This window comes from Pyxicephalus adspersus, chromosome 11, assembly GCF_032062135.1.
Source record: "Pyxicephalus adspersus chromosome 11, UCB_Pads_2.0, whole genome shotgun sequence".
NCBI lineage: Eukaryota > Metazoa > Chordata > Amphibia > Anura > Pyxicephalidae > Pyxicephalus > Pyxicephalus adspersus.
In genome coordinates this window covers 7,265,118-7,337,206 of record NC_092868.1, presented here as the reverse complement: position 1 = coordinate 7,337,206, position 72,089 = coordinate 7,265,118, and the positions used below count along the sequence as shown (strand labels likewise).

The window sequence follows — 72,089 nt, the reverse complement described above, 5'->3', positions numbered from 1 at the left end:
ATCTATCTATCTATCTATCTATCTATCTATCCATCCATCCATCCATCCATCTATCTGTGCTTATGGTCTCCAATAGAGGATGGAGATGAAATAGTGTCCTGTAATTGAAAACAGTTTGGCTAACCTTTTGAACTTTGGTTTTGGATGTCATCTATGGGACTATTAGAATTATCTTTGGTGAGGATCAATGCTACTAAAAACTCTTTAAGTCCCTAAAACCTCAAACATTAGATAATTTCAATGCACCCATCTGGACAAACTAAGGGCTAGTGGGGCTGTGAACACAACTCGAACTTCTGCTGCCCTGTCATTATTGGAAACTCCATAACCCTAATACATAATAAATCAATAAAAGCTCCCTGGACTTCCTCTTCATCTGGGAATTTCATTACTCCTTTCTAGTCTCTATTCTTCCTTGGGGAAACCTTATGGCAAAACGTTTCGGCAGTAAAACAACTGCACTTCTTTAATTGTCTTTTTGTAATGTTCATATCTCATAATTTGTCATGTTTTAAATCCGGTTGAGCTGTTAGGAGATAATTATCTGGCCAGTAATCTTTTATTGGTGGACAACGCAGGACAGCGCGCCCTGTTTATTCTCTTCATCGGCATCGCTTGCAGCAGCAGGGAAGATCAGGCAATTAGCTCTGAGTCCTCTGCTCCGCAGCCTGTGCATCCCCGGTTTTCCTTTGGATGTGAATGGTCCCTCTGCATCCCTTGCCCTGGAACTGTGCAGCTGAAGGGGATTGTGCTGAAACTAATGGGCAGAGTAGTTTTTGTTTTGGTCCTGCACTGCCATTGGCTGCTGGGGCTTTATAGCCTCTCTGCTCTATGCCTGTTGTAAAGTTAGCTGGGCTAATCTGTGCTGGAGAGTTTTTTGTGTTTCAAGTTTCTGAAATTGCCTGTTCTCTGACATTTTGTTGAACGCACCCTGGACAACCTCTGCCTGTGCCTAGTTCATTGCACCTTGCTTGATGGACTGATTAAAACGGTTTGACCTTGGCTTGTTTTTTGGATAACCTGGTATCCTTGTGCTGTTTATCTGTAGACTCATGGTTTGCTGCCATTCCATCCCTAGACACCATCCCTTGTGCACTAAGTCCTGGGGGCAACCGAGTGCTGGGAGACAAAACCTGAGGCTGAGCAGGGGCTTACTAGAGGGGAATACTGCGGTGTTAGATTGGGTGACTTGGTCTAGTGAGGATTGGTATTGACCAGGACCTAGCATGAGCTTTGTCTAAAATTATTCTTCAACTAATATGATTTGTAGTAAAATATTTTGATATTTGCCATAAAGCCCTCTCTTTCTAGCTGTTCTAATTTTGCATATCACTTAATATAGGGCTTGGCAAACTGGTATATTGGATGAAGAATCTTGAGTTAATTCTCTAGTATTGATGCCTAGTAAACTAACAATACAGTGTGGGGGAAGTGACTTTAACTATCTTGTCAGTAATAGATCTGCCAACTCCATAATAAGTCAAAATTAAGAAATAACGGGAAAAGACTTGGGTTTACTTGGCATAACGATATTTAAACATATTCATTTATATAACATCCAAAGTGCAAATTTCAATAGGGATCAATTACAAAAACAAAAGGAAGTGATATAAAAGACATTCAATCTAAAATATCCCTGAACCGCTATAGGTAGGGAAATGCCTGAAGAAGCCTTCTGGCAAAACATGTTGGGTAGAGAAAACTGAGCCTCCTTTCTACACTTGTCGCACCTCCTCCAGTCAGACAACTGATTGTCTAGTAAGCAAGGCATTATATAAATGAATATATTTGAATATCGCTTTTTGCCAAGTAAACCCCAGTTTTTTCTCGTTCATTTCTTCATGCTCTTCATTTTTACCTAGTAAATTATAAATAACAATTATTAATTTAATAATAATTTAATAATTAATAATTTTCAAAAACAGGAATCCTATGTCTTTCAAGACCACTCATTTTTTTAGTTTTGAACAAAATTGTGGTGTTAGAACTGTCATTCTCAACTAGGGTTCTGTAAAACCTGGGGGGAGGGGTCCTCCAGAGGTATCTAATATTTTGTTTAACAATAGCTAATTGACCTATTTGATGATCCTTGCATACATATGGGGCCAAAACCACTTGGTATAACCAGCTGCATGATGTTTTAAGGTGTCTCTAATTGTATTCTTCCCGCCATGGGATGGACATTATTTTTACTGGCCACCAATATAAAAGGTTTTTCTTTCACACTGACACCCCTAAAATTGGTTTTAATAGAGGTTCCCTGACACCTGAAAATTATGTCATTGAGAGAATCCTCTCTCAACCTTTTTAAACCTAGGAAACTCCTGAAATAAGGTTTAGAAACTATCTTAGTTTTCTATTGCTATATATCTCCTGGTTAAGGAAAATAGCTTTGTATATGTTTGTTGTCAGTGTATGTTAGTGAAAAGTGATGGAAAATTCAAAATATTTTCATCAGGACAGTAATGGAGGTAGAAATCTTTAATGTGGATGTTCCAGTGACCAAAATCAAAGAGGATATTTCAACTTTCTGATATATATCAGCTCAGGAAGTATAATCTTCCCAATGGAACAGAGATTGCAAATACAGGTAGTTCCCAGGTTAAGGATATTCGACATACAGACGCCTCCCAGATACGAACGGGGCTTCCCTGCTCGCTCCTCTGCAGGACGGAGGCTTGGAGGGGGGCAGTTTGCATGACTTGCAGAATAAATCTTTTGCCAAACACAGCTGAGGTTGTGGGTAATTTCTTTTTTTTGGGGGGGAGCTCTTTCTGTAACCTCTTGTAACTCATTAATGACCAAGACAAGCTCTGCATTTGTTTCTTTTTGCATATTAAAGCACAGCTTGCTCCAGAACTTAATGAATGTCTAAGCATTTGTTTCTTTGTTTGTGATTAGCTCACAGTGAGGATTTTATACAGTAACTGACACCATGCTGCCTAATAATATGTTGACACAAACATCTGTCCTAATTGCATTTATTAAAATATTGTTCAGGTTCCAACTTACATACAAAATTAACTTAAGAACATACCTACAGTTCCTAACTCATATGTAACCCGGGGACTACCTGTAAAACCAACTGACCATTCCCTATTCTGTGCACAGTTTGGACTTAAAATATACTTTAAACCTTCTTTACTAAAGACTACTAAACAAGCACTTTTATATTATGATTTATATTATTAATATTTTACCGGGTAAAGATATGTAAACTTACTTTTAAAGTTTAGATTTTCATTACTGTAGTTTCCACTTCCACATTCAGTGCTAACACGGGTTTGGAAGTTGCAGGCCGTTGTTATAGAGAGGCAAGCACCACATAGTTGCTCGATTCCACATGTTTTTTTCACTGTATTTAAACGTAGATCACCTATAAAAAATCACATAGCAGGTAAGGGCAAAACTGTTTTACAGCAGAACACCCATTCAAAACATTTTTGCAGTGCTTTTAGGACGATCTCTTTTAACTCAGTGTTTCCTTTTCTTATTATTATGCTGGTGTGAGTGCTAGATCAGTCTCTAGAATTCAGTTGTAAATTAGGTTGGATACATCTGAGAATCTGAATTAGGGGTTTACATAAGGGTTAGGGTTGAGGTCAGGGTTTGGGGGCTAAAAGATAGGTCAGTATCCGGGGGCAGGTAAAGGTTGTCTTATTTCTGCCTCAGAATTCACACTTGCAGAATTCCTCCTCTTGTGGAACTGGTTTCTCAAGGCTTCTTCCATATGGCACTCTGTGCTGCAATAACAGGCCCTAATGGCATCCCCTCCAAGGCACGACCAACACCCCTATGTTTCAATGGTGTGGGTTCACTCACAATTTGGAAACATAGAAGAAAATAGGAGCACCCCGGCTGCTAGATAAGCAAGGTAAATAAACAGGTTTTGTACTGTTCTCCTAGGCAAAAGAATATTTACCCTTAGGCTTTGTACACACTTAAGACTTTTGTCGTTGGATAGGATCATTCACAATCATTTCCAGCTACAAAAGACTTAAAGATGCATGAATGAATGCTATACATACAGTACGAAGGGGGAGAATGAGTGAGAGGCACCCTGCAGTCCTCTATCCCCTTCACTTGCATTATGGTTATTCATCGTTTGTTGTTCATGGATCCGCCATGACAGATCCATGAAGGTCATTGGGCACTCACAGTACACATGTCAGATTCTCACCGAATACCAGCCCCGAAACGATAAACGAAAGAGAATCATTTGATGTGTGTATGTAGCCTTTCAGCGCAGGTTTTTTTTAATTTACCGGAGTTTTGTTTCTCTAACTTTTTAAATTTGCATTTCATACACTCTTCCTTCTAAACACTGAGAATCACAATGATGGAGGCCGTGCTATTGACCTACAAAACAAGGTTAGGGTGAATATGGGCTCATAGACATGCTTTGAGATTGTATACTAGCAGAGACAATTTTAATAGAGATGTCCCCTAAAATTTTTTTTCATTAGACTTGCAACTCTAAGCAGTGCAGGTTTGTTGATGCATCAATTAAGATCATCATAGGTTTTTTTAAAACTGGACCTCCGGCAAAAATCCTATTTTTGTTACAGGAAAAATGTTTGTAAAGTATAACTTTTTCACTGTAATATTACATTGAAGACATTGCGAGTTAATTGCAGAGCCCTTGAATACTTTATTGTCACCATAATTGGGGGAAGGCTTTAAGGGACCTATGGAAAATGCCCCAAGTGGACATTTGGAAAATCAATTAGCTTCTTAAAAAGTTAAAGTTAGGGGAAAATACATTTTTAAACCTATCAGAGGTTACATATTTATTTTTTTACTTGGAACTTGTTCCATTATATTCGTCTGACACCCGACCCCCTGCAGTAATTTTTGTAACAATACTATGTTTAACAGGGGCTTTAAAGGGGGTATAAAATTGTGCTTTCTCAAATAAATATTAACATTTATTTACAGAAAAACTGCATACATTTTTTGGGAAAATTCACTTAGGTGTGTTACCCTCAGTCCAAGGTCCCGTGCAACAGTTTTGGTGTTATTACCATGTTTGGGGTATTTTACAAAACTTTCTCAGTTTTACCTGTTACTATGCACCATTATTATAAATTGCAGAAGGTTGACAGTGACAGCATCAGCATATATTAGAGGGACATGATAGGGAGTGAAAACAAATTGTTGCTTCATCAATAGGTACATGGAATGTGTTACAGATATAAAGTTTAGTAAGTTAGTAAAAGAAGTAACACAAGAGCACAAGGCTCACTTACCAACACTGCAATATTCTGACATTGTCATGCACTTGGATCCTTCGCAGGTAATCTCATCTTTTGTGCAGCATTTAGTAGAGCCAATAGACCAACATGTGTCACATTGGGTCGTGTATCCTAAAATACAAAAAGGCAACTTGAAGAAAAAAAATCTCGATGCCGATCAATGTGTTCTCCTAAACACTAACATCCCCAGTGTCAAATACTAGCTTTCAAATATTGGCTTTCTAGCTCAGGATCATCTTAAATAAAAATAGAGCAACAAGTACACGTGCACCCTTTCCTATCCATAAAAATTCCACTGGAATTTAGGGGAAAACATGTGTAGCCCCTTCCGTTTGGCAAAAACTGTAAGATTGTGAAGGAGAGACCCTGTCATTAGGTCATTCATCCAACCATCTTCCAATTTTTTAACCATCTTCCCATAAGAATAGAGTAGTTGTGCATTTAACATAACTTATTCATATTATTTATCTGTAAAAAAACTCCCTTGGGTAGACATCCAAATGCCCTGAAACTGGGCGACACCACCTTGGGTGGAATGTTAGCAGCCCCAGACATTTTTAAGCTGTCACTATCTAATATTCTCATTTGTTTGTTTCCCCATTAGCTATCTGAAACATGATGTGAAGGGGAAGACATACAAGTTGTTGCAGTAATTGCTCCAGCAAGAAGAGAGCACTATGAAAAAGTGAACAGTGCCAGACAAAAAAATAAAAAGAATCTAAAATCTAGTAAGTCCGGTAAGTTTGAAAGCAGCATAGGTAAATAAAAAATAAGTTCATGTCATGGTGTTTTAAATTAGCCACTACTACCCTCTGCTTTTGAATTTTTTTAGGGCAAATGTTAACCCTAAGGCCTAATTAAAAACAAATATATCATATCATCTCAAAATACATGTTACAGTTTATAAAAACATATCTACCCCTTCCTTTCTTTGTACATTTGTACACTTTTGTATTACTGTTTATATTTTGTATTATTATGTGTTTATATAGTACCAACATATTACTCGGAGAAGCTTTCAATCTAATGGCTCTGCCATTAAAATGCTAAATTAAGGGGGAGCTAATTAACCTACTGTTATGTTTTAGGATGTGCAAACTGCAGGGGGAGAAGATACAAACCCCTTGCCAGAATCTGAATCTGGGTCAATAGTGGTGCAAGACTGGTAAATATTCTTTTTTTGGAAAAAAGTTCACATACACAAACTCAATGCACGTTCTATAGAGTTTTTGAATTCCTTCCAGCATGTGAACTTTTTCCATTCAACAAACCTAAGATATAGTGCAGTTTATCAGTTTATGTTTCTTTTTTCCCTTTGTTTTTTACATGGTGATATTATCATTGTCCTAGACGGACAACACTTAACTTACCGTATTGTAGCTATGAAAAAGCGGTGTTACCCTGAGATGGTTGCCCTTTTTAGGATAGAACACCTCCCTCTTTCCTAATTTCAACAACATTAAGGCATGGTTTATTGTAGTCCATGTTGAGGACTTAGATTATAAGCTTTATATAAGGACAAGCAGCAATGCAAGTGCATGATTATTCTATTTTAAGCTCATCTTTGTACATTTGTGCAAAATAAGTTATAAAATACAATTATGTTTCATAAATATTTCTTACCTGTAGTAACCAAAACGCTCAAGATCATAAAGGCAAAGATTTTACCCATGGTTACGGAAGCCTCAGTTCAGGTTTGAAGGCTGGAAGTTGAATTCTTAGAAGTCTTGTCAGCTGTTTAACACTGGCTTGGAATGAAGAGTTATGATAAAAGCATAGATATATATACTTTATTAAGTGTCATGTTGCAAGGAAGTACCAAGGTGTAAATACTTCCTCTTTGGCGCATGTCATATTCTATGACCTACATTTCAGGATAATGTTTACTTAGATAACAATCTCAAGTGTCGGGATACACATGCATTTAGTATTTTTTTTAAATGATAGTTATCAAAAATTTTTGACCTGGAAAAGGCAGGCAGCACCATCCTTACCAATGAAGCTTTAAGTTTAAAGTGAGAAATATATAAGGATTATGTAACCAGGACTGACGATAAAACTATGTATTTGTATTAGTCTACCTCTATTTCCGTGATTACAGGTATGCCAGTCCTTATTGTAATGTAACATGGACTATATATGTTTTACTTTATTGGTTTGATCTATTAAAATCGATGCTCTTACCTCCCCTGAAGAAGCCATTTTTCTGGTGAAAAGTGTCGTGGCAAACAGGAAATCCTTTCAACCCATGATGTCCAATATTTTCTAACTAAAACCATAAAGTAAGACTGTCCTCAAATCTAAATTCCTATTATGGTGGATCTTCGCTAGAATAGCAGTTTTGTAAACTGCATACATTTTCCTGAACATATAATTTGTCACAAAGCCCTAACCATTTTCTTTCTTACTTTTTATTTCTGTTCCTATATGTTTTTAAATTTTGCCTACCCATGTTTTCACCCATAAAGTATGGTTTGGTGACAATACTATGTTCAGAGGCATTTAAGTCAAAAAGTCAAAGTCAAAGTTGCCTTTAATAATCTTCCAAGGACCCCTCCCCCAACTCCTATACTGTAAAAATACTATGCTTTTTGGAAAAGCAACAAGATTTTAGTTTATTGGAGTGAGCACCACACAGAAAAAAATAATAGCACCACTCAGAAATAGTTGTTGATTCAGAGCTTAGAGCATAGGGTGTACACCTGTCACCATTATGAATGAGGGGCTACCATGGGTTTGACCCCAGTCATGTGGGTTTAAGATTTAGGGGTCCCACCAAATTTACAATAAAATCTTGGGGGAGTGAATTTTACAGGACCCATAGTACACTTTTCTTTAAGGTTAACAGGGTTACAATTATTCAATTTAAGTAATACACTCCATGCCCCTCGCTATAAAAGGGGGTAAAGAAGAGTCATGTTGTCGGTGAATTAAACGATGGAAATTATAGGTAAGGGGAGAAGTACGGATTAGTTGGTAATTTAAGCTTACATTTTAACTGTTAGCTCTTTAGACAATCTTCCCTTTTGCTTCCTTTTCTTTTATTGGGTTTTTATTTTATTCCTCCTAATATGTTTCAGCAAACATGACTAAAGTTTTAACAAAAACCCTTGTCGATTGGGTTCAATTACTACCAGACATCCTAGTTATAGGAATCTGATTATAGAGCAGTGAATCATAAACTCAGTGAAATATTTTCTGGTGAAGAAGCAATTACTACCTCTTTTCATTTCAGTGAATGTTAAATCACTGCTTTATAAATAGATCCTATAGAGGTTATTCACTGAAAGAATACAGATTGTTCACATTCCATAGTGATTTTTTTTTTTTTTAAAGATTTTTTATTTTATTCAGCTTGGTAAATCAATTTCGAATTTCTGACTTTTGACTGATCTGATCATGTGCAAGTAAAAATCCATATTTTAAATGCATGTAATTGGGTACTCAATGCTGAGAGAACTATTACCATATCCACTGAGCTCAAATGATATCTTCCTTGCAAAGGAATTATTCACTTTTTTTAAACAGCTCAAATTGCTTTAGTAAATTTCCCCTTAGAAATGGATTTACTAAAACAAAAAGGCAGCCTGCTTATGTACCAAGGTGAATTATCACCCTGCAAGCAATAATTCACCTAGCTTAGTGAATGTGGTCTAAAATTCACATTGCAATGGTTACGCAATCATGTGCAAGGTAATAAAAAAAAAAGAGGAGCGAGGAATGGGGTAAAGAATACTTGGAGGTATTAAATCTACCATTACCTCAAATAACTTGTACTTAATGCTCCATTTATCTCAGCATTATCCTGGCAGACACCTTCATTCATCCATCTTGTTCCTGCCTATTGTTTCCATAGATAAACAGTAACCTGCCAGACTGTTGGCATCTGTGCAGAAACTTTTACATGTGCAGGTAGTTTTGCATCATACCAATACCCTTTGCTTCCTTTAGCTGCTAATATTTCCTTATTATGAAATGTTGACTGATGATTCTAAAATGTTCTCAATTTTTGCCCAGGGCTTTTGAATCGTTCACATAGTCAGTATTCAGTTTTATTGCTTTATCAATCTATATATCTGGCTAATTACATAAAATATAAATTCACCTGAAAACCCCACCCTAGTATCTAAATCCCACCAGCCCTCTCCAAATTGTCTAGGCTTGGAGAGGGGGAAATAATTATTAGGAAAATGATTAAGTCCTTTATTTCTGCCATGTTCAGCCAGGAATATCTGTCTTTTTGCTATCAGGAGAACAATGAGACAGAACAAGCAATAGAGACAGGATTTGAACCAAAGAACGCAGTGTGAGATAGTTGAAGACCTGCATGACGGGGGGGCAGCAGTCAGTAAAATGTTGTTTGGATAGGGAGGGGTTAGGCAGAGGTAGTAATGGGGGAAGGATTAAGGTGATGTAAGGAACAGAAGGGGTTAACGGTATATAAAGAAAGTGAACAATAGGGGGTGGTCTATCATTTTGTGGGAAAGTTTACATTGGAGAGGTAGTTTGAGATGGCGGTGAGGTCCTTGAGGGAAGGTAGTGGTATCCGTGGGTGGGATGACCCATCATTGGTATGGATGCAGTAGTGAAAAAGTCATGGTTTGAATGTTTTAGAGTGGGGCAGTGAGTAATTGTGATATTGTTCCAGAGCTGGGGTAAGAATGCAGCTGGGAACAAATATATATCTCATGGTGGGGCAGATCCTTATAGGAGAGTGGGAGGGCCTTGAAGAACTGCAACCAAGAAATTAAAAGTTCAGGGTATGGTTAGGAAATGTTACGTTAGTGTTGTGTTATATTACTGTTTAATTTATGTTTTGGTTGGTATTATAGTTAGTATTTGTTATTGTTATTTAAAGAGGTTATTTAAATTTGTAATAAAAAGCTAACAAGCAATTAACCACTATGGGTGGTGTGGGATAATTGTGTGGGGTTAAAAAAATGGGGTTGGATGGATTACTGGATGCGGTTTCTCTGCCTTGCCACAGTCATGGTGTTGAAAGAATAGTACTGCAGTACAGCAAAGTAGGTCAATCACATTGCCGCATACTGGATTGTCTGAGTTTTTATTTGTCAGCTCATATTGATTATAGTTCTTGTATGTATATATACTTTCATGTTTCTGCCTGCCACCTAGGTTTTCTGATAGTGTTCTTCACTTCGTTAAATTTTGCAAATACTTGATTGCCTAATTCATTGCTTTTGTGGCTTCTTCTCTTCACTACGTCCTCCTCCATTCCCTCCTTTTGCTATTTGATCATTGAATGATTAGAGGCTTTGGGGAGCTGAATTTTTAAACTTAAAGTTCTTTTCCTCCAGACGTAAAGAGTGCCCTCTTGTTCTTTGAAATGATCTCAAAGTGAATATTGGGGAAGAGAGTTCTCTATATGGACCAATTATATATTTATACAGGGTGATCATATCCCCCCTTATATGGGAGAATAGATTCAGTTCAGCTAATCTCTCCTCATGGCTGAGCTCCTCCATTCCTTTTATTAGTTAAGTTTACCTTCTCTGCACTCTCTCCAATTCCACAATGTCCTTTATGTAAACTGGTGACCAAAACTGGACTGCATATTCCAGATGTGGCCTGACCAATGCTTTGTACAGGGCAGGATTATGTCTCCATCTCTGCAGTCCATTCCTCTTTTAATACAAGAAAGTACTTTACTAGCTTTAGATATTGCAGCTTGGCATTGCATGCTGTTAATAGGTCTATGATCTACCAGAACCCCTGGATCCTTTTCCATTTCTGACTCCCCCAAATGTATTCCCCCTAGACAGTATGAAGCATGTAAGTTGTTAGCTCCCAAGTCCATAAATTTTCATTTATCTTTATTAATTGTCATTTGCCACTTGGCTGCCCAATCAAACAGTACATCCAGGTCTGCTTGAAGATTATAGACATCCTGTATGGACTTAATTCCATTACATAGTTTGGTGTCATCTGCATACACAGAAATGGTACTTTTAATCCCAAACTGTATATCATTTATGAAGATGTTAAACAATAAAGGTCCCAACACTGAACCCTGGGGTACACCACCAATAACCTTAGACCATTCAGAGTATGAATCATTAGTTAGAATTCTCTGGATGCGATCTTTAAGCCAGTTCTCTTATCCATTTACAGATTGACTTTTCTAAACATATCGACCCTAACTTGCATAATAACTGTCTGGTGGGTACAGTGTAAAATGCTTTAGCTAAGTCCAAGTACACTATATCAACTGCTATTCCACTGTCTACCTGTTTACTTACTTCTTTATAAAAAGAGAATAAATTTGTTTGCCAACGTCTGTCTTTCTTGAAGCCATACTGACTATCACTTATAATATTATTTTCTATCAGAAAATCCTCTATGTGGCTCTTTATCAAACTAAGACCTTTCCAACTATGGGCATTAAACTAACAGGTCTGTAGTTACCTGGTAATGACTTTGCTCCTTTTTTGAAGATAGGAACCACATTGGCCTTACGCCAATCCATCGGTACCTTGCCAGTGACTAAAGAGTCTATAAAAATTAGAAATAATTGAGCTCAGCTCTTTGAGGACAAGTGGATGTAATCCATCAGTTCCTGGTGCTTTGTCAGCCTTTATTTTTCCCAGCTGTTTCTCAATAATATCAATTTTGAGCCATTGTGACTCATTTAGGGCAGTGACTTTGCTATTATGAATTTGGACTTGCGCTCTGCCATTTTCCTTTGTGTACACAGAGCTAAAAAAAGTGTTTAGTAAATCTGCATTTTCTTTATCCCCATTTACCAACCTAGCGACATTCTTTAAGGGGCCTACATGCTTAGATCTGAACATTTCTCTTCTAAATTTATTTTAAAAATTTTGGGAGTTTGCCTTACTTTCCTTTGCAATCAGTCTTTCATTTTGAAGTTTTGCACATTTTATCTCCTTTTTACATCTTTTGGTATATTCTTTATAGGTTTCAAATGATGAAGGTGATCCTTCATTTTTATATTTTTGAAATGCCCTTTTCTTGTTCCTTATGGCTTTTTTAACATCCGCTGTAAGCCACATAGGTTTTAATTTTAGCCTCTTAAACATATTACCCATTGGGATATATTTTTCAGTTTGCTTTTGTAGAACAGACTTGAAACATTCCCATTTCTGTTCTGTGTTCTTTGAGGACAATATTGTCTCCCAGTCCATGTCACAGAGAGCCGCCCTTAATAATGGAAAATGTGCTCTCTTAAAATTAAATGTTTTTATCTTTCCTGTTTTTGCTTCCTGTTTACACCTTACATTAAATGAAATCATTTTATGGTCACTGCTACCCAGATTCTCTTTTATTTGCACATTTGTTATAAGCTCTGCATTGTTAGAATGAACTAGGTCCAGCAGAGTATCATTTCTAGTTGGGACTTCTATAAACTGTACCATAAAATTATCTTGTATTAAATTCATAAATTTCCTCTCTTTTGCTGTTCCTGTAGTGCCATTACACCAATCAATGTCAGGGTAGTTATAATCTCCCATGATTAAACCACTTCCACCTTTTGCTGCTTTTTCTATCTGTGCTAGTAGTTGATTCTCTATTTCTTCCTTAGCACTGGGGGGCCTATAGCAGTCTCCAATAATTAATTGTGTGTTATTTAACCCCACATTCAACTCCACCCATAATGCCTCAACCTCATCGCTTGTTCCATCCACAATTTCTTCTTTCACATTCACTTTCAGATCACTTTTCACATACAGACAGACACCACCACCCTTTCGTTTGACTCTGTCTTTATGAAAGAGAGTATACCCAGGAATATTGACAGGCCAATCATGCGAAGAACAAAGCCAGGATGCAGCAATACCAACTAAGTCATTATTCTCTTCACTCATTAAGGCTTCCAACTCCCCTATTTTGTTTGCTAGACTTCTAGCATTGGTGAACAGGCTCTTTAAACCATTGCTGCATTTACCATCATTGTTTGCCAAATCATTTTGTTTTTCAGTACAACTAGTACTGCACAATCCAATGTTTGTTTGTAACATGGGAAGCTCCTTACAATTATCCATAATCCTCCCCCCAACTATCCCCAATCCACCCTCCACTAGTGTCTGACCCCTGACTAACCTATCTGCCACCTTATTTGACTGTCCCACCCCCTCTGTCCTAGTTTAAATATCCCTCCACCATTCCCCTAAATCTTTCCCCTAGCACAGCAGACCCCCTTTCATTTAGGTGCAAACCATCTCTGGCATACAGGTTGTACCCCAATGAAAAGTCAGCCCAGTGCTCCATGAACCCAAACCCTTCCATTCTACACCAGGACTTAAGCCATGCGTTTAGCTGCCTAAGCTCTTTCTGCCTTTCCTGTGTTGCGCATGGCACAGGCAATATTCCAGAAAATATAGCCTTGGAGGTCCTTTTCTTCAACTTGAAACCTAGTTCCCTAAACTGATTTTTAAGGATCCTCCATCTTCCATTTATATTGCCATTGGTTCCAACATGGACCAAGACAACCGGGTCCTGGATAGCCCCTCCCTGTATATTGTCCACTCGGTCCACCACATGCCGAACCCTGGCACCAGGGAGACAGCAAACCATTCGGTTGAAGGGATATGGGTGACAAACTATTCAGTCCTCCTGATGATAGATTCCCCTATGACAACCATTTGTCTTTTCCTTACTGCGTTTCCCTCCCCACCACTACTAGATGTGCTGCTCTCCTGGCTGTTAGGGGTAGCAGTAACATCTAGAGTTTTGCCACCACTGGGTCTGCCACCTGCACATCTTCACATAACTTTGCAAACATGTTGGGGTGCTCAAACCCAGGGCTGGCCTTCCTTTTCTGAGTGCTCCCTCTAGTTCCATTAACCCAACTCCCTACATGCTCATCCTGACTAACCTCTCCACCCTTCACATCTAAGCCAATAACTCAGTGAGCAGGAGACCCCTCTCAAGGTGATCCAGTGATTTTAGTGTTGCAATGCGCTTCTCCAGATCTCCAATGCGAGATACCGGAAAGGCGACTTGCACACATCTGTCACAGCTGTATTCACCTTGGAGCTGTTGCTCCATTTGTGCATACATATGGCAGACTGTGCACTGAACCAAACATTCCACCTTGCTACCACTCATCTTCCCCGTAACAATGTTTGTTTGTTTACAAGGAATTATAAACTTTACTTACAGTTTGTGCCTACTTTAAGGATTTAACTCCTTATGTTTTCAAAATCCTGTTTTTTCTATCTCCACTTGGTTAAAAGTCAACTTGTTTCACAAGCCAAACAGTGAGCCAATCAAGATTGCTATATCCCCAGTTCCTAAGCTAAATGACTATTAAAAAAGCTAAACAAGTATAAAGAATTCATTTTAGGGCTTAGTCTACATGGACTATTTCTCCAGCACTGAACCTCAAGATTTAAAAGCCTATGTTTGAAATTCCTATGCATTGCACTGGGCAAGTCTACACAAGGGCATTTGTAAGAGGTATAATTTTGCGTGTTTAAGAGAGTGCTCCTTCTGCAATTTAAAATTTTTAGGAAGTAATATGGGCTTTTCTATTTTTTAGGCTTGCTTTAAAACACTTTCTTTCATAAATACATTGAAAAGTGGTATGGGAGTTTATAAGAGTTTAAAAAAACTTTTACATGTTTAAAAAGACAGCCTAAAACTGTTGAAATGCTTTATTTTATGACACTCCCATGCATTGCAATGAATCTTTAGGGCAATAACTATTGGATAAACCCTGGTTGAAATACACTGGTCTATAGTTTTATGCACTATCCCCAAGGCACCACCATTATTTAGTGAATTGATCATAATACGTACAAAATAGGTAGGTGATGCTGAAAAATGAAAAATGTCCTAAACAATAAAACAATAACATGAGATACATGAAGTCCTAGAGATTTTATTAGCATTTATTTAGCAAATCTACTATTTGATACACTGAATACATGTTTTAGCTTTCAGCATTTCCAAAGCAAAGCTTATGACATTGTATACGTGCGTCAATGTTTTAACACAGACACAGGCTTGGCTTGCAGTTTTGCAGTTGCGTTGACTAAGCATTAATCTTTATTCGTTTGAAACTGGGATTGCAGGGGTACACGTCATCTCAACCTTCCTTAGTTCCTTTGTTCCAGGTATAGCTGCAAATCCTAGTTTACAACCACCTTCTGTTATGCAGCCTTTCATTGAGAATGATAGGTTGCTAGTATCTGCAAATCAAAGAATGTCTTTAACAAAACAATACTCCCTAGATTGAGAGTAAACAAGTAGAAGTAAATTATTTATTTAGTTATTAAGTTAATTATTGCCAGTAAACGTTGCTAGTTCAGAATTTTACTTTTCTCTAAAAAAACTCCAAAATATAACAGGGAATTCAAATCTAAAGAAAATAACAATCTTGGCAATGTTGACTTAACATACACAATGTTGTTATTCAATATATATACAATTGTGTATGCAAACCCCAACAATGATTTTTTTATATGCCATTTAAAATATATTACAGCATTTTATATAACTACTTAAAAAAATAGCATGGAAAAAATACTTCCTGATCCAACCAAAATCCAGTAAGCTCCTGACTTGTAAGTGAGCTGACAATGTTGCAATGAAATTGCTTTCAACCTTGTTTACCTTCTCTCTCTCGGCAGAACACTCTCTCACCTCCCTCTCCCTCGTGTTATTGAGAAGAAATTAGTGCAGGCACAGTGAGCCTGATTTATCAAAGCTATCCAAAACTGGAAAAGATAGACTATCATGGGTGAAAAGAAAGGAGGGATAGCTGCTGAGCCCCTCAAGGGACTTTGGTTTGGAGTCAGTCCTTTGGTTGTGTAACTGGGGGTGTTGTTAGGATTATAAAAACATAAAGTATATAATTCCACAAACCAAGTAGTGCTTGTTTATTTGTTATCTATGCCAGGCCCCAGCAAGCAACGATTGCTATAGAATGATCAAGAAGAAAAAAAGGTCTTTTAGGATTTTATAGGATATCAGGCATTCAATTCATCCTTCTCATCTAACTAACATTGGCACGCACATAGGCTTGCATATTTAGCCTATTTGTTTAAACAGTGATGTTTATAAAGCTTTACCACCTATGGTGTCATCCCTTAGTATACATGCCTATACTTATTTTTTCCATCTCCTATTACTTTGGTGCTCCTAAATCTCCTGCAGAAAAAAAGCATTTTATTATACCAAAAAAATGAGTCATGTTCATATTGGTACCTCCAAGAACATTTTGCTGTGCATTCCTTTAGTTGTTTAACCCCAAGAATGATGACATCAGTATAAAGGTTGCATTGGAAGCACACAATGTTTTCCATATAACAACTCTGGACCTTTGGGTTTTGCTGATGCTGCATGTACATAGCATTTTTTTTTGTTTTATTTTACTAAATAGGATTGAATGTTTTAGATTTTCTTTGGATTTAAATAGGCCCATGAACCTAAATAGGGAGATATCGAGCGTTACTCATTAGTTGGCAACTATCCATCGATTTAACCTACTTGCAGGTCTGCATGAACTCGTTGCACATGGGGAACAAACATGTAGCATACCACAAATTCAAGCATCAGATCATCCAAGCCTAAGTGTGGTTGCTCCCAGTATACTTATCCCAATTCTATTATTACCAATGGCCGGTACTCCGAGTATGCACTGCTCAGTCTCAGTGCTCCCAGTATACACTGCTCATTCCCAATGCATTTAGTATACAATGACTAATGACAGAGAGTCATCTTAGGATGACCATACACAAACCAGAAGAACAACAATGTATGACAAAAGTCACTGCTCACCCATACTTTCAACCTGGAAGTCTGCCCTTTGGAATCTTTAAGCTCTGTCTCCCTTTTGCCATTCTACTCCATCCTCTTTGCTCCCCTCTCTTCTTTTCATGCAGAGTATTGGGCTAAGACACATTTGCTGATGCACCCAATTACCCATGCCATAGTCTAACTCAAGGGAACATGGCCTACAACAGGGGCTAAAGGTGCCAAAGGCCAACACTAATATATTACAATAGTCATTATGCTTAGAAGTTAAGTGCTTAGAAGTTATAAATTATGCTTATGAATATGCTTATAAGTTATAAATAAAAATAGATACATACCGGCCAGTGTCACATCTCCCCTGTATACCACACACTCTTTTTCATTCCCGCCGCACTTCACCATTTTACCTTCATTATCACAGCCATCTGTAGTTCCATTCACATAGCAGGTTGGGCACATAAAGTCGTTTGGTGGCAATGGATCAGGACAGGTTTCTAAAAAAAAAAAAGATGGAAAAATAATCTATCTATCTATTTATCTTTTTTCTTTATCTATTTGTCTTTGCTCCTGTACACAGTGGATTAAGATGGATAGGGTCCCGTACAGTAAATCATCTTGACTGGCTTTTGAGCAATTGACTTGCATCAGTTTGCTGATCAGTTTGCTTTGTAAGTTTGCCTTGCTTGCTTAGAATCCTTGCTACTGAAAAAACTTTATTTTACAGCCAGCATGAAGTGGAAGCATTGCTGCATGATTTTTTTGGATGTTCATGCCCAGCAATATCTAAAGACCTAAACTGGAACTACTTGCAAATGCTTAAAAATTCTTTTGCAGATGGGGGTCTGGTTTTGCCAAAGGGAATGAAGCTACAGAGTTTTTTTCCTTATATGATAAACTTTATTCTATGAAATGGAAAGAAGGGTACAGATGCTTACTTCTGCCATTTCTTACCCACGCAGGAGGCAAACCTATGATAAGGTCTTGTTTTATACTTAGCGGCGATCCCAGGCTAATAAATTATTTTATTTTGTTTTAACAGCTTCAAAAAGCTTTCAATGGCCTGAAAATGCTTACAAATTCCACTACAGGCATTTCAACTTTAAATACAAATGCCAGTTTGCTTTAGTAGTTTTCTAGGTCACCAAATTCAAACTACTGACATGCCAAATTCATTATTATTAATATTTTCAAAGACAAAGACATGTACACTTACTGCTAAAGTCTAGATCAGAATTACTGAAGTCTCCTTCTGCACAAACTGCACTAACTCTGAGAAAGAAACCGTTGTCCGTTGACGCAGAGAAGCAATTATCACATATTTCGGGAGCTGCACATGTTTTTTTCACTGTGTAATAAGTCTTCTTATCTGGAATCAAATACAAATTGTTAAAACATTTTACAAATATGCCTTAAAGAAAATCACAAATTTAGGACATTTATATGTAGAATGTTTGCTAAGATCGTTACTTATCACCCTAAGGACTAGACACCAATGTGCTGCAGTAACAATGCTGACAGCCACACCTCCAGCAACATTTTTTCATCCCACTGTAGTGCAGGTAGGCATAGCCTGCAAGAGAGTGGCAATGCTGTTCTGAATTCAGGAGCGGTGCAGAATCATTGCCACACCATTAGAGGAAGCTGTACAGGCAAGTAAATTACAGAATCTAGAAAGAACATTATTAAAAGAATGTGGGTGTAAGTCAAATACTGTATCATATATTTTTAGCAAAAGGCCATTGTTCTATTTTCAAGTCCTAGGTTCAGCAAGGAGATTTGAGTTTGTTGTACACATAGGTGTGCCAAAAGTAAGTGCTAATGTAGCCTAAAGTATAATGCCCTTTTTTTTACTATTTTGGATAGAGTAGGGTTTGGGTAAAACCAATAAACTTTCTAGTTGTTGTGGTCAAACAATTATGGGATAGTAAAATTCCCCAAACTGATCCTCAAAAACCTAGATGCTCTATCCAAAACTGCAATAAAATGGAAAATTGGCTTTAGATGTGCTCTTTAGCACCTATTGGCTTTAGATGTGACTTGAGATAGATGCAGCTTATCCCCTTCCCAGTAAGAGATAGATATAAAGTAGGGTAGATTGGTAGTGGATAGAGTACAAGAACACAAAGCTGACTTACTGACGCTGCAGTATTCTGATACTGTCATACACTGAGATTCTTTACAATAAATCGGACTTGTTTTACAGCATTTCGTTGTGCCAAGGCTCCAACAACTTTCGCATGTAGTGGCGAGCCCTGAAACCCAAAAAATAAACCGTAAAGTTATTGATGTGAAATCACAGTACTTTTTTTCATCCAGGGCAAAGCAACATGTCCCTCTAACTGCTTCTCTCTAGTTTTATGTACTCACCCCTTCTGATCCCCATCGCCACTGCTTTACTTTGGTATTTGTTGATGAGTTGTGCATAAAAAGCAAATCATTTTTGTTACACATTATTAAAAATGTTTTTGTCTTCTTCTCCTTTAGTACAATAAATTTCCATATACCACACACTTTTGTAATACAATCTTGCCTGCTATAGAACTTACACGGTAGGTGAGGCTTTGAAGGGGTTTGCATTCTACCTAAAACAGGTTGTGTGTAGAGTTTGGGCGTTTTTTCAATACTTACATACCTCAAAATATGGAACAATAAAAAGAATGTGGTATATTTTATCCTTAAATGTGTTGGCTAATTAATGGGCCTGATTTATTAAAGCTCTCTCAGGCCAAAGAAGATACACTTTCATCATGTGTCACATTGGGTTGTGTATCCTAAAATACAAAAAGGCAACTTAAAAAAGGAAACCCAATGTTGTACAATGGGTTCCCCTAAATACTAACATCCCCAGTGTCAAATACTACCTTTCATTTGTGTGGTTGTGCAAAAATTGTGCCATCTACGCAGTTTAAAATTGGTAAATTACCCTCTTTGGTAATGCTCAGTTCCCCATGCCCTTTTTGATAATAGCGGGGCTGATTTATTAAAGCTGGGAGATACAACAAACCTGCAATGGATCTGGTCCAGGATTCAAAATATTTGCTAGCAAATAGAAAATGACTTTTAAGTATTCCATTCCATCACCCAACTTCACTGATAGAAGTGTATCCTCTCCAGCCTTGGAAAGCTTTAATAAATCAGGCCCAATGATCCTGCTAGTAACACACTTATAACAGGTTGACATTACCTACTCATTGTTCATAAAACACAGCCCTGTCGCCCTGGGATGCTCACTTTTTATTTGGAGTACAATTGCAACTAAGGCATTTATCAAAAGATGTTCCAAACTGTCCTAAAATATCATACTGCTAGTTAGTTGAGGTCTTAAATTGTAAGCTTTGGTGCCAAATTGCAGTCAATAAGTAATAAAATACTATTATGCATCATAAGTATGTCTTACCTGCAGTTACCAAACCACTCAAGATCAAAAAGACAAAGATTTTCATGGTTACAGAAGGTACAGCTCAGGTTTAAAGGCCTGGAAAGGTCCTGTCACTTGTCTGAGATGAGCTTTGAATGATGAATGATGTTGGAAGAGAAGATATTTATACAGTTTTGAGAACTATGTTGTGCCAAGATACAAACAGTTCCTCTTTGACAAACTTATTTCAAAGAACTGCATTTTATTGCCTTGTTTGCTCAATAATCTGAAATGTTTGGGCACCTGTGCAAAGATTTGGCTGCTCAATAATACTTAGTTTTCATAGAATAAATTTAAAGGTAAATTAGAGTGACTATGGGTAGTCAAAATCGTTGTTTTCTTTTTTTTCTTTTTTATGGTAAAACCTTTTAAAGTGGCCAACCTGTTAAGTTCCTTGCAAAGGCCCTGATTGAGATATTATGGCTAAAATGATCTCCGTTGCAACATCAGTGACTCATTTCATTACTTTTATGTTTTATAGGTCTTTATTATTACACAGAATTACACAGTAATTTTGTGAAGTAATACTATGCTATGTACCCTTGAACTCATTATCCAAAACAAAAAAGGGGTTGAAATGGGGTCCCTCTTTTTAAAGGGGTTTCCAGAATCTAAATAAGCCCTCTCAAAGTATTTGAATCTATCTGAAGGGGGCATTTTCCAACAAGATTTGGACCCCCCCGTTGTTGGGAAAAGGCAGGGGCCTGGTATGGCCAGCAGGGTGAGCTACAAGTTTACTACCCTCTCCTTTTCTAGCCTGCCAGGTATAATGTCTGTACTTGAACATTAGAGATTTATAGAAAATTATACGATTTTTGAGGGGATGTCCTCACAAGTAGATTTCTGTAGTCAAATCTGACATGATCAATTCTTAACCCTCATCTTTAAAGTTAACCTGATTATCAGCAACCCTTGAAAGGTATTATAGGTGCCTTAGAAAACACTCAGAGGCTCTGGTTTGATAGTAGAATCTCTAGCTGCAGAATTCCCATGCTCATAAATAAAAAAAATATATATATTGTAGTCCGGTGGTCCACAAGCAAATGTTGATGGTCCGCGACTCGACCCCGCTGATCATATCCCCCTATCACAAGCTCAAACCTGCTTGCTAAACATCCTGGGGGCACAGTATCACTTTTGTTGCGTCCACAGCCCTGCGCTACTGTCCCCCCAGGATGTTTAGCAAGCAGGTCTGAGCCTGTGATGGGAGAGTGGGTTCTGGCACCATGATGTCACTCTAGGGGAAGTTTCTTCCCGTTTGAGTGACACAGAGCTCCCCGCACATGCGCGGTCTGGATTCTGTGGATGAAGGTTGGCAACCAGTGGACTAGGTTGGTGACCACTGGGGTTTTCACCCAAGATTTCCCCAACTGTTATCCAATATGTACAAGTGACAACTTGTATTATCATCTTTGTATTATCATCTTCAGACACCATCTTTTGCACAATTAGCCCTAGGGGTAATTAAGTTTTGGGACGGTGCCACTAGATTCTCCAAACGGAGTGTGAGGTGAAGCGTGCAACAGAGATTGAGAGCTGAGGTCTGACCTGTACTGACACGAGATGGGGGTGTAAAATGTCCTACTTCCAGCCCTGATTAAAGTGAGAAGAAACCTCCCGGATAGGGATACTGTCACTAGTGAAATCCCATTCCTGGTATATTCAAAATAAATAGAATATTTATATTTGTTGAAGGAGCTATAATTGTATAGTAATGGAGTCACTAGGAAATTGGTAATATATGATATTTACTCTTATCGGGTGTTGCCATACCCGAACAGTAACATAAACAAAGGGGGCTGTTTACTCTACTTCGTTTATTTAAATTTGCTGTTAGATTTTAAAGGACTGCCATCTAAAAAAATAAAATCTGATAAAATAATGATACTTCACATAGCACACTTCAATGAATATGCTGAATTTACTAGAACATGACAAGAGTTAGTAAATGACTTATTGGTGTTTGTGTGCCACTACTGGCCACCATGCAGCCCAAGTCACAGCCACATCAAGTCAGCTCCACATAATTACACCATCATTCATAGTATATTAGTTTACCTTGTAGGGGTTTCCCCTAAAGACCTAACAAGTCCATCAATCAGAGGTTACTGAGTTATATAGCACTTTAGTGACCAGAGGAATCATATTATGCTGCTGGCTTTAAAAGTAACGACTTTGTTTTTTGTTTTCATATTCTTTTATATTCCATTCTCCTTATTCTCTAGTTATTTGTCTGAACCATGACAAGGCCGTTTTATTATGTAACTTTACTGGTACATAACGATGCAGGCCTCCTGCAAACTTGTACCCAGACAGATTTCTGAAGTCACAATGTTCTTTTGGCTCACTTGTCCTTAATGCACCCAGTTCAAGCAATTATCTTTATTATTCAGGCAGAAGTCTTACTCCATGATGCCAGTTACAGGTAACTGTTTACAAAGGTAAACAGTGGCTTCCCAGGCTTCCTCATCTGTGCAGAATCTGCAAAGAATGCATTAACCTTTGCATCACACATATGAATTCCCTTTGTAGCATACAGCTACTGTTTTTTCCTTTCTAGATTATATTGATGGGCTCAGATTTAGTCCAGGACTTCTAAACAGTTTAAATGTTCAATAGATGAGCACCACACTGTTAACTTGTCAGTCCATAGCACTTCTTCTGCTCTATTTAAGGGGGACAAACCAATATGCATGGAAGGAAAAGTTCAATCTCCTATGTTTGCAACAATAATTAGGAATGCAGCAAACCTGGGCAAGTTTGCCCTTTACTTTTCATATTTGATAAGTGAGGCCATTCATTACATAGCTTCCCTTTTAGGAATTGGGGCAAATAATTGCTAATGAGTGTTGAATAACGTTTCCCTGATAATGGTATTCTGTTATTGATAGTCAATTACCATGTAGAAATAAACACTGTTTCCTATTTGTATTACCACGTTTATTAACTACACTACAAATAAAATTTAAACATTTCTTTGGGCTAGAAAAAGATATCATCCATGTACTTCATATGATATGAGTAGGTTGTCAGATACTGGAGGTGAAAAGCCAAGGTTTGTTATTGAGTAAGTGGCACTCCTGGATGACAATATATAATGGAAACTAATTATTTTGGTTCCGTGTATGGTCCTTGACTAGGGTAGCTCAGACCTCACAGCCCTTCATACCCCTGCACACATTACCAAATAGCCACCTCCCCACTCCCCCAACCTGCTTACCAACCATTCCCATCCAAAAACACACCGACTCCAATCTGCGTTTAAATTGGCTGGCAAGGAGCCATTTATTTAACAAATGAATAAATAAATAACCATAAATAACCATAGAATAAAATATAAATAACCATAAATAACCAACAATTATACATAAAAAAGATAACAATTTAAATTATATAAACAAACATATAAGTAATCTTTCTTCAAAATGAAAAATTAAAAATTACCCCCCCAAAATGAACACCATATTTTAACTTAACATTGCAACCTTAAAGAATTAAACATTAACAACCAGGTTGCAGGTGTCAGAAGGCATAATCTGTACACCACCATAATTCCAAACAAACCACACCACTTTGGCCCCTAGCCGACCAGCACGCCTCAGGAGCCATAATCAACATACCACTTAAAGAGGGACCCTACCACAGAGAATACCTCTTACCACCAAGTACGTCTTCCATGTCCAGGATTCCTGCCTTCTAAAATCCTGACCGCCACAGCGATCAGAAGTGACACCTCACACCTGAGCACCCCTCCAAACTCTCAGGGCTCGTTGCACACCATCTTGAAGTCCAAGGCTCCATAGGTCTGTGCCAATTGCATTCAAATGCACCCCGTCCTGCCTCAGGTACCAGCACGTCTCCCTCTCCAGGTCCTTATGCCGTATCACTATACCTCCATTTCTAGCAATAAATCTGCCAACCTCTCTGTTAATCTTTATTCTAGCCTTGCTAACCTTCTCTATCGACTGGGCTCCCCTCCAAGAAGCCCTGGCTATGACTTCAGACCAAACCACCACTAGGCCCAGGAACTCAATCCGCAACCTCAAGAAATCCAACTGAATTTCCCTAATGAGCTCCTTCATGAAGTGCTTCCCGAGATCATTGCCCCCAGCATGTACAACCACTACCCCAGGAGGCCTATCTAAAACCGCATACTTTCCAATATTGGCTACCACCCTACTCCAAAAGAAACCAGGCACCCCGATCCAGTGCAAAATTGCTTTCTCACGGGATATCCCAAGCTGCCCTCCGCCAGGCCGATCCAGACACAGCAGGCTGATACTCCTAAAAAAAAGACACACCAAGTACTAAACACACACCACAACCCCCCCCCCCCACAATTTGCAAATCTAGCCCTATAATAGATGAGGCTGCACATACACAATAAACTTCCTCGACTCCCAGCGCCCAATGCGCTTTTTAACCTCCTCCCCCAGGCCCCACCTAGCCGTCTCTGTTGCGGCCCCAATATGAAAAGAGTGCAAGGAATAACAGCCACAAATTGAAATTTCATGAATTAGCAAAGCCCCCTCCATTTTCGGCTGCACCCCACATAAATGACTCACGACCCTTACTGAGCACACCTCAGACTCTTCCAACAAGAAAAGGACCACCCTAAAACCTCTACCCCTTTGATCTGTCCTAGATCGCCAAATAAGAAACACTCAGAGTCTCTGGTTTGTTAGTAGAATCTCTAGCTGCAGAATTCCCAAGCTCATAAACAAAAAAAATATATATATTGTATCGCCAAATAAGAAAACGTACCTGATCTGGCTACAAGACCACATGCTGCAACAAAATGCCACCCCACCGATTCTGAGCCAGACTCACCATCTCACTGATCCCTAAAGCACCAAAGAACGCCATTACAAATGCTGACTTGAACAAGACCGTCTCATATTCGCTTGCACAAACCTCATTCAACACCACCAATCTCTGCAACAATGAAAAGGACACTGTTTTCTATACCCCTTGACAGCCTGTCTAATCCTAAAATCTTTAGTCACATACCGGAATCTAACTTGAACCAAAAAGCCATTCCCCGCTAACTTCTGCCCAACTGAAGCCCCAGACAACCCAGCAACAAAATCTTCCCAAGCACCTGTCCCACTGGAAACGGGATAACGTATCAGCCAAAAGATTGGTAACTCCAGGAATGTGTTGTACAAAAACATAAATATTGTGCTGTAGACATCGCAACACCAAATGCCTCATTAACCGCACTGCTGGACCTGAACTCACCAAAAAGCGATTAATGGCCTGAACTACCCCCAAATTATCACAATGGAACTGCACTTTTTTATTTGACAACTCTTGGCCCCATAGTTCCACTGCCACCACGAAGGGAAACAGCTCCAAAACCACCAAATCACGCACAATCCCCAGCTGCACTCGTTAGGCCACGCCCCTGCACACCACTTACCCCCAAAGTAAGCCCCAAAACCACACAGCCCAGTCGCATCCGTATACAACTCCATGTCCATCGCACAGGCCCATCCAATCACAAGGCCCTCGGAATAAACGATTCCAAAAACAACTGCCACGCCTCTAAATCAGCCTGCATTTCTCTGGAAATCCTAATAAAGGGGGACGGCATCACCACCCCTGTCGCGGCAGCCAACCTTCTGCAAAAAATACGCCCCATTTTCATAACCCTATAAGCAAAATTCTACTTACCCCACAACTATTGCATTTCTTGTAAATGCAACTTCCTCCGCCCGCACGCCAACCAAACCTCCTTCTTTAATGCCAGCAACTTGGCAGTCTACTCTCCATGGCCACCGAATCCAACTCTATCCCCAATAACACTAATGACGTGGAAGGCCCTTCTGTCTTTTCTGCCGCCAAAGGGATTCCAAGTCGTTCTGTGATGTTGCAGTGGGGCCAACGAAACCCTACAAACCAAACTATTTGGCAGCCCTAAAAACAAGAAATCCTCCAAATAATGCATGACTGAATCAACCTCAGAGACCGTCCGAACCACCCACTTCACAAAGGTGCTGAACTTCTCAAACAGAGCGCAAGAAATAGAGCACCCCATGGGCAAGCAATGGTCAACAAAAAATGCAACCTCCCAAACTATTCCCAACAACCTAAAACTATCCGGATGTACCGGAAGCACCTGAAAGGCAGCTTCAATATTTGCTTTTGTCAGCAGTGCTCCTGGCCCATACCATCTAACCCAATAAATCACATCGTCAAAGGATGTGTAGGCCACTGCACAAATGCCATACCATCATTCATCGATCCCCCTGGGGGAAATGACAAATGATATATTAAAAAGGGGCACATTCTTCCTACCATCACTGGCGTCGTCCCTTTTTCCACCGGCATCAACCTCCTTGCTCCCACTGTGTTTAAAGCAATGCAGGAGTACGCGCCACCGCACCCAGAACACTCATGTTCAAATCTGCATCCGGCCACAAACTTGCAACCCCCCTGGTTGAAGAGCCAACAGACTCTTTTCTTTTTAGTGGTCGACAATCTTCTGACCTGCTGACTGCCAACCCCCCACTGAAAAAACTGCCCACCCCCTTGCCTACCAGACACCATCAACCTCACCCACAAACTAATGTCTTTATGATCCCACCTTAAGGAAGGCTGAACCACCTTTCGCTGCCTGAACTGCTCATCGTAGCTCAGCCAAGCCATTCCCCCATACATCTGATACACCTCCTGAATAGTGTCTAGATTGGAAAACAACGCCAAACACTGGTCCCGCTGCCATTCCCCAATAACACTCATCATAATCCCAAAAGCTTGCAACCAATTAAAGAACGTGCGAGGAATCAAGCGATGGCACCTTTGTTAACTCTCTTAACCCCGCCCTCCACTCCCCCCATTGGTTTATCCAGATTAAACCTTTCCAATGGCAATAGGGAGAATAAGTCCACAAATTCCCTTTCCCAAATTTTTTCCTGAAAGCTCTCTCTCAGGTGAGTACACAAAGGCCCCCCAAAACAAACATATACCTCCCCCCTCGCTGAATCACTATGAGACACCCCATCTGCTGATGACATCTTTTCCACCAGACCCTCTTTATTCCCTAGCGCTTGCACCACAACACTGCTAGCATCACCTCCTTGGTTCTCCACCTCCCTGCCCCCCTCTCCTTCCAGTCTGTGCATCACCTTTTTAAGCCCTTCCAATACAGCTGCAACCCCACCCCCGACCCCTCTGATAGCCCCTCATGCTGCACATCCTGCTTCCTCATGTACACTACCTGACCTGACTGCCCCCCCCCCCCCCACACACACACTTGAAGCCTCTCCACCCTCAAACCCCTGTGCTCATCAAAAACACCCTGCAACTTCTTACTAAAATTACAATCCACAAACCCACCCACCCCCTTCAGAACCCCCACTGCACCTACCTGGCAACCTGTGTCTTTTTGGGCCTGCCAGCTCATCCCTTGGGCCCCACACCTCATCCAGTGCCTGGCCCTGCTCTCCTTCCCCTTCTGAGGATGATATTTCCCTCTCCGATGGGGTGACTCCCTTGACCCAGGAGCCGGCTGCATCACTTCCTGGAAGCCTCTGTGACTCGACTCGGCTTCACTGAATGTCATTTCTGGTCTTCCGATCATCACTTCCAATCCGGCCTCCCGATGCTCTTCCTGCTGTGGGCTCCTCCCACTGCTTCTCCAACTGAAGGGAGCACCTTCTAGCCCCTGACCCCCCCCCCCCCTGAGGGGCAGAAGACATTACCACCCCTGAGGAATGATAAGAGCCAGAAGCCTCCTCAGCCGCGCCCATAGACAGGACGGCCGACAGGCTTCCATGCCGGGCACCCGCACTAGAAGAGTCCCCAGCTTTAGGTAAGGCCTGCCCGCACAGGGCCTCATGTGTAGAAGCCACAGGGTTGCACCCCTTGGCAGCCGCAACCCCCCCGAATTGGAACCCTTACTATGGGGCCTCACAGGATGTGAGGTCCCTGCTGAAAGAGAGGCATCAGGCCTCTCTAATAGGGGAATGCGGACTGCGCTCCATGACAGCCGGAGCTCTTTCCTCAGAGCTCCGCCAATGGCGGGGATTCCTCCCTAGTCTTGCACCAGCTTGGGCCCTACGCACCCCAACAGGCTGACTAGGGTCCCTTAAGGGGCTCCCATGGCTGATCTGAGCTCTCTGAAAGGGGTCAGGACTAAGGCGCACCGGAGGTCTATGCCTCTGAGGCAGTAACCCCGGCAACCTAGCTACAGGGGGGCCCCCCCAGCACTTCTGCTACCCTATCTTGCAGCCAGGCTTCACCTCTAGAAGCTGCTGCTACCCTAAGCTGGGCCATGAGACCCACAACTGACTCCATGCTTCCTACCTTACATTTCCGAATGCTGTATCCCTGCACGCTGTCTATCCTAAAACAGGGCCTCACACTTCCTGCTTCCCCCTTTTAAGCCACCCTTCTCCTAAACCCTCCCTCTCAATCCTCGTGCTGACAGGACCCCTACCTACATCCCCTGGACCAATTAACTCTTTTCTTACCCTCTTGCTGTGGCCTTGCACCACTGTCATGCAGGCCCTACATCTATTAAAGATGAGCGAGATTTGTAAGTTCGATCTCGCAGCGAATCGGGCCTTTCTCGCTTACCGAACATTTAGGTGAACACGGCCTTGCATTTTGCCATGAGGTCGTGTTCCCGACAAACAAGCGAGGGGAAATGTAGGGGGCGGGAAAGGTGACTATTTCCGGTGGGAAAGGCGTGGCTGGGAGCAAATCATTTGCTCCTGGGATGCACAGCAAGGCCCAGCAGCCCAATCAGCATACATATCAGAACAGGCATATATACAGGGAAGGAGTGAGGGGTTAGTCACTCCATCTTACATTCTGTGTGAGGGAACGAAGCAGGGAGAGACGTGAATTATGACAAGTTAGGAGCCTTCTATATATCTTGAAATATACAGATTGTGCAGTTTTTCTTGCTACCTCTTGATAGTTATCAGAAAAGGCAGAAACATTTATGTCCTTTCAGTGTGATACCTCTTGCAATCTATCAAAATAGCCATAAAAATGTCTGTTTTTCTTTGAAAAATATAGAGATATTAAATTCTGGTCCCACTTGCTATCTATGAAGAAAGCCAGAAGATTTCCTGTATTTCTCTGAAAAATATACAGATATTTTATTCTGATAGCACTTGCTATCTATCAGAAAGGCCAGAAACATTTTTGTATTTCTCTCAAAAAAATAGAGATATTTTATTCTGGTCCCAATTGCTATCTATCAAAAAAACAAGAAAAAAAATCTGTATTTCTCTCAACAAAATCCAGATATTTTATTCTAATAGCACTTGCTATCTATCAAAAAATAAGTCTGTATTTCTCAAAAAAATACAGATATTTTATTCTGATCCCACTTGCTAGCTATCAAAAAAGCCAGAAAAATGTATGTATTTCTCTAAAAAAAATACAGATATTTTATTCTGATAGCACTTGCTATCAAATAGGCTAGAACATTTCTATATTTCTCTCAAAAAAATAAATATTTTATTCTCATGCCACTTCCTATCTATCACAAAAGCCAGAAAAATTACCTTATTCCTCTTCAAAAAGTACAGATATTTTATTCCGATCCCACTTGCTATCATCAAAAAAGCCAAAAAAAGTTGTATTTCTCTCAAAAAAAAGATATTTTATTCTGTTTCCACTTGCTATCTATCAAAAAAGTTAGAAAAATGTCTGTATTTCTCTAAAGAAAAAAAAGAGATATTTTATTCTGATCCCGCTTGCTATCTATTAAAATAGCCAGAAAAATTTCTGTAATAATTAATTTTGATACCTCTTGTTATTTACCAAGGAAACTGTTTGGTACAGGTGCATTTTTTCCCGAATAAGTAAAACATGAGCGGTAGGAGCAGGGGTATACATGGCGTTAGGCGACCTGCCGCATCTGGCATTGCTACTATGTCCCAGGAGGTTGGTGACACCCAAACTTCAAACTGCGAAGAAGAATCAGCTTTTACCGCATTGTGGCCTTGGAATATTCCAAGCAGGCATTACTTCTCCCGCGCAGCTGTTCCCAGTTTACATGCACATCTAATGGGTAACCTCTCCCGGCCATTGACATTCTCGGTCAAATCCACGTCACCATGGACAGCTGGACAACCAGGCACAGAGAGATGTCAGTTACCAATGCGCTCCACGATCTGTCTTAGGGCCCACACCCTCCTCCTCATGCTGTTGCTGCTGCCGCCTGTCAGTACTCCATTCACTATAATTGTATTACACACTTCTGGGTGTCATTGAGGATGCACTAAACCCAACTGTAGATGTCAGTTACCAATGGGCTCCACGCTCTGTCTCAGGGCCCAACCCCTCCTCATGATGTTGTTGCTGTTGCTGCCCGCCAGTACTTCAATCACTATAATTGTATTACACACTTCTGGGTGTTATTGACCATGCACCACACCCATCTCTAGATGCCAGTTACAAATGTGGTCCATGCTCCGTCTCAGGGCCCACCTCCTCCTCCTGATACTGTTGCTGCTGCCACCTGTCAGTACTCCATTAACTATAATTGTTTTACTAACTTCTAGGTGTCATTGATGATACATTACACCCAGCTCTAGATATCAGTTACCAATGTGCTCCACGCTCTGTGTCAGGGCCCACCACCTCCTCCTGATGCTGTTGCTGCTGCCGGCTGTCAGTAATTTATTCACTATATTTGTATTACACACTTCTGGGTGTTATTGATGATGCACTACACCCAGCTCTAAATGCCAGGTACCAATGCGGTCCACGCTCCGTCTCAGAACCCGCTGCCTACTCCTGCTGCTGCTTCCGCTTGTCAGTACTCCATTCACAAAAAATTATTACTCAACAAGATTTATTTAGTGTTAAGATAATATGCAGCTATGTTTATGCAATAGGGGTGCATACATTAAATAGCAACGTATTTTCCTGCTTTTTTGACAGCAGAGACTGTTGTTAGTGGGTTAAGTTCACCCTTTCTTATTGTCCTAGTGTTTGTTCTGCATTCTGGATGTTATTCATCACCCAAAAATCCTATTTGCCTGCTGTCTCTTTGCCTGCCATTTTCAGGAAAAGGTCTTTTTTAAGACTTACATTGCAAACTTGGTGGTTCTAACACGTATAGGGACTTTGCTCTAAAAAATACAGTAGAGGTTGCTGATTAGTGCAGGAAATCAATGCCATATTTCTTGGCTCCTTCTTCCTCACTTGTTGATTCAAAAGATACTATTGGGGCTCTTAATATGTACCAGTGTAGTATTATTTGCAAGTAGGAAAGAAGAGCGAGGAAAGGCTTTCTTAAACTTACTGAAATAAACCAGAAAATAGAAATTGATGACAGACGGAATATCTCTTATATTTACACTCGTAGGACTCATATTTATATAGACTGGGCACACCAAATTATTATAATTCTTTTTAAAGGAAACACACAAAAGCGCACAAAAAATGAGAAAGATGGTCTTCCATTCCTAGTGGCGTTACAACAGTACATTCACACTCTGTCCCCGAAAAACATTCACATAAGGGTGACTTCTGGAGGGATCTATGGGTCTATGCAAGGCCGTTTAGCCACCCTAAAGAAAAATAAACAAGGGAGAACAACATTGCAGGAACTGTAGTGTGCTGCTTTATATCCCAGGTTACATTGAGACTGCAATAACAGGTATTCTTGTATCAGCGATGTTAATACATTCCTTATATTATTTATGTGCTTATTTTCCTCTTGGCTGTTCATACCAGGTGTCACCTACATGCTTAAAAATAAAGGTATTTAAAAAGTATAATAGTATATATATATATATATATATATATGTATGTATGATGTATATATATATATATATATATATATATATATTTATTAGTGTTTTTCCCTTTAAAAAAAATATCAAATAATTTATAAAAAACAATCAAAATTAATAAACCAAAATGAATGTGGATATTACCCAAAATAAACACACCTACAGTCACCCCATCCACTGCCATCTATGTGACCCTCGTATCCAATATACCCATCTAGTTACCCCATCCACTGCCAAGTATTCGCCTCTCTGTATCCAACATACACACCTATGATCACCCCATCCACTGACATCTATGTGCTCCCCTGTATCCAATATATCTCCCTACAGTCACATCACTCAATGCCATCAATTTGTTCCTTTGTATCCAATATACCCACCTACAGTCACCCACTCACTACCATCTATGTGCTCCCCTGAATCCAATATACCCTCCTTCAGTGACCCCATCCCCTGGCATCTATGTGCTCCTCTGTATCCAATTTACCCACTTATGCTCACTCCAACCACTACCATCTATGTGCACCTCTGTATCCAATATACCCATCTACGGTCATCCCACCCCCACCATCTATGAGCCCCTCTGTATCCATTATAACCACCTAGTCACCCCATCCACTGCCATCTATGTTCCCCTCTGTATCCAATATACCCACCTAGTAACCCCATCCACTGCCATATATGTGCTCTTCTGTATCCAATATACCCACATACAGTCACCCAACCCAATGCCATCTATGTGCTCCTCTGTATCCAATATACCCACCTAAAGCCACCACACCCACTGCCATCCATGTCCTCTTCTCTATCCAATGTACCCACCTACAGTCACCCCGTTCACTGTCATCTTGTCCTAGGACTGTAAAGCTGTGACATCACTATGGGTTAAGCCTATTTACTGACTACAAGGCAGTGACATCATTGAGAGTGAAGGTTATCCATTTACTACAGGGCTGTGACATCACCATGAATTTAGCCTATCGATTGACTAGAGGGCTATGACATCACTTTGGGTTAAGCCTGTCAACTGACTACAGGGAAATGACATCATTATGGATTAAGCCTATCCATTTACTACAGGGCAGTGACATCACTATGGGTGATGCTTATCCATTCACTAGAGGGCTGTGACATCACTGTAGGTTAAGCCTATCCACTGACTACAGGGTAGGGAGATCAGTGAGACTGAAACCTATCCATTTTCTACAGGGCATTGACATCACTATAAGTTTAGCCTAACAATTGACTAGAGGGCTATGACATCACTATGGGGTAAGAATTTCCACTGATTACAGGGCAATTACATCAGTAAGAGTGAAGCCTTTCCATTTACTACAGGGCAGTGACATCACTGAGAGTGACACCTATACATTGACTGGAGGGCTGTGACATCACTATGAGTTTAGCCTACTGATTGTCTAAAAGGCTATGACATCACTATGGGTTAAGCCTATCCACTGACTACATAGCAGTGACATCAGTTAGAGGGAATCCTATCCATTTACTACAGTGCAGTGACATCACTATGGCTGCTAACTTCAGGTTTATGGGCCTCAATGTAGAATTTGAGCCTTGCCCCCCATCTTCTGAGGCCACCCTGCATCACTGCTGTTCATCTTCAGATCTATGGTCACACATGCTAATTTTAAGAATAGGTCCTTCACATCAGGAACCCCACATACTAGTCCTCTTTATCCATAATATCACCTCTTTTTATCTAAGTTCATAATTTCACAATAGGATCTGGATCTTAGATCTGGCTAACACTACCTTTATATTAAAGAGCCCGTATTCTCTTTCATCAGAACCATCCCCTTTAAATTATCACATTACACACTTCTGGGTGTCATTGAGGATGCACTAAACCCAACTGTAGATGTCAGTTACCAATGGGCTCCACGCTCTGTCTCAGGGCCCAACCCCTCCTCATGATGTTGTTGCTGTTGCTGCCCGCCAGTACTTCAATCACTATAATTGTATTACACACTTCTGGGTGTTATTGACCATGCACCACACCCATCTCTAGATGCCAGTTACAAATGTGGTCCATGCTCCGTCTCAGGGCCCACCTCCTCCTCCTGATACTGTTGCTGCTGCCACCTGTCAGTACTCCATTAACTATAATTGTTTTACTAACTTCTAGGTGTCATTGATGATACATTACACCCAGCTCTAGATATCAGTTACCAATGTGCTCCACGCTCTGTGTCAGGGCCCACCACCTCCTCCTGATGCTGTTGCTGCTGCCGGCTGTCAGTAATTTATTCACTATATTTGTATTACACACTTCTGGGTGTTATTGATGATGCACTACACCCAGCTCTAAATGCCAGGTACCAATGCGGTCCACGCTCCGTCTCAGAACCCGCTGCCTACTCCTGCTGCTGCTTCCGCTTGTCAGTACTCCATTCACAAAAAATTATTACTCAACAAGATTTATTTAGTGTTAAGATAATATGCAGCTATGTTTATGCAATAGGGGTGCATACATTAAATAGCAACGTATTTTCCTGCTTTTTTGACAGCAGAGACTGTTGTTAGTGGGTTAAGTTCACCCTTTCTTATTGTCCTAGTGTTTGTTCTGCATTCTGGATGTTATTCATCACCCAAAAATCCTATTTGCCTGCTGTCTCTTTGCCTGCCATTTTCAGGAAAAGGTCTTTTTTAAGACTTACATTGCAAACTTGGTGGTTCTAACAAGTATAGGGACTTTGCTCTAAAAAATACAGTAGAGGTTGCTGATTAGTGCAGGAAATCAATGCCATATTTCTTGGCTCCTTCTTCCTCACTTGTTGATTCAAAAGATACTATTGGGGCTCTTAATATGTACCAGTGTAGTATTATTTGCAAGTAGGAAAGAAGAGCGAGGAAAGGCTTTCTTAAACTTACTGAAATAAACCAGAAAATAGAAATTGATGACAGACGGAATATCTCTTATATTTACACTCGTAGGACTCATATTTATATAGACTGGGCACACCAAATTATTATAATTGTTTTTAAAGGAAACACACAAAAGCGCACAAAAAATGAGAAAGATGGTCTCCCATTCCTAGTGGCGTTACAACAGTACATTCACACTCTGTCCCCGAAAAACATTCACATAAGGGTGACTTCTGGAGGGATCTATGGGTCTATGCAAGGCCGTTTAGCCACCCTAAAGAAAAATAAACAAGGGAGAACAACTTTGCAGGAACTGTAGTGTGCTGCTTTATATCCCAGGTTACATTGAGACTGCAATAACAGGTATTCTTGTATCAGCGATGTTAATACATTCCTTATATTATTTATGTGCTTATTTTCCTCTTGGCTGTTCATACCAGGTTATATATATATATATATATATATATATATATTTATTAGTGTTTTTCCCTTTAAAAAAAATATCAAATAATTTTATAAAAAACAATCAAAATTAATAAACCAAAATAAATGTGGATATTACCCAAAATAAACACACCTACAGTCACCCCATCCACCTACAGTCACCCCATATATATATATATATATATATATATATATATATATGGGGCTGGTTGAAATACACTGGTCTATGGGTTTATGCACCATCCACAAGGCACCACCATTATTTAGTGAATTGATTATAATACGTAAAAAATAGGAAGGCGAATCCGAAAAAAGGCTTAAACAATAACATAAGATAAATTAAGTGTTAGATTGTATTAGCATGTATTTTGCACATTTACTGTTTGATACATTGAATGTATGTTTTTAGCTTTCAGCATTTTCAAAGCAAGGCTTATGACATTTTATACGTGCGTCAATGTTTTAACACAGACACAGGCTTGGCTTGCAGTTTTGCAGTTGCATTGACTGAGAATTAATCTTCATTGGAATTAAACTGGGATTGCAGGGGTACACGTCATCTCAACCTTCCGTTTTTCCTTTGTTCCGGGTATAGCTGCAAATCCTAGTTTACAACCGCCTTCTGTAATGCAGCCTTTCATTGACATTGATAAATCGGTAGTATCTGCAAATCAAAGAAAATCTTTAACAAACAATACTCCTAGATAGAGAGTAGGTAAGTAGATAAGTAAATGATTTTCCTGATCTTTACCAGTAAAAGTTGCTAGTTCAGAATTTTACTTCAGACAGGCCTGGAACATGGGAGTGGAGAGAGGGATAGTGGAAGACCTGCATGACTTCCACCAGCAGGAGCAGGCAGAAAAGAGTTAATGTTAAAGCGAGATTAAGGGGAGGTAGCAAAAGGAGGGTTGAGTGTGGAGTTAGGGTGGAGAGAGAAAGTGTTATAAAGACTGCGCAAGGAAAGCGTAGGGCAACCGCTAGTGGGTCAAGGAGAAGAGAAGTTTCCCTCCCGCCTGCCCCTATTTTTTCTTTTCTTTCAGGTTTTTAGTAATGTGGGTGGTCAGCAGTAGTGTTGGTAGAATTGCTCAGTGTTCGATTCTGCGGCTATTCTGTCGAATAGCCTGATATTTTTCGGGAGATCGAGCGTCGAATTTGAACACCATTAAAGTCTATGGGGGTGGGGAGAATTCGGGTTATTTTCTTGACTGTGTAAAACTGCAGGAGCAATCAGGCTCCGCTCCCCTGTGCCTCTTGCAGCCCTAGCATTACTGTAGTGTGTGTTCTTAGATAGTGATTCTCTATGTGACTCCACGGCCCGTGACACTGACAGGATGATTCCCACGGCTGCATTTATTCTGAGCACAGCTGTGGGAATCCTTCAGTGTCAGTGTGGGATCCCTGGGCACTGGAGGTTAAATGGGGACAAGTTTCCATATTCATATACATTACTTCATTGCTCCATGAATGGCTGGGGAAAGGTAAACCATGACAGGTCAAGCATCACAGAGCACTAGAGGTGAATGAAAGGGGAGACCTGTCCTCATTTAACCTCTAGTGCCCGGGGATCCCACACTGACAGGAGGATTCCTACGGCTGTGCAGCTGTGGGAATCAACCTGTAAAAAAATAGAAGTTAGTTTTTTAGGTTTTTTTATTTTTTTATTTTTACACACAAACTCTCGAAGTCCAATCCTGTGTTTTTCAGGTCAGGTCTATCTAAATTCCACTGCTATATTCGGGTTGAATATAAGGACAACATGAATTTGAACACCAACACTAGTCAGCAGTGAGATCCTCGAAGGAATTGCTTTTAGGTATGGTATTTTTGGGAAGTAAGTGAAGAAGGCTGGTTTGAAAAGTTTTAGTTTGGTAGGCTGCTAGTATTTGGTGATATTGTTCCCAAGCTGGGTTGATTCATCTGGGAGCATACATATCACAGTGGTGCAAGCCCATTTAAAGGAGAGGGGTAGTTAAAAAATGGGTGATAGGCCTTCAAGGGCCGGTAACCATGGGTGATGTTCTATGGTATAGTGTTACTGGATGATTTTGTGTTAGGATATAGTTATATGTTATAGTTTAATGTTATGATTTTTATATTTGTAATAAAAGGCCTATGGGACATTTAACCAAAATGTTATGGTGTGTTATTTTGGGGAGGGGGGTACTGAATGCGGTTGTCTGCCTTGTCACAGACAATGTTCCTGCTGCAGAAAATCTCTCTAATAAAACCCCAAATAGCAGTAAAAATATAGCAGGAAATTCTAAAGAAAAACAAAAGGTATTGGCATTGTTGGCTTTTCATACACATTAAAGTGAACGCAAACCCCAACAATGATTTTTTATATACCATTTAAAATATATTATAGTATTTTTGTATAACTGCAAAAAAAAATAGCATGGAAAAATACTTGTCGATCCAACCAAAACCCATAAAGTTCCTATCTTGTGAGTGAGCTGACAATGTTGCAATTTATTTACTTTTAACTTTGATTACCTTCTCTATCTCACTGCAGAACACTCCCTCGCCTGTGTTATTGAGATAAGAAGAGATAGCAATTATGTAGTCTTGGGTGACAATGCTGCTCCTCAATAGGCACAGTGGGCCTGATTTATCAAAGCTTTCCAAGACTGGAAAAGATAGACTATTATAGGTGGGTGATTCAACAAGCCTAGAACCTTAGTTTTATTGGGCTAAAACAATATAAACATAAGGTGGGCAGGATCAAAGCTTGCTTCTGGACCCTTTAAGGGAAAACGGGTGTTGTTAGGATTATAAAACATAAAGTATATATTTCCACAAACCAAATAGTGTTTGTTTATTTGTTATTTATCAAGCTTTTTTCAAGCTGTCTTTGCCACTATCTATGATGTCCTCCACTGGTATACATGCCTATACTTACTTTTTCCATCTAATATGACTTTGGTGCTGCTAAATCTCCTGACGAAACCTTTTATAATACAAACAAATGTACAAAAGTACAAGTAACTCCAAGAACCTTTATTTTCTATATTTAGACATAGCTGTTTAGCCCCAAGAATGATTGTGAGCCATTGGAACACTAGAGAGAATTCCATGGAAGCACAAAAAGATTGCAATATGAAAAATATGGAGCTGAGTCTTGCATGTACATAGTATTGTTTAATATACCAAATAAGTTTGAACATTTTAGATTTTCTGTGTATAATACAGTTGGTTATACACAGTGATACAGTAATACAGTAATACAATAGTGGATTGAGTGAATGAGTTGAATGCCTCCAAAATCCCATAAGGTCTAAATAGGCCCTTTTTCAGGAAAACTTTGTTATTTATTTGGGCAAGTAGTAGGATTGGGTATATTGTGTTAACTGGGTTAGAAACCTAAATGGGAGCTGTCAGGAGTTACTCAATAATTGTTCTTTACCAATTATTTCAACACTTGCAGGTCTGCATGAACTCTGTTGCAGTTGCAGAGCAAACATGTAGAATCTAACAAATTAAAGCATCAGATTGTCCAAGCCTAAGTGTGGCTGCTTCCATCAATACTTTTCTCAATTATTACCAATATGCTTTGCCGAGTATACACTGTTTAGTCTCAGTGCTCCAGGTATAGACTGCCCAGTCCTAATATATTCAGTATACCATGACCAGTCACAGCGAGTCAACTTAAGATGACCATACACAAACCAGAATACCAACAATGTTTAACTAAAATCTCACTCATCCAACCTAGAAGTCTGCCCCTGTGGCCCATTCTACTCCATCCTCCTTGCTCCCCTCACTTCTTTTCATGCAAAGGATGGGCCTAAAACACAGCACAGCACCCAATCACCCAATACACCATTCTTTCTCCCGGCCATATTCAAACTCAAGGGGAATATGTCCAACAACAGGGGCTAAAGGTTGCAAGTGCCACCACTGATATATTACAATAGTCATCATGTTTAGAAGTGCTTGTAAGTTAAAGATCATGCTTATAAATTGTAAGTAGAAATAGATACATACCGGACAGTTCAAGATCTCCCCTGTATACCACACACTCTTTTTCATTCCCACCGCACTTCACCATTTTACCTCCATCATTGCAGCCATCGGTAGTTCCATTCACATAGCAGCTTGGGCACATAAAACCGTTTGGTGGCAATGGATCAGGACAGGTTTCTAAAAAAAGAAAAATTGAAAAATTATCTATCCATTAATTTTTTTCTTCATCTGTTTGTCCTTTAAACCTGTCCCCAGTGGATTAAGATGGATAGATCGCCTTGCATGCTTAGAATCCATGCAACTGGAAAACCTTTATTTTAGAGGCAGCATGAAGTGAAAGTATTGCCACACAATTTTTGTATGCTCATGCCTATCAATGTCTAAAGACCTAAATTGAAACTACTTGCAAATGCTTAAAAATGATTTTGCAGGTGGGGGTTTTGCCAAGAGATGAGGATACTCATGCTTACTGCCTCCATTTCTTACCCAAGCAGGAGGCAAGCCAATAATAAGGTTGAATTTTATAATTATTGGCGATCCCAGGCTGATGTGTTTTTTTTTTTGTTTTGTTTAAAAAGCTTTGAAAAGCTTTCAAATGCCCAAAAAATGCCTACAAATGCCACTACAGGCATTTTAAATTTAAATACAGTTGCCAGTTTGCTTTATTAGTTTTTTAGGTCACCTAATTCAAACTACTAACCTGCCAAATGCATTAATATTAAAATTTTTACAGACAAAGACATGTACACTTACTTGTGAAGTTCAGTTGAGAATTACTGTCATCTCCTTTCGCACAAACACCGCTGAGTCTGAGTAAGAAATTGTTGTCCGTTGATACCGATATGCAGTTACCACACATAATGGGAACTGCACATGTTTTTTTCACTGTGTAATAAAACTTCTTATCTGGAATCAAATGCAAATTGTTCAAAACATTTTACAAAAATGCCTTAAAGAAGATCACAAATTCAGGACATTTATATATAGAATGCTTGCTAAGATCGTTACTTATCACCCTAAGGACTAGACACCAATGTGCAGCAGTAACAATGCTGACAGCCACACCTCCAGCAACATTTTTTCATCCCACTGTAGTGCAGGTAGGCATAGCCTACGTGAGAGTGTCAATGCTGTTCTGAATTCAGGAGCGGTGCAGAATCATTGCCACACCATTAGAGGAAGCTGTACCAGCAAGTGAATTACAGAATCTAGAAAGAACATTAGAAAAAAAAAATGTGGGTGTAGACTTAAAAAAAAGTCAAATACTGTATCATCTATTATAAGCGGAAGGCCATTGTTCTACTTCCAAGTCCTAGGTTCAGCAAGGGGACTAGAGTTTGTTGTATACATAGGTGTGCCAAAGGTAAGTGCTAATGTATCTTAAAGTATAATGCCTTTTTTACTATTTTGGATGAGGTAGGGTTTGGTTAAAACTCATAAACGTTCTAGTTGTGGTCAATTAAGGGATAGTAAAATGTCCAAAACAGATCCTCTAAAACCTTGAGGCTCTATTCCAAAACTGCAATAACATTTGTGACACCAAGGCAGGATAGGAGGTGGAAGGAAGATATATTTGCCCAAGATTCCTCTCTTATGAGATATATTTGCCCAAGATTCCACTTTTATGTGAGATATATGTGCCCAAGATTCCTGTGTGAAGTAGCAGGTGGAAGACTCTCACCTGTGAGATAATTAATGAAGAAGCACTCAGGGTGGGGATATAACATAGAGCCAGAACCTCAGTCAGTAGCTTGGCTTGGAGAGACACAGACAGGGGTCTGTGCGAGTTCAGCTTGGCTTGGAGAGACACAGACAGGGGTTTGTGTCAGTGCAGCTCTATTTGGAGAGACACAGACAGGGGTCTGTGTGAATTCAGCTCTGTTTGGAGACACAGCCAGGTGGACTGTGTGAGAGAGCTCTGTTTGGAGACACAGCCAGGTGGACTGTGTGAGAGAGCTCTGTTTGGAGACACAGCCAGGTGGACTGTGAGGGAGAGGTCTGTTTGGAAACACAGCCAGGTGGACTGTGTGGGAGAGCTCTGTTTGGAGACGCAGACAGGTGGACTGTGTGGGTGAGCTCTGCTGGAAAGTCGGTGTGGGTGAGTGAGCTCAAAAGTGAGTAGAAGGTTGCTGAAAGCTTGGTTTTGAGCTGACAGGGAAAAGCCCTCCAGCTGATAGACAGGAATGTCTTGATGTATAGTAAGTGCCGGACAGGCAAGGTTTTCTTTTGCTGCTTTGTTATTTTATCAGTCTAAGGCTGATACCTTGGTGTGTGATCTGAGTTGGATGAACCACACAAGTGTCCTTTGACCCCAGCCAAGGCGATCCTGAATGTAACCCCTCACACATGGTAAATTGGCTTGAGATGAGTTTTACAATCTTGAGCACATATTTAATTACAGAGGTCCAAGTCTTTCAGAAGGGATAGTGAGATGAAAGAGGGGTTAAAAAAGCCGTTGGATGGGGTACAATGGTGTACAGGGATAGGTGGATTCGTAGGTGTAAGAAGGGGTCAGAATGGTATGAGGTGAGAGGAGGAAAAAGTGCGGGAAGCAGTTTTTTGAAGAAAGATGGAGCAAGCTTCCCACGCGCCCTCCCTGGATACAAGGAAAACGAGGACCGACATGGTATGCATGGGCAGGTGCACTAGGCGGTATTGGAGTGTTGGAGGGAATAGTTATTGTCAAAGCAGTTAAAGTGTGTTGGAGGTCCATAACGAGAGGTTGAGGGTGGGCAAGGAATCTCAACGGAAAAGGAGGGGTTCCCACAGGAGGTATGGAGTTTCCCCAGGTAAGGAGAGCCCCTATTTGATCTAAGGTGGTCATGTGGGGCTGCAGTAAACACTGGATACAGTGTAGTTGTCCCTGATCAAATGGAGTGCGGCTGGGGGTCTGGGCAAAAAAATGGATCTATCCAATGTAAGATTCGGGGTTATACCTTTCATGACCTCTAACTCATAATAATGTAATTAATAATGTGTTCTGCCATGTGGTTATTATGTTACAGTTGTTGTAAATTGTGTTTTATAAAGAATGTTTTATGAATAAAAGGCTGCTATAGCCAGTTTTATATCCAAGATTGGAGAGTTGTGTGGTATTTTGGGGAAGGTAAAGGGGGCTGGTCATAGAGCACAGGTGAGGACATGCCTTCTGGAGTCATCCAATCTACCCTAGTCATGATATAGATGCATCTAGTGATAAGCAAACAAAATTTTTTATTTCAAGCTTGCAGCGAATCTGACCTTTCTCGCTTAAGTGAGAATGACCTTGTGTTTTTGCATGAGGTCGTGTTTTTGGCCAAACTGCAGATGAACTCTCAATGGAGAAACTCCAATCAGCTGTGACCGCAAGTTCCCACGGTCACTGGGCTGTACTTATTAGCCTGGTGACCGTGGGAACCGGACTGCAGATTAATTCCCAATAGAGAAACTTCATTGAGAGTTTGCCTGCAGTCACAGCTGATTGGAAGCACTCGCATGCCTCCAATGCAGCTATGACTGTAAGTTCCCACGGTCACTGGGCTGTACTTATAAGCTCGGTGACCATAGGAACTGATCTGCGGATGAACTCAAATGGAGAAACTCTATTGAGAGCTCCTCTGCAGTCACGGCTGATTGGAAGTACTCATGTGCCTACAATCAGCTGCGACGGCAGGTTCCCACGCTGTACTTATCAACCCAGGGAGCATGGGAACCTGCACTTCAATGGAATTCGCGAAATTGGTTAGCTGAAATTTTGCAAAGTTCAGGGAAAGTTTCATGAGAATGTCAGAGGCATTCCCGCTCATCTCTAATCCTATCGCCCTCCCAGTGAGAGATTGACATAAAGTAGGATAGATTGGTAATAGATAGAACACAAGAACACAAAGCTCACTTACTGATGGTGCAGTATTCTGATATTGTCATACACTGAGATTCTTTACAAAAAATCGAACTTGTTTCACAGCATTTAGTTGTGCCAATGTTCCAACAACTTTTACATAGAGTTGCGAGCCCTAAAACCCAAAAAGAAGAAAACTTTAAGAAATTGAAGGTAAATCTTTTTTCATCCAGGACAAAGCAGAATGTTCCCCTAACTGCTTCTTTCTAGTTTCATGTATTCATCCCATTTTGATCTCCATCGCCACTGCTTTACTTTATTTGTTGATGGGTTATGCAGAAAATGCAAATAATTATAGTTACAGATTATAATAGAAGAATGGAGTACCAAAAGAAGATCATAGATACAAGGTACCGTATTTTTTGCCGTATAAGACGCACTTTTTCTTCCCCAAAACTGGGGGGGAAAAGTTAGTGCGTCCTATACAACAAATGTGTTATAAAATAATTAAAATAATATACTCACCCGATACCCGGATCCTGCGTGTGTCTCTGGCTGCAGCAGCGTGTCTCTTCTCTCCTCTGCCAGCATCGTGTCTTCTCCTGTCTGTAAAGCAGAGCGAAAGAAGCCGGCACAGCGCCACCTGCTGTTCCCTGTCCTAACTGCCGTACAGTGGAAAAAAGCACAGAGTGATCAGAAGGGGAATTTGAATGACAGAGTGATCAGAAAGGAATTTTGAATGACACAGAGTGATCAGAAAGGGAATTTGAAAGGCACATGAGTGATCAGAAGGGGAATACCGGTATGAATGGCACATGAGTGATTAGAAGGGGAATAATCTTTCAGAATCTTTTTTTTCTAGATTTTCCTCCTTTAAAATTAGGTGCGTCTTATATTTCGCAGCGTCTTATACGGCGAAAAATACGGTAGCTATTTGCCAAAGCCTATGTCACCAATTAACGAAAGAAGAGAAGAAAAGAAAGCGTCAATTTATTTTAAGTGAATAAAATATACAAAAACATAATGAGTATATAAAAAAAGATATACTCATTATGTTTTATATATTTTGATTTATCTACTTAGCTGTGTCTCTGTATCTCCCGGGGAAGCAAATGTGCAAAACATTAACTTGTTTGTCCGTAATTTGTAAATTCATGTTATACTGTACCTTAAGTAAACTGTTTTATTCACCTAAAATAAGTTGCCAAAAAAGCCGCTTTCTGTTCTTCTCCTCTTTATTTGATACAGATACAATTTATTAAAGATGTCTTCATCTCCCTTTTCCACTTTAGTACATTCGAATTCCCATATACCACACACTTTTGTTATAAATTCTTGCCTGCTATAGAGCATACATGGTAGGTGGGCTCTTGCAGGGAATTGAATTCTACCCAAAACAAGTTCTGTGTACAGTCTGGCATTTTTCTGAATATTTACATCCCACAACATATTAAACAATAAGAAAAAGAATGTGTTATATAGTTTAGAGGTTCTTGGATGTTTTGGCTAAATTAGGCTTAATGGGCCTGATTTATTACAGCTCTCCAAGGCCAAAGAGGATACACTTTCATCAGTAAAGCTTGATGATTCATAAAACCTGCAATTAATCAGTTTCAGGAATTAAACATTTGCTAACAAATAGCAAATTACTTTTAGGAAATGCATTCCAGGTTTGCTGGATCACCCAGCTTTACTGTTAAAAGTGTATCCTCTCCAGCCTTGGAGAGCTTTATTAAATCAGGATCAATGATCCTGCCAGTAACACACTCATTTGGAGTATAGATCAACTCCCCCTCTACTCATTTCTATCACATACGGATGAGGTTTTCTGTAGTCTATAGGATTTACTGGGGTTTTATTGCAACAAAGGCATTTATTCAAAAGGATGTTCCAAACTGTCTTCAAATATCACATAAGTCATTAAATTGTAAGCTTTGGTGCCAAATTGCTGTCAAAATAGGAATAATATAGAATTTTGTATCATAAGTATTTCTTACCTGCAGTTACCAAACCGCTTAAGATCAAAATGACATAGATTTTCATGGCTACAGAAGATACAGCTCAGATTTAAAGGCCGATAGTCGAGTCTCTGGAAAGGTCCTGTCGCTTGTCTGAGACCCCCCTGTGCTTTGAGATTGTTCTTTTTAAAGTAACCACTTATTTATTTATTTTTTTTAATTCTTTTCTATTCCTTTGTCCATACTCTCTAGATCGTTGAACCATGACAAGGACAGTTTCCTAATTAACTTTACGTAACAATGCAGACTCTTGCAAACGTGTACCCAGACAGATTTATGAAGTCACAATGCTCTTTTTGCTCACTTGTCTTTATTGTTCCCAGCTCAAACATTTATTTCTATTGTCCTGCCAAAAGTCTTTGGTCCTGATGCCAGCTCCAGACAATTGTTTATAGAGGTAAACAGTGGCTTGCCAGGCTTCCTCATCCGTGCAGAATCTGCAAAGGATGAACTAATCTTTGCACCGCACCCATTCCCTTTATGTTCAATAGATGAGCTCCTAATTCTAATACTTTACTGTTTGTCAACTTGTTATTGATACTTTCAAAGTAAGCTCATCGCATCTCTTCTGTTCTATTTTAGGGGGACAAACCAATGTACATGGTAGTAAAAGTTCAACCTCCTTTGTTTGCAACAATTGTTAGGAATGCAGCAAACCTGGCCTAGTTTGCCCTTTACTCTTCACATTGGGTAAGTGCATTCAGTCCATGGTTTCCCTCTTAAGAATTGGGGCAATTCATTTCCATGTAAAATTAAACACTGTTTCCTATTTATTTATTTGTATTACAACTTTTATGGGCTACAAATATCATTTAAACGTTTCTTTGGGCTAGAAAAGGATATCATCCAAGTTCTATATATGATATGAGTAAGTTGTCAGATACTGCAGGTGAAAAGCCAAGGTTTGTTAATGAGTAAGTGGAACTCCTAGATGACAATAAATGATTGAAATTGATTATTTTGGTTCTTTGTATGGTCCTTTCTCCTGTTAAACAATCATCCTTGGTGGTGCATTCCAACATACCCTATGTTACTGGAAAATGATCTGTAGATTTAGAAAGAGTACATGCTATATTGTAGGACCTGTTTTTTTGGTTGAGATTTTGCTTGCCCGTACATGCTTTCCCTAGCCCTCTCCTTCCTCCCTGAAATTTTTTTTAAACACCGCATACCTATTTTAGTAACACCCATCTTTCAAATGCCTCCGGGGCAGGTCTATGACAGCCTGTGCTTTCAGAGAGTAGAATGACTATTGACATCTAATGGCAGGAAGAAGTATTGTTCAGGGACAGTTTGATTACTGTATGTGAGAATTGCAGAGCAAAAGTCCATACACTGGCAATCAGTCCACCAGATGAGGTATCCAAGGGAAAATCAGAGTTGGGGTCACAGGCAAAAGGTCAGCTTACACTCTCAGGGTCAGGGACAGAAAAAATCAGCAACAGTAAATCTTACAAAAAACACATAAGCAGCTACTTACCAGCAAGACTTTTCTCATACATTTAATTTCAGAGGTCTGAAAACTTTTGAGTGTAAATTCTTAAAAAAATACAATAGAGGGAGTTGATTCAGTTTAGTGCAGGAAATCAATGCCATAATTCTTGGCTCCTTCCTCCTCACTTGATCAAATACTACTGGGGCACTTGATATGTAGCAGTGTAGTATTATTTACAAGTAGGAAACAAGAGCAAGGTAAGGCTTTCCTAAACTTACTGAAATAAATCATAAAATAGAAAATGTTGACGGATAGATATGTGCCATCTGCACATCAGGACGGTCAAAGCTACTCAGTTTTTAAAGCCAATGCATTCATTTGCTTAAGTCCTGATAAGAAAGTAAATATATGATATACTGCATTCATGTCACATTTTATTCTCATAGCTGCTTCAAAATTGAAACACTCAATCTCATGGTCTTAGAATATCCCTTATATTTATACCCATAGGACATAGGACTCGTATTTATAGACTTTTAGACTGGGCACACCAGAGTATTATGATTGTTAACAAAGGAAGCACACAAAAAATGAGAAAGTTGGTCTTCCATTCCTAGTGGCATTACAACAGTACATTCACACTCTGTCCCAAAGAAACATTCACTGACTTCTGCAGGGATCTATGGGACTATGCACAATACAAGGAAGCGACAGGCTGCAAACAGAAAGCTAAGAGCAAACATTGCACGAACTGTAGTTTGCTGCTTTATATCCCAAGTTACATTGAGAATTCAATAACACAGATATTTGTGAGGCAGCACTTAGTGATAATATGTACGTTAATTTTCCCTCTTGGCTGTTCATACCATGTATAACCTACATGCATAAAAATTAGGGTATTTAAACAGTAAAATACTAAATAAATATATATATATATATATATATATATATATATATATATATATATATATAATATAACTAATATGTATATTAGTGTCTTTCCTTTTAAAAAAATACCATACAATTTATATATTTCAAATAAATAAACCAAAAAAATTTGTTTATAAATTAATAAATGAATTTACTAAATTAATTCATAAATTAAACCAATCAACATATAAAATCTTGAACATTACTGTTCCACCTGCATCCATGCTTTTAAAATGTATTTTTATTTGGGACATGTTTCCACCAAGTCCTCCCAAATGTTCTCAGGTGAAGAATTCATCACAATCATTTAAAAAATAGTCTTTCCTTTTATGGATTGGTAGTAGAAAGTATTGTTAGAAAGTAGTTCTTTACCATAGTGAATTATTAATTTACTTAGTCTAATCTCCATAGGGTTTTGTCATACCTCCACTTTTTTTAATGTTGTTCTCAAATAACAAATGAAAATATTCCCCAAAGGAGAAGTTAACCAGGATTGTATTTTTAAAATATCAAATTACAATTGACAATACCTTTTTTACATACAAACAAGATAAAATTTTAATGATTGTCAAAACAATGTTTGATATATATATCATGTACATGTAGATCCAAAATCCAAAGGGTGGATGTATGTTATTTTATTAAACATTTGCTCTTACAAACATTATTGTAATACAATCCAAGACATTTTTATACAAAAAGTTGAAATCACTTTCTCAATGATGCGTTTCATGGCATCTAAAGTCACTTCTTCAGATCGCCATGTCCCAAATTCAGAACTACAAAAAAAATGTTAAAATAACTAAATTCTAAATAAATTTTACAAAAAACAATATCAAAAACATATATGTATATTTGAAAAGTGTACGGATTCCCCAGAGAGAGGGTTTCAGAAAAACAGAAAAGTTGGGGTTTACTTGGTATTTAGATGAACATGTTGTATTTTAAACAGTTATTATTTGGTAACTGTTGGATATCACAATATACTGTCTACCTATGACAATATACTGTCTAACTGTCTATATGACAATATAGACACAATTGTATCTGTACAAAATACATACATATAGTACAGAAAATGTACTAGCTGTAGTAAAGATTAGAGGTGAGCGAGCAAATTTTTTTAAATTCGGTCTCACAGCGAATTGGGCCCTTCTCGCTTACCAAGCATGTAGGCGACAACGGCCTTTGTTAATTCGGCCGGCGAGACCGAATTTTTGGAACCTGCTAGACCAGTCAGGGAAGCGGAGCTGTCAGCTCTTGCAGCCCTTTACGAGTTGTATGTGTGCTTGGCTAGAGTTTCTCTATCCAAGAACACAGGAGTCCAGTGTTCCTGATTAGATAAACTCTATCCAGGAACACATGCTACAGGGCGGCAAGAGCAATCAGGGGAGCGGAGAATGTCAGAGGTATTCTCGCTCATCCCTAGTAAAGATTACCCCTTCGGCGCTTAGGGGTTTAGATCCTAATAACTTGAAGGGTTATCAGGTAAAAGTCCATTAAATGGTGAAAAGATGGTGTATTACTTCCTGACACGTTTCGCCCATCTGGGCTTCCTCAGAGGAAGATGGAAGTCAAAGATATGGAGTTACTGCAAGTGTTGTGTAAAATAATTATTAGTAGGTGATTTTATTAAGTAATTTTATTATTATAATAAAATAATTTTATTAATAATAATTTATTATTAATTTTAATATTATTTAATAATTTTATTATGAATTAAATATTAAATAATAGGTGATGATTCTCCAAAGTGTAGTTTACTCCAGGTATCTCCTGCTGCAGCAAGATCAGACCCCATGTGCCTAAAGCATTCAAACGCTTGACACGTATCTGACTCAATCATTTTGATTTCTTCCTATGGGAAGTCTTTTTCTGCATTACACCACCCAAGATACCTGGAGTAAACTATATGAAATATCTGTTTAACATGTGTTTTGAACAAAACATATTTATCTAAATGCTATTTAGACCCCTACTTTTCTGTTTCTCTAAAACCTTCTCTCCAGAGAACCCATACACTTTTTGTATACTTACTATGTCCCAAGGGGATGGCAAAACACATTACATAGGGGGTATACAAACATAATAAGTATTTTTTGTATTAAGAAATTTAGATCTAAAAAACGTTTAAAATAAAGATCACACACCAAAAACTAAAGTGTGGATTCTCTTTGCATATATGTATAGATTGTAATTAAATATATGGGTAGCCATATTTACTCATTACATATGCAACTTTTGTTTTCTGTTTAGTAGTTCTGCACAATAGTTATACATAACTGTTTCTTCTAACAATGTGATGGGCTAGATATTAACAATGCAATTCTTATGACAATAATACATTGAACATGATTTTCGAGCAAATATAACTGATACAAATGCAGCTCTGCTTTGAATTATGCATCATTTAGTGTAATATTTTTTGCAACCCGAATTTTGACCTTGTATAAGCCCCCAAAAATCTGTGATACGGAAAGCTCACACCAGTGGCTCTATATTTAAAACAATGAATATGATATTCCCACAAACATTTCCAGTAGAACACATGGATTTAGAAGATGCCTGAAAGAGAATGTTTGAATTCAGGAGAAGAAATTGACTAAAGTTGGCTTTTGTCAAACATTAAGAATGGATCCTATGAAAACACAACTGCTGCAAACACTGGGGAAGTGATTCCCTTCAATAGGAAAGGTTCAACATTTTTCCCATTTTTTGTGATGGTGATGGTTTGGTGATGGAAATTGGCCATGGTAATGCCAATTTCAGGAGCTTTTGATTTCTCAACACATCGAACCCCCAGGCTGTGAATTTTATCTGGGGATGGCATTTGGGATGGAAACCTCACACGTAATTACATTCACTTGACTCCTCTACAAAGGATTTTTGGACACCATTATTTGCATTATGATTTTAAAAACTCATAATAATTCTAAATATAGCGTAAAACAATCTTGTATAATGAGCAGTTCATTTGTTTCATATAATTAGATAAACCTAACCAAAGACTGACACTTTAACGGGAAGTTCCAATGAATGCTTTAAAGAATACAGACTGTTCACATCCACAATTATCCTCTTGTAATGGAATATTTCTCTTAGCTTTGTAAATAGGATGACATTTTGCTGACATCAACCATTCAATGTTTAAAAAAATTTCTTTAAACATTTCTTTAAAAATTGCCACACTTGCCATACTTAAGTGTTCTGTGCAAAGTGAAATTTTACCATATTACCCAAGCTAACTGTGTTGTCCCTTGCAAGGCATTTATTCACCATGGTAAGTGAACAGTCTAAATGTCGTATTATTATTATTTTTATATTATTGTTTATTTTATTATATTTTCATTATTATTCTTTTTTCTTGGGTTTAGGTGTATCCTAAATCATTTTTTACGCTTTAATTTTCCTTTAGAGATTAGAAAATATTTTTCCCCATTTAGTCAGATTGGGCTATGTTTTACAAAGGATCTTTTATTTTCCTATAGAGCAACTGTTTAGATTTAAAGATTTTGTTTTAGTTGATCTTGGTGAACATGTGTTTTTTTGGTCTGAGTAACAATGTAAATATGTAAGTTTTTCATACATAAGGCAATGATGCTCTATTTTATATATATGAACTTTACTCCACTTCTTCCTTTTGTGGTTTGTGACGTTATTCTGAATTTTTAATCTAATCTGATTCGAACTCCCTGCCTAATGTATTTTTTATTGTAGAACTTTATTATCATGAATTGACCACATTTAGCAACAGATGTAATCAGAAAGGAGTGACAGATCTTCATCACAGGTAGCTTTTGAGGGTGTCTACACATATGTGAACGGCTACTGACATGAATTCTGTCTAGTTTTTGTACGTGTGGGCCAAAATACAGTTGTATATTCAAAAAATTTCAGGAAAATTGCCTTGAATTGGATTTCTTGGCTGTGGGATGTTGATGGGATCAGTAATAAACAATAAAAGTTGGGGGATTTCCTCTAACTTTTGGTGTTCTTCTCACTACCATAACCATCACTCACTGTCATGACTGCTTGAGATCTTTGAAGAACTTCAAAATGGAAACCATGCAGCACCAAATTTCAAACTTTGTGATTTTCTTTTTCAGAGACATTGTGAGTGAAAATTGCAGCAGGCTTTAATTTTTATTTAGTGTTATGTTGTACTCCATCACCTCTTAGGAAAACTTTGTTCATTTATGGCACCTGATGTGGACTTTATGAATTTATGTAAGTAGAAGTCATGAAATATACTATATATGCCAGGTTTTGTCTGTTACAAACAAAATATTTTTTCATCTACACCTTTTGTTTTTCACATTGCCCCAGGGGGATCTCTGGGTTCCGGCTTGTGACCAACTGATCATTGTTCACCATCTAACCTCCATTTTATATCGGAATCATCAATGAGAAATATCAGGAAAGCTGACTGCATTGTGAAGAGTGATTGACCTGTACATCTGATTGCGTTTGTTTTGTGTGACAATAACCAAAGTATAAATAGGAGACAATGACAACAATGACCAAAGTATAAATAACAACAATGACCAATAAACTAGGGTGTGAGAGGAGATGGCCATGTATTGTTCAGGGCCATCAATGACTCTGGATTCCTTGGATCACTGGTGATCCTGAAGATCACTGTTTACTGATTACTTTGAATTACTTTTCTGTACCAGCTACTTTCTTTTGTATAAATACCACCATCTTTTCTGAATAAATTAGAACCATCCCCACATTTGATTGTTCCGACACGTGTCTCTAAAAGCTCCATCTTTAGCAAGAAGTCTCTGTTCCTTCAAGTGGGAAATATGTTCAACTTTATCACATCAAATAGATGAGACTATCTTTAAGGCCCTGGTTTAGCACCATCGTTCATCAGACACCAGTCCCTCAATGAAACTGTGCATTCTTCACCTATAGAAAGCCCTGCTTAGCTTCCGAAGGCTAGTTGCATTGTCCTAGCACACAGAATTCTATGTGCAAAGGATGGCATCTGGGGAAGGACTAACAGAGAACCAAAGCCCACAGATAATCCAGTACAGGAGATACCAGCAGCAGAAAATCCAGAAAACAGAGCCAGAGGTCATAGTCAATCCGCTCAAACAAGGTATCCAAGGGTTAAGACAAAACAGTATTGGGGTCGCTGGAAAAAAATGAATCCAGGCAGCCATACAGTCACAGGGTCATAAATAATAAAAGAAAATGAATAACACAACAGCAGTAGGTTAGCCCAGTTTAACACTATACCAGGCAACTGGTCATTGTGATCAGAAAGGCTTTAAAGTTCCAGCAGCCAATGGCAGGATGAAGCCAGGGGCAAATCTGCTCCCAACTTGAGGATTTTAGTCCATATGCAGGTCTACAATACAGATGAGCCATGAATCTCTTTTTATACCCCCTGTGCAGCCCTGGTCCCCGTGTAGGGCTAAGCTACAGAGTAACCATGGTAGGTAACCCAGTTTGCGGTGCCCCTTCAGGTGTTCCAGCTTGTGATGTCGGAGATGAAGGCAACCTAATACATATGGGTGGTGACAATGCTGGTGAAATATCAGTCAAAAGACATGTGTTTCTTATCTTTTTAGCATAGGAGAACCCCTTGAAATAACTTTAAGGTCAGCAGGAAACCCCTTCTATAATTAGAAGAATTTGGGTTAGAACTATATAGCAGCTCACAGTAGTTTAGTTTGGTGGTCATTAGGAGGAATTCATTTTACACAAAAATGTCACCCTTGCAGTTAGCCAAAAAGATTATTGGTATCAGTTAAACTGACATGAGAGTCATAAACTGCTCATCGCTCAAGGAACGACTAGCTATCTATGGAGGAACCCCAGGGTAACCATTGTAACCCATGGAACCCTGGTTGGAAAACACAGTTGCTATCAAGTATGAGGAAGTACATATAACTGGTGTGGGTTACAGTATAAAAGTATTTACTTCTTTTGTGAATGGTTTTATAGAAAAAAATGCCACACAGAACCAGAAAAATATGTTTCAGTGTCCCTTAAAAAAATCTATTAAAAACAGTTTGGGTCAGCTATGATTTGTTTTGTTTGTCTTTTTTGTTTGTTTTTGAATTATTTTATTACTTGCAATAAAGTTCCCATAACAATACACAAAGAGAAAGATTGGTTTCTTCATTTTGTTATCAGGGTAGTAGCAAATGACATAATGTGTGATATCTTTCCAGCTGCAGCACAGTGTCAATAAAGGTGGAGACGCTTTGTCTACAGCAAAAAAAAAAAAAACAAAGGTGACACTTTCTGCCCTACAAACGAAAGTATTTGTCACCTTTATTAACAAACAGAAATTGCAAATTGTTAAGCAATTCAAAGTTGTAGTGTTTAAAATCATAACAGAATAGTTGGCACAGAAAAATCTACAACTATTTTATTTACTTTATGTTTTCTTTAGCAGTTTGATAATTGTTTTTCTGAAATAGAACTCCCGTATTTCAGTACTGTAGTCCTTGGTCCTAAATTGTTCCTATTATCATGTAGGAATATACTGCTAGTCTAATATAATACCACCAAAATAATGATCAAATAGGTGCAAAAAAGTTTTACAATAATATTTACTCCTATTTAAGGGCCCCAATATTACTTATCCTAATCTGTCCTGCCAGTTTTGGTTTTGACAAGTCAGCTGAAGTCATTCTGAATGCTGGTGTCTGACCAGTCCTGTAGCTATAATCATGCTTGCATTGCACTCGGTGAAGGATTTGTGTGCTTGACATTGGGATGAGATGTAAGGAATGCTATAGGTGCCACATTCCAGCCCTCAAGTCTTAGAGACTGACCAGCTATTGTGGAACAACAAATAAAGGATAGTGTTATTGTGTTGGAGGTGACAAAATTAAATTTGTTTTTGTGGCCATAGTTAATATTATTATTATTACACAATATTTATATAGCACCGACATATTGCGCAGCACTGTACAAAGTCCATAGTCACATCACTAGCTGTCTCTCAAAGGGGCTCAAAATCTAATTCCCTGTCATAGTCATGTCATTACCACGGTCTAAAATCAATTTTGGAGGGAAGCCAATTAACCTAACTGCATGTTTTTGGAATGTTGGAAAAAATCAGAGCACTTAGAGGAAACCCACAGAGACAGAGGAAGGACCTGCAAACTCCATGCAGATAGTTTCCTGAACAAGATTTGACCCTGGGACCCAGCACTGCAATGGCCAGAGTGCTAACCATTGAGTCACTGTGCTGGTAGTCTACCTTTATATAAAGATTATTGCATCTCAAGAAATGGAAAAACTAACAATGTTGCATTAAAATAAAATAATTGTTATAGTACATGATTTGCTAACACATTTATTTTACATTCATCAGTCACATTTATCATACTTGTACCCCATCAAATATTTGGTAAATGTGACAGCTAGCAAATGTCTTGCATTTTACTGCCAACAGAAAGGGATTGCAAAGAAATGGAAAGTAGGTTCACTGAGGGGAAAAAAAGTTGCAGCAGAAACACAAAATTTGAATATTGAATTCATTACATTGCAATGGAGTAAAAGTTACATAAATAAAAGTCTAACAAAACATAAACCTTTTTTTTTACATTTTTTTCATATAAAGTCATATATGAAACTTCTAATGATGCAATGGAAAATAAATAAAATGAATACATTAAAAACAGAATATTTATATAGGAATATAAGGACTTTCAAGGCACCTATTATTGAAATATATCATACACTATTTTTTCGCAAGAAAAAAAACAAAGTTTACTAAATTACCTAAAAAAGAAATATACTTTTCATGACAATTAAATGTAATATACACCTAATGGTATTTAGTATTCAATGCATTTCACAATATATGCTTACTCAGAACTGGCAAGATTGACACCTTAGAGGTGGCTACTATGGACAGACTTAAGCTGCATACACACTTGCAATTTTTGTCATTGGAAAGGATCTTTCACGATCCTTTCAACGACAAGGGACTGCACGATGCATGAATGGTACATACAGCACCGTTCATGATCTATGGAGAGGGGAGGGGGAGAGCCACGGAGCGGCACCCTGCTGCGCGCTCTCCCCCTTCCCTTTCATTAGGATCGGTCGTCGTCCATCGTGCGTGGATCCGGTCGGTCGATTGGACGATGGACGACACCGACTGTACACACGGCAGATTTTCGCCCGATATTTGGCCGATGCCAATTATCGGGCGATAAAAATCTGCCGTGTGTACGTAGCTTTAGGTTAGTTTAAGGTTTTAGAAGATGGAGAAAACTGAACTGTACGTGAAAGGCAATTCCAGAAATTGGGAAAAACACATAAGATGGGGAAGAGGTGGAGTACAATGTAAGGCCAAGGTTACATTTAAAGAAGTATCTGGAGATTCATATGGAAAGCTATGTGCGGACTGCCTGCTGAGAAATGCTGAAGTTAAAGGTTTATGGCAACCAATGAAGGCCATCACAAATAGGATCAAACACTGAAGGAGTAAAACTTCAGGACGATGAGTGAATCAGTAGAGATAACCATTCATGGATGAGTTTGTAGGTCAGAGTAAAGAGATACAACCATTGGGCCAATAAATAACAAGGAATTACCAGCATTACATCTGTAGTAGATACAATAGATGCAAGATATGTTGTTAAAATAGAGACAGCAAGTGATGGTTGGTAGGTAAGTGTGAAGTTTAAATTAGTAAATGTAATCAAGTATTATTAGCAATGAACCCACAAGGTTTGAGCGATGGGCAACCTATAGGTCTGATGGACAGCTGAGTTGAAAACCTGACCTATGTCTTGTTAGTTGCTTACTGGGAAAAACATTGGGCCTGATTTATTAAAGCTCTCCAAGGCTGGAAAGGAAACACTTTCATCAGTGAACCCTGGGGATTCAGCAAATCTGGAATGAATCTGGTCCAAGGTTTAAAACATTTGCTAACAAATAGAAAATTACTTTTAGGAAAGCCATTCAAGGTATGCTGGATGACCCAGCTTCACTGATGAAAGTGTATTCACTCCAGCATTGGAGAACGTTGATAAATCAGGCCCATTGCATTCTGTACAGCTGATCTGATAAACATAGGTTATGACATAAAAGGGAAATCTATTTCCATTCTGGTGTGCTAGACTAATTATTAATTTCTTAACTTGGCAAATTCCATGGAAAAAGAGAAAATTAAAATGCATATGAGAGGATGAGAGGAAGACACGGGACTCACTGAGGTTTAAGGATTTTAAAAGTTTATCAGTTTCACTGAAATAACTTAGAGAGAAACTAAACTCAACAGTCCCCCAAAACAAAAAAAGACACTTACCTTTAATCCCACAGCGCAGTCGATTGGTCCGGAGGCGTCTTCCATCCGGTCCCTCATCGTTCCGGCATCCATCTTCGTGCTGGTGCTCCGGGCGTCGCCATCTTTGCCTCTTTTTCCTGGTTTTTCTTCCAACGTCACCCAACCCAGATTGGGTACCGTAGATGGGAAAAAAAACTTGCCAATCTCATGCATGTTCAGTGAGTTTTTTCCCCTATTCACAAAAAGGCACCTTTTGCGCATTCCCAAGATGCTTGGGAATGCACAGAAGGGACATCCAAGAGCCTACCGGGATGAGTGACGTAGGTATCCCAGGAGGGTTTGCGCTCCCATTCATTCTCGATCACCTTAGGAGAATTAAAAAAAAAGTGTGTTGCACCAAACAAACAAACAAACACTAGCACTTTTACCTTAGATAAAAGGGTTGTCTACCCTTTTATGTATTGTGAAAATTGTTTCGCTTCGTACGCTTTAGGTATATTCACACAGCAGATTTTATCTACATTCCAGATTTACCTCATTCCTTACTTGTTTGTCTATAACATTTAGTAAAATAAAATAAATAGTTTGTTAGATTCTAAAGAAAAGAAAAATTTGAAAACCATTTGGCAAATACATTGTAGCCTTTAAAATTCTTATGCCGTCATAGTTTTTGGCTTCTGGTCTGGTTCTGCGTGGCATTAAGAAGGAGTGCCTCATGACAACTGGGACAACCCAACCACAGAACCAAAATTTACAGATTTACCAAGGAAGAAGAAAAATATTTTGTCAACAGCAAAAAGGCAAGCTGTAGAGTCTACTGAAAATAAAAGAAGTGCCTGCTGATAAGAGGATTTTATTAGTAAATGATTAATTAACCGCACCACACACTTCATATTTGAACTGCCAACATCCAAATCTGCCTGTGGACTTATCAAGGGAAGGAGCTACATAGATTTTGTTCACACTACCTCACCCTGATAGGCATATCAAATTTGGTTATAAATTATTAATCCCTTTTAAAGAGAACGCTATACCTGGACAGTATAAATCTACAGTGTTGGACTGAACACGAGTATTTGTACGTGGAATATTAAGAGGCTACAGGAACCATGAGAAACTTTGTAGGAACCCTCATTGTCACCATAACATGCATCGTGTCAGGTAAGAACTTCATGTTTTATTATAGAATATGAAAAAGCCTTTTCAAATGCACTGTTTATCCAAGAGTTGTTCTGTTTATAAGAGTATTCCAATAAAATTTATAATAGACCAAATTTTATTAATAAATAGACCAAAAAATGGTTTCAGTTAGGTAATTTTTTCTGTTCAGTCTTTGAGTCATTTACCTTTCACTGATGCAGTTTTTTGTGTATTTTACCACACATTTGTTTAACTTTGGGCCTACGTTTGCCTTTAGGTTTAGGTTTTGGGGAATCTTAAGGTGAAAGTTGGATTTGTAAGAATAGAAAAAAGTACAACTGTTTAGTATGTTTAAGTTAAAGATTAGAATGGAGAAATATGTTTAGGTTATGTTTAATAATTATAGTATGGGTTCAGTTCCATGTAGGGTTATGATTGAGATTAAATCAAATGGAGTGTAAGGTTAAAAGAATCAAACTTAGAAAGTAATTTTTAGGCTAAGGGTTAGTTGTTAGATTTAGGATAATGGTAGATTTTTCATTTCTTTTTTTACATTTCAAATTTAAATGTGTTTTATATTTTCCAACTATATTCAACCAACTCTTTTTGCCTTTTTGTGTGTCTTTTGACTTTGAATTACCTTGCGTTCATTTGTACCAACCAAGAATAATTTTTCTATAATTACCATAACATTCACATTTGTGTTTTAATTTTTATGCTATGTATATAATTATCCTTGTGTTTTTAGATTTAAAAATATTTAGGATGTGATTAAAAATGTTGATAAAACCATTGTTCCAATTACATATAGCATGTAAAGGGAAAACAGAAGTCTTTTCACCTGGCACATGGCAACAATTTAACTCATCTTGCATAAATTTGCACTATTAAAAAATCATCTTCTTTAACTAGAATTTTAACTAGCTCTCAGTAAGGCAAAAACAATGGCAATTTACTTATTTTTACAACACCGATATAATACGCATGTCTTTACAAAGTCCATAGCAATATCACTAACTGTCCCTCAAAGGGGCTCACAATTTAATCTCCTTACCATAGTCATATGTTATTACCACAATCTACTGCCAATTTGGAGGGGAAGCCAATACACGTAACTACATTTTTATTTTGGCATGTTGGAGGAAACCCTGGGAAACCCACACCGGAGAAACTCCAACATAGGAAGAATATCCTTGCATATAAATATATATATATATCCATGCAGATAACGCTGTGGCTGAGATTTGAATCTGCGAACCTGAGTCAAACCTGCTGTTTATTGTTTCCAAAAATATAATACACACGTTTTATTTATGCATGTTTAACAAATATGTAAATTATTTAAGCATTTTTATCATTAAAATCAAAAGTAAAAAAGGAAAAGGAAACAGAGTTCTTTGAAATATTATAAATTATATTCTATTATATATATATATATTTATATTGCAAGACCACTCAGGTTCGCCTATGTTAGTCTACTGTATATGCTTCATTCTTGGAGAGCTTTATTAACTCAGGTATTTTGTGGCCACCATGGAAGATTCAGGGCTTTGATTTCTCATGTCAAAGCCTCGGAGAAAACTTTACCATCACTACATGTAATTACTAAATCTCACTTCCAATCTCCCAAGGCTAGCTTTTAATGGAAGGACAAGCTTGTATAAATGAATACATATGTCACAATTTTAAGAGACATAATACTTGATACAAAAAGAATAAAATTTAGCTATGTTTGCTCCTTTATAATAAAAATATGGATCTCTATGATAATAACAATTGTACTACTTGTTGGTAATAAACTAAAATTGTAGATTTTCCATGGAATTTGCCAAGTTAAAAGATTACGCATGATCTGATGCCACCTAAAATTATAGTTTAAAATGTTTTAATATGTATTATATTTATATTATTATTGTTACAGTGGTTTATTATTATATACTGAAATGTAAAAGTGCAGTGCATATTCTTTTATATTAAAATTCTTATCAGTAATACCAAGTTTTTTGTAATGTACTTTTGTAACAGTTTGTACTTTCCATGCTTTATAAAGAGTTTTCAAAGGTTTTTTGGCCTTCCTCTAAATCAGGGGTGTCAAAGTCAAATATACAGAGGGCCAAACTTAAAAACTTAGAAATATTCACAGACCAACCCTGAAATTTACTGAAAAACTTGAGGAAGTTTTAACTTCTCATTAGATAAAAAGTTTTGATTTGATCACAACTGGCATCCCCTGTAACTCCAAAACCCTCCTTGTACCTCCCACTTGTAGCCGAGGAGGAGTGCTGGAGATGCCAGATGCGGCCAATGAGGAGCTAAATCTTTTGAGTGGCCCTCTGCTAGAACTCCCTCCTCATTGAAATAGCGCCGCTAAAATTCCCAGAATTACTTGCATCTATAAAATGCGGGGCCACGCATAAGCAGAGAGTCCGCTGGTCTAGATGCAAGTGATGCTGGGAATTGTAGTAGTGGCACTATTTCAATGCAGCAATGGACTAGCTGCAGTTCATACTTGGGAATCCTTTGAGGGACAAAAAAAAAAGGACGCTGCGGACCAGATTTGGCCTTTGGGCCGGAGTTTGACACCCCTGCTCTAGGTCATGTGTTCTTTTTTCTGGGATATGCTGGTTTGTAGTATGTATATTTTCCCAGTGGTTGACCTTCATGGACATGTGTCTGTTTTAAAACTGGAACCTGTATATTTTCTACTTTTCTAAAAAATAATATATTTAAAATTATTCTGATTTTCATGCTACATAATATTATAGATGTAAATGGTTTTACAGCTGCTCATAATTTTTTTCTTTGTAGTTTATTCATTAAAATGCATGCATTGTGAAAGCTCCAAAGACCTTACCTGTACTGGAGAGTTTAAAGATTGCTCCCACTCTGATGAAACATGCAGCACCTACTACTATGTGGAAAGAAAAGGTAACTGCCTAAGGCATTCTTGTTTTTTCAAATAATAAAAAATATTGGGCCCAATTTATTAAAGCTCTCTGAGGCTGGAGAATATACACTTTCATCAGTGAAGCTGGGTGAACCAGCAAACCTAGAATGAATTCCTCATAAGTCATTTGCTATTTGTTAGCAAATGTTTTTAATGATGAACTAGATCCATTCCAAGTTTGCTGGATCACCCAAGTTTATTGATGAAAGTTTATCTTCTCCAGCCTTGGAGAATTTAAAAAAAAAATCAGGCCCATTGTAGGCACATATACCTTATTACAGTCAAGACTAAAATATTTATTTTTTACAGACAGATATGAAATACTGTAAAAAAATAAAGTTTTTATAATTGTATTTATGGTGTTACTGTATATGGCATATAAACTAATATATAATGTTTTATAACTAATATAATATCTAGGAAAGGATAACGTGGCTACTTGGGTAATTAAAGGATGCAAAAAAAATCAAGAATGCACCAAAGGTCCTGCATACCTCAGCAATCCTAATGTTACTGTTGCACTAGGTGTGGCATGCTGTACAACCAACTCCTGCGCTATTCCAGGTACCTTTTCTTTGTTATATTATATCTTTATCACCCATAAATGGACTTTAAAGGCAACTATTATTAAATCATATCCTCCATTCTTTCAATAAAAGTATAATGTATATCCTTTATATTGTACACATATACCATTATTACATATCCAGTATCAATTACAACACGTTTTGCATGATCTGCTTCCTCAGGGGTTATGAGATTGAAAAATTAAATTGATAAATCCCATGTCTTATAAAACATTATAAAAACTCACTGCCACATATTCTTATGATGACAAGTCCGGACTATGTACCTTACTTATAAATGTTTTAACCCAGGATCTGTCCCATTGACACATGACAACATAAATTCACACATCGAGCCTAATTTAATAAAGCTATCCAAGGCTGGAGAAGATAGATGGGAGAACCTGGATGATTCAGCAAACCTTTAATGCATCTGGTCCCAAACTCTTGCTTTCCAATAGCAAATGATTTTAGGAAATTCATTTCAATCTATTCCTGAAAGAGATTCATTCCAGGTTTGCTGGATCATCCAGGATTACCTATGATAGTCTATGTCCTTCAGTCTTGGAATGTTTTAATAAATCAGGCTCATTGTCTAGCTTAATCCAGTGTGAAAACCATGTAAATCTTGAGTAAAAATAGTAGGATCCCTTATGAGTTGTATTTACAACATTGACATTGGCTACTTTCAATAACATCACAAAATGTTAAAATTTATATTTTTAAGTATACGAGTAATTTATCAGAATCCTATATTAAAAAATGGTGTTGGTGAAGGTGGGTATGGGGCTACGACTATTTTTTTCATGTGAAAAGACAAATTGTCTGTCATCTGTCTGTCTTTTACTCCAATACTTCTATAGCCCTCTAAATCACAAAGATGAAAAAAGTGAGAATTAACCTAAAAGTCATGATATACATTCATTTTTATAGTGACTCAGGATGTTTTGAAGCCTTTTTTATACCCAGACGCTGCCATTTTTTAAAAGAAGAGGGCAGCCATTGAAAACACACTGGGTATACAACGATAGATAAATACAAAATAACAAAAACAACTTAACAGTCAAGTACACAAATAAAACAAGAACTGAAGCAACATAAGTAAATTTGCTAAGTGACATATTTGTAATAAACAAAAAAAAGATTAACAATTAGTTTGAGTGAAGAAGAGCCTAAACCTTTAGTTAACATTTTCATATTGACTGAATAATAAGGTAATGGCTACTAAAGCAATCAGTTATCAGTCCAATGATACAGTGACCCTGATTTATGAAAGAAGTGAATACACTTTTATCAGTGAAGCTGGATGATTCAGCAAACCAGGAATGGATCTGGTCCAGGATTCAAATATTTTGCTAAGCAAATAGCAAATGATTTTTAAAAATCCATTCCTTGTTTTCTGGATCACCCAGCTTCACTTCTGAAAGAGTATTCTCTCCAGCCTTGGAGAGCATTATTTATTTAGGCCCTCTGTGTCATTTTGCAAATATCAAAGAATTTGGCAATGATCTTCACATATCTATAAAGAGAAACCACATGTTAAGAAAGAAATAAAAAAGTTACCAATACAGAGGTCAGGATTATAGTCAATATTACTCGGTCCAAGATCCAAATAAATGGAAAAGATAGTAGGAGAAGAAATGGCCAAGAGAAAGAAAAGGAGGGGGTCCCAGACATTTAGGATGATACAGATGAGTAATAGGTTTCCCAACCTTCCTATATCTGGGAAAATGTGTATTTTATCCTGAATAAAGGCTGTAAGGTTTTCCAATAAATGTACATCTTGAATTTTTTTGTAGAGGTGTTGAGGTCAACCACGGACTGAGGTAATCTCAGGCATCCATCTAGATGCTGTGGGCACTTTCATCAGTGAAGCTGGATGATCCAGCAAACCTGGAATGGATTTCTTAAAAGTCGTTTGCTATTTGTTAGCAAATACTTTCAACCCTGGACCAGATCCACTCCAGGTTTGCTGGATCACCCAGCTTCACTGATAAAAGTGTATCCTTTCCAGCCTTGGTGTATTGCGCCTGGGCACACAAATCACAACCAACTCCAAGAAGTATTTTCAACAACCTTTATTGCGTAATCCAGGTACAGGCTGAGGTCAATCACCAAAGATCAGTCCGACAAAGTGAGGTACAGAAGGTTGAGGCATAAGGTGTAGTCAGGGGCAATCTGAAGTCAGGGCAGGCAGAGTTCATGCAATAATCAATATTCAGACTGGGTCGCTGTGGGTAATAAATCCGAGCCGGTAACAAGAAAACAGAGGTTAACACGGAAATCCAACATAAGAACGCACCGAAGCACACTGTAACACAGAGGTGATACCGGGCAAGGGTGCTAATGACAGGGCCTCATTAAAGGGGCACCTACGCTATTGGCGCTATTGGATTGGGTGAAACATACTGAAAAATGAATCATTTGCAGACAATTTGGCTGCAGGAAATTTAAACTATACATGCCCCGCCCCCGAAGGGTACAAGAGGCGCGCATAGTAGCATGCACCCTCTTACAGCAGGACCCCTAGGCCGTGTTGTACTGTGCACGCTCGCAGGAATGCTGAGGCAGCAGCACTGTGCACGTCTGTAGGGATGCTGTTCGCGATCCCTGGGGTCACTGAGGGCGTGGATGTCGCGGGATCACTGGCAGGGTAAATACCTTACACTGGGAGAGCTTTAATAAATCAAGCTCTATGAAGGCGGGCTACCGAGAGATCAATTTTTGTTGTGTAGGTGGCTGGTTGGATATTGGAAGCATAGAAATGAGTGACATAACAAATGATATTGTTGAATCTAGTATAGTTTTTAAACAATGCTGTAATAGTTCTCAAAACTTACCCAAATCTATTCAAGATTTCAAGTAATAATATAAAACCTTTATGGTGGCTCATGTGTCCATTCCAGCCTTCCTTAAACTCTTGGGAGTTCACTACCTGGTTGTGTCAGGTGTCTGTGCCAGGTGCCAGGTGACATGAATATGGAACACTCTCGGGTGTGTTATATAATGGTGACCTCAGTATTGGAAAAAAAGCAATAAAGGAAATACCTTTACAAATTACAATATTAAATCTTCTTATCTACCCTGAACTGCTTTGGGGAAAATTTTAGGGCAGCAATGTAACTTCAAAGACATTTTTAATGTAATGTAATTAAATTTAAATATCATTTTTTCAAGAAAATCTTTTAAATTTATAATTTTTCTGTTTTTCTTTTCTAGAGAATTTGTTTCCAGCCACTAAAACTCCAAATAACCTCACTTGCACCTCGTGTTTTTCTACATCAGTTTTACAGTGTGAAACAAAAGTGGAAGTTAAGTGTAATGATAATGAGAATATATGTGGTCGTCTCCTCATTGATTCCGTAGGTAAGGAGCTCAATAATTCAATATCATTTTTTACATAAATTGCCAGCTAGCATGAGACGTTTAATCCAGCTATGATTTCAGTAAAAAATATTCAATGTAAGTGAGGAAAGTTTTTTAATATTAATATTTATAAAGTACAGACATATTACATAGGAATGTACAATATATAGGGGCTGCAGATGACAAACTTGAATACATACCAAGCATAAGCTTTGACAGAGTAGGAGATAAGGGCTTTTCCCAATGAATTTTACAGTCTATGAGGAGGGGGAGCGATGTATATATTAGGTAAAGCGAATAGAATTGTTGCTAATTAGTAATGGTAGGAGAGAGAAGAAGATAGGTATGTGAGGTCGAAGAGGTGGGTATTTGATATAGTAAAGGTAAAGGTAGAGTTCTAGAGAGTAGAAGCAGCCCTAAAGAAGTCTTGAAGACATGTGTGATAAGCGGTTATGAGTGAGGAAGTCATTAGTAGGAATGGGATGGTGGTAAGGGGTGTTTTTATGTAAAAGTTTGGAAATGTAGGTTGGATTGTAGGTTGGAATTCAACCAAGGTGAAATGGAAGCCAACAGAGAGATTTGTAGAAAGGGGCAGCAATGAGTAATACGAAGTACGAAGTAGTAAGAAGTACGAAGGAGAGATAAGTCTAGCGTCAGCATTTATTGAGATTTGTAGATGTGAAAGTCTTCTTAGTTGAATACCAGAAAAGAGGATGTTTCTGTGTTGGTGAAGGTGGGTATGGGGCTACCACTATTTTTTCCATGTGAAAGACAAATTGCCTGTATGTATTTTACTCCAATACTTCTATAGCCCTCTAAATCACAAAGATGAAAAAAGTGAGAATTAACCTAAAAGTCATGATATACATTCATTTTTATAGTGACTCAGGATGTTTTGAAGCCTTTTTATACCCAGACGCTGCCATTTTTGAAAAGAAGAGGGCAGCCATTGAAAACACACTGGGTATACAACGATAGATAAATACAAAATAACAAAGACAACTTAAGTCAAGTACACAAATAAACAAAACAAGGCTGAAGCAAAATAAGTAAATTTGCTAAGTGAAATATTTGTAATAAACAATAAAAGATCAACAATTAGTTTGAGTGAAGAAGAGCTTAAACCTTTAGTTAACATTTTCATATTGACTGAATAATAAGGTAATGGCTACTGAAGCAATCAGTTATTAGTCCAATGATACAGTGACCCTGATTTATGAAAGCTCAAGAGAATACACTTTTATCCATGAAGCTGGATGATTCAGCAGACCAGGAATGGATCTGGTCTAGGATTTAAATAATTTGCTAAGCAAATAGCAAATGATTTTTAAAAATCTATTCCTTATTTTCTGGATCACCCAGCTTCACTTCTAAAAGAGTATTCTCTTCAGCCTTGGAGAGCATTATTTAATTAGGCCCTCTGCGTCATTTTGCAAATATCAAAGAAGATGGGAATGAAGTTTCTGTAGTCTAGATGATAGAGTGTGTATAGGGAGTTTGGTCGTCTTTGGGGACAGAAAAGGGTGATGAGTCAAAGTTACCACCAAAGCGCCGTGCCTGTGAGGTTGAGAGAAAGAAGATGCCCCCACTCTCTGCAACTCTCACCCCATTTATTGTAACTCGGCTTGCCTCAGTCTTTAACAAGATTACTTACTGGACAGGTAAATTTGAGCGTCATCTGGATACCAATGATAATGTACACCCAAGGAGATTATAGGTTTGCCATTGGAGGAGTTGTTAAGAGAAAAACACTCACAGGAAATAGATTGAGAGAGGAAAAGTCACACTGAACATTGTGCTTTAAGCACACCTAGCATCCGGTATAGTTTTTACGTCTCTGCTGCAGGTTATAACCCTAATGCTATGAGCCAGAATGGATAAAGCTCTCCAAGACTGGAAAATATAGACTATCATAGGAGAACCTGAGTGATCCAGAAAACCTGAAATGGATTTGAGCCATTATTGAAACAATTACTAAAAAAATAGCAACTGATATAAAAAAAAAAAAAAACTAGGTTTTCTGGGTCACCCAGGTTCCCCCATGATAGTCTACCCTCTCCAGTCTTGGGGAGCTTTAATAAATCACCCCCAGTGTTACAATGCTCCTGTTTGATTGATGACATCTTGCCAATGCAAGTGAAAGAGATATATCCATTCAGTCTCGTAAAGTTACTTAATTAAAAAGGTTCATTTTTTGCCTATAAAGTGATTTTCCTAAAAATGTTTTTTTCTTTTTGTGCAGGTTCTGTTGACGAGCGCTGGTCCATGCGTGGCTGTGCAACTAAAGAGTTTTGTTCACACCAGATTTACACTCCGGGCTCATTTAACTTGCAGCTATTAGAAAAGGAATGTACTGACAGCAGTTCCATCCATAAGCTTAGTATCGTCATATTTATCGTCGCTCTTTTAAGGACAATGTTGTTCTAAGAAGTCTTTTTTGCTTTGTTTTATGTTGTATTTCATTATTCATTGCTTCATTAAACTAAAATGTTCCCCCTCCTCTTTCTTAAAGCTGCCCTATCCAATAAGAGTTGTCAAACCTAGGTTGGGGATCTTGACTTGTTTTGAAAATAGTCCAATCTGTATACTATTATCACTTAATGGACACAATCTCCGCATTGAAGGAGGCATCTTAAGCACTATTGGAGAACCTGTAAGCCAATTCACTGGTCAGCTAGTTTGCAGAAAATGGTTAGGTAAGCATGAAAAATATGGCCATATCATCATGTCTGCAAGCACAAAGAAAATAGAACTGCACAAGTGGTCCCAACTGGGTGATCCAGCAAACCTAGAATGGATTTCTTAAAAGTAATTTGTTGTTTGTTAGCAAACATTTTCAATCCTGGCCCAGATCCATTACAGGTTTGTGGGATCACCCAGCTTCACTGATGAAAGCCTTGGAGAGCTTTAATAAATCAGGCCCATTGAAGGGCCAGCATGACAACCTTAAAACATTTAGGTCAGATGTGTGGCCCTATGCACATTCTGTATTCTGTATTGGACATAAAAGAAATATGTATAATAAATACTACAAAAATTGAGCAATACATCACTACTAAGAACTGCAGAGAATCCCTCCCCCCTTAATCTACTGTTGATTTTTCTAGATTCCAGGGAAGCCTTTTGAAAACATAAAATATATACAATGTTTTCCTTTTCATAGATTATTATTTTTTATCACTTTTAATGTTTAAAACTTTAACCTTGCAATCAAATGAGACTATTATAGGAGAATCAATTCCCTATTACAGGCATCTCTCCTTGCGTCGTAAAGCTCTCGCCTCTTCTTGGGGGGTCGAATTACTGATTGTGCCGGCCCAACACTCTCATTCCTCCCCTCATTTCCCTACACACATTTTTATGTAGCTTTTGAGAGAGGAATAAAGGGGAATACTATAAAGTGTCACTTGTATGGCACCTTTGTGTCTGCTGGAGCTGCAAAAATTTATCCAAGATGGTGACACTCACAAACACTGGATGTCTTTATAGGTATAACCTTTAGGAAAGTTTTTAAGGGCACATGTAATATTATGGAGAGATTTTCTTAATCTGGTGCAAAAGTCTCTTTAAATTTAGAGTAGAAACCTTGTAATCTCTAATTACACATGGACAGATACCTAAGGTTGTCCTGGAAGTTTAAGAAAATGAAGGGGTTCAAAAAAGGGGGTGGATAGTGATTTGGATAAAATGTATATATAAGAGAAATGTTATTGGTAGTCCCAGCATACAATGGATTAGGCATGGATTCATCTTGAAGCATCTTATATGACTTGATAACTGTTAGTAAGCCTGTACTGGTTGTTGTGCCTTACAGTATAACCAGAATTCTTATTTACTTTTTTGATCATTTCAATCTTGTTTTGGGTACAGGGTATATTTTGTACTTTCTATAAACAAAATAAAAAAGCTACTGAATCATTCCTAATATCATCATTTTATTGTAAAAAAATATATTTGAACAGGGATTTGTCCAGTCCAACACAGACCAAGGGTAAAGAATGTTAGTTGGTTTTTGTTAAAGTATATTCACACCCTCAATCAATGTAAACACTACCAGCAATGAGCAACACAAACAATATAACTCCAAGCCAATGGGAGCTCTGCTCACTCTTTATCTTAACAATGTACATTGCACATTATTATAAAATTAAATGGTTAATACAGAAAAAGATGGAATGAGTATGGTGGAGAGAATATGAACACTTGAAGATAGGTTTAGGCGTTCCTAAACTAACGTTTATCTGATCGAAAACAATTTACCTTTACAGAGAAAAACATTTCACAATTTTTCTGTTCCTTTTATGTCATTTTATACAAACTACAATAAAAGCTACCTATGTGTTTGTCAGGAGAGGATTAGCATTCCTACCCACCTCTAACAGCCCTCGTTGTAGCTGTGCACCTTGATGGGTCAACAAAGTTAGTTCAAATCTCTCTGGGACTTGTGAGATCTTGTGATGTTATGTTTCCAAATTTACACACCCACTGTGCCCATTATGAGGATCTTCCACTTTCCTTGCTTTTTTATTATTTATTTTAAATTATAGAGAACAGAACAGTAAAATATGTAACACACATAGTAATGGTGCCAGGGGGAACAATGGTAAGCTCTCATGTGGACCGCAATAATGGTAGGGAGAGCTAACTGTAAGACCAATACATATTAGAAGCCATGGACTAGCTATGGGGAGATCCACAGAATTATTTTGCTCTAGGCAATACAAATTTAGAGAATTAAGCAAAATGGCCAGTTAAATTCTACAACATTTTAAATTCTACGGCTTGTTCCACTTCAAAAACATTCTTAGTAAGAGCACACTGTATTCTCACCTGACACCACTATTCCAGGATCGTCTTGTTCTCTCTGGACAAAAAGTTCTGCCCCCCCTGGCTTCCTCATTTCCTCAGACTGATGTCCAAGTGTGGTGCAGGCAAGGCTGGGCCACGGGGGCCATGATTCAGAGCAGCTTGTGGATTTGTAGAGGTGCTATGACACTGGACCTGTATTGGTGGCAATCCTATGCCTAGTGGCCCCATAATCATGGGGTAAAATTTGTACCCCTGAGCCATATTAAATGTGAGAACATTACATTTGCCATAGACAGCAATTGGTGGTGGTGATGAAGGGAGGGGGAAGAATGGTATAGTATAAGAATATAAAGGTAAATATAAGAATGGTACAGTAAAAATGCTGTGCCCCCTCAGCTACCACTTAAAATCTTTTAAAAATTAAATGAATAATAATAAGAGGTCACTGTAAAATCACCTGTCACCAATATTCCATGATCCTCTTGCTCTTTCTTGGGAAAAAGCTCAGCTCCCCTGGCTTTCCCCTTTCCCTAAACTTCTGTCCAATAGTGGTGCAGGAAAAGCTGGGCCAGGAAGGCCATTCATCGGAGCAGTTTGTAAAGGTGCTATTGTACTACAGCCGAATATTTAGGTTTTAATTGATAATTTAATTAACTATTTAATTAAACTATTCGTTTTAATAGACAAGTTGACTGAAAGTGAACTGACTTACGCTCATCTTGGAAGACTTCATAGTTTTTTAATTTGCTTTTTAATATTAAGGCGGTCAATTCGCTCAGTTTCAGATCAAAAATGGAACCATATCCTGGCAATCATATAAACTGCTGGTTGGATGTGATTGTTTCCAAAATTCCTAATAGAAGAAACATGGTTGGAATCAACTGGAAAGGAGGACAATAATCAGGCCTTAACCACAAAACTGCATGTCCAGCCAAATGTTACTATTTCATTTTGAATAGAATGGACAATGGTTGGAATGCCTGTCAGGTTCTGAGCTCCACTAGTTGGGTCTCCATACTTAGCCAAACAGTTTGAGAAAAGAGGAATGGAGATCAATAACAGGCATACTGGCAGCATAAAATGAAACTCAAAAGGAAATTATATTTGTTGTGAGTGCAGGTGTCTAATAGATCAAGCTTTGTAGATCTCTTAAAACCTAAAAACTCTGTCCTTTGTTCTAATTTTTTCTTAAACAAACAAAACCTGCCACACATGAGCAATAATCTGATGAGCATGTCCTAATGGTGGACTGTCATCAGTGGTTGAACCCTGATTACCCCATGGCCAAACAAGAAAGGTGCTAAATGGAAAAAATGTATGAAAGAAGATAACACATGTATACAAGAAAGAAAGAAGCAGCTTGCAAATATTATTTATTCAAAGAAAAAAAACACATAAGTTTACTTAGCAAGTGAGTTGTGTTGGTTGAATAGTCGTAGCTCACAATTCGATTTGTCATCTTTTCGCTCGAATAGACCAAAATTATTCTGGTGGTCGAATGTCAAATTCAAACACCATTAAAGTCAATGAAGGAACACAAAATTCAGCACTGTGTAGAGCTTCTACAGCCTCCAAACAGGTAAAAAGATACATAATAAAAAGACACATAATACTATTACATACCCCTGTCCTTCGCATGGATATTAAAGAGGTCCCGTCACATGAATAATAAAGACCACCTGTCACATGAATATTAAAATACACTTGTCACATCAATAATAAAGAGGACTTGTCATATGAATGATAAAGAGGACCTGTCATTATTTTTTTTATTTATTTGTCAGGTTCTCTTTATTGTTCATGAGACAGGTCTTCTTTATTATTCATGTGACAGGTCCTCTTTATTGTGCATGTGAAAGATCCTCTTTAATATTCATGTAACAGGTCCTCTGTATTATGCATGTGACAGGTCCTCTTTATTGTTCATGTGACAGGTCCTCTTTATGGTGCATGTCACAGGTCCTCTTTATTGTGTATGTGACAGGTCCTCTTTAATATTCATGTGACAGGTACTCTTTAATATTCATGTGTCAGGTCTTCTTTATTATGCATGTGACAGGTCCCCTTTAATGTTCATGTGACAGGTCCTATTTATTGTGCGAGTGACAAGTCCTCTTTAATATTCATTTGACAGGTCCTCTAATATTCATGTGACAGGTCCCCTTTAATGTTCATGTGACAGGTCCTCTTTATTATGCATGTGACAGGTCCTCTTTAATATTCATGTGACAGGTCCTTTTTATTGTTCATGTGAAAGGTCCTCTTTAATATTCATGTAACAGGTCCTCTGTATTATGCATGTGACAGGTCCTCTTTATTGTTCATG

General features: G+C 38.4%; 3 protein-coding genes across 3 annotated transcripts in view; 1 reads left to right on the top strand and 2 right to left on the bottom strand.

Annotated features, from left to right (window-relative positions):
* LOC140341354 (uncharacterized) overlaps positions 1-6,989 on the bottom strand; it is a 9,649-nt gene extending 2,660 nt beyond the window's left edge. Inside the window, exons 1-3 of the mRNA XM_072427031.1 lie at positions 6,879-6,989; positions 5,250-5,366; positions 3,224-3,376 (exon numbers count right to left, since the gene is read on the bottom strand). Coding sequence (XP_072283132.1) covers positions 3,224-3,376; positions 5,250-5,366; positions 6,879-6,927 — 319 coding nt within the window. The 5' untranslated portion in view covers positions 6,928-6,989. The remainder of the gene's footprint in view (positions 1-3,223; positions 3,377-5,249; positions 5,367-6,878) is intronic.
* Positions 6,990-16,365: 9,376 nt separating this feature from the next.
* Positions 16,366-45,412, bottom strand: LOC140341219 (uncharacterized). Its single transcript, XM_072426784.1, has 8 exons — positions 45,282-45,412; positions 43,343-43,459; positions 40,221-40,373; positions 39,558-39,644; positions 19,130-19,246; positions 18,208-18,360; positions 17,333-17,488; positions 16,366-16,388 (listed from the first exon to the last, which is right to left on the bottom strand). Exons 1-8 carry the CDS (start codon positions 45,325-45,327, stop codon positions 16,366-16,368), a joined length of 852 nt encoding a protein of 283 aa, XP_072282885.1. The 5' UTR covers positions 45,328-45,412.
* Positions 45,413-57,949: 12,537 nt separating this feature from the next.
* On the top strand, positions 57,950-68,879 carry LOC140341266 (phospholipase A2 inhibitor and Ly6/PLAUR domain-containing protein-like). The gene is made up of 5 exons (XM_072426850.1): positions 57,950-58,096; positions 60,884-61,003; positions 61,443-61,586; positions 64,808-64,954; positions 67,197-68,879. Exons 1-5 carry the CDS (start codon positions 58,045-58,047, stop codon positions 67,379-67,381), a joined length of 648 nt encoding a protein of 215 aa, XP_072282951.1. The 5' UTR covers positions 57,950-58,044; the 3' UTR covers positions 67,382-68,879.
* The last annotated feature ends 3,210 nt before the right edge of the window (positions 68,880-72,089 follow it).

Coding starts and splice junctions, on each gene's coding strand:
- LOC140341219 (XM_072426784.1), bottom strand. CDS start 45,327: ATGAAAATCTATGTCATTTTGATCTTAAGCGGTTTGGTAACTGCAG. Junction 17,489..18,207: donor TTCTGATCTAGACTTTAGCA/GTAAGTGTACAT, acceptor TTTTTTTTTTAG/AAACCTGTCCTGATCCATTG. Junction 16,389..17,332: donor GGGAGATGTGACACTGGCCG/GTATGTATCTAT, acceptor TTTTTTCTGCAG/GAGATTTAGGAGCACCAAAG.
- LOC140341266 (XM_072426850.1), top strand. CDS start 58,045: ATGAGAAACTTTGTAGGAACCCTCATTGTCACCATAACATGCATCGTG. Junction 58,097..60,883: donor CATAACATGCATCGTGTCAG/GTAAGAACTTCA, acceptor TTTTCTTTGTAG/TTTATTCATTAAAATGCATG. Junction 64,955..67,196: donor TCTCCTCATTGATTCCGTAG/GTAAGGAGCTCA, acceptor CTTTTTGTGCAG/GTTCTGTTGACGAGCGCTGG.